We start from the raw sequence: 69,095 nt of genomic DNA, 5'->3' as shown, positions 1-69,095 counted from the left end.
GTTATCCCCGTTGGGCAGATGGCTCAGATAGCCACAGCTGGGTCACACCCGCCGGGGCCGGCTCAGCCAGCTGGCTGTGCCGGGGAGCCTCCCACGCGTCATGCCGGCAAAGCTCCGTCCCACGCCAGCGCTGGGTGGCTCTTGCCTAGCTCTGCTTCTGCTTGCGGGGCCTGTGAGCTGCAAGGCCTCCGGCAGGGCGCCCCACGGCTCCCCCCAGCCCTTACCGAGGGGGGATTTGAGAGCAGCCCTCAGCTCCCGGAAGTGGGGTTCAAAGAGGCCAGAGGACACGAGGCAGCTGCCCAGCCCCAAAAGGGGCAGTGCAGGGCTGCTGGCGGGGGACGGAGCCCGAAGGAGGGCGGGCACCTCTGCAGCACACACTGGGGCTAGAGGACTGGGGGGGCGGTGAGGACGGGTGAGCAGAGAGCTCCCTGCCGGAGCGCTCAGCCAAAGCCTCATTGCCCGTTCCTCCTGCCAGCTGCACCCTAGGGCCCGCCTGCCCCATGCTTGCCAAGGGCAGGACTGGAATCTCTCTCGGCTTCGTCTGAATAACCCTGTTTGCAGCCCTGGGCCGCGCACTGGGCCTGGCTGAATAAACAGCCACCCCAGCTTCTTGTGTGAACCCGACAGCAGCCCTGGGAAAAGAGCTGAAATCTCCTGCAAACAAGATAAAGGAGGCCGGGATATTGACACTGGAACCAGCCAACAGCCGCTCAGACACTCAGGCCATTTGAAAGCAAACACAGGCTGTGCCGAAGGAGAAAGACAATGGACCCTGTGTTGTTTATTAGCCGCCCGAAAGCTGTTCCCACCCTCGGGGGATCCCCGTCCCTTTGTCTCTGTTTCAGGGGACAATGGGAGTCCCACAGCATTTTACAGACTCACGTAAGCAACCCTATTTACAATGGGCGCTGAAGTATTTACTTGCCCAGGGATGGATTTAAGCATGTACCTAGGCGCATTCCTGAACGGGAGCCAACATGAGCCATGGGTGTGAATTGAGTTCTCTCAGAGGCTAATTGCTGAGACACTTAATAACTTCTTAGCCTTATCCCTGGCATTCTCCGGGTTATTTTCATTGTGTCAGTGAATGATGGTTTTGCCTGCGTAACACCTGCGCAAATATTAACGAGCTTCTGCCTTAGGCCAGAGGGTTATCAGGACACCTCAGATTAGCACCTCGACTGTCCAGTTGTGTCTGCTGCAGGGACTAGTCACTGTGTATTACCTCCGGCCGAGGTGCCATTGGATTATATTGTGCAGTCACAGCATGACTGGGGTCATAGAGTCACAGAACACTAGAACAGGAGGGGACCTTGAGACGTATATGAGCCCAGTCCCCTGCCCTCACGGCAGGACCAAGCACCATCCCTAGATCATCCCTGGCAGGTGTCTGTCCACCCTGCTCTTAAATATCTCCAGGGGTGGCGATTCCATAACCCCTCCTAGGCAACTTATTCCAGGGTTTAACCACCAACACAGGTAGGAAGTTTTTCCTACTGTCCAACCTAAACCTCCCTTGCTGCAGTTTAAGCCCCTTGCTGCTTGTCCTGTCCTCAGAGGCCAAGGAGAACAATTTTTCTCCCTCCCCCTTGTAACACCCTTTTAGATACTTGAGAACCGCTTTCATATACTCTCTTAGTCTTCTCTTTTCCAAACTAAACAAGCCCAATTCTTTCAGTCTTTCCTCCTAGCTCATGTTCTCTAGACCTTTCATCATAGATAAGATACTTTCTCTTTTTTGTGAACCTAAAAAAATAGACTTAACACCTCAAAGGAGTAATCGAAAAGTGCGTTGCATGCAGAGAACAGGGCTGGAAAATCCCCATCCAGTGTGTGCTTTCCTGGAGGCTGAAAATGAAACAAGAGACAAAGGGAAGTTCAGGAATCATGGCTGATAACAGGCACTGGACTGGACTGCAGGGGTCTGAGGTCAGTTCTCAGCTTTGCCACAGACTTTCCATGTGACCTTGGCCAGTCTCCCACCTTAAACTGGGGTCCAATGCCCCTCTTTCTGCTGCCAACCCCTCTGGTCCATATAGACTGGCAGGGAATGTCTCTTGCTTTGGGTGTGCCCAGCACCGGCACGAGAGAGCCCTGAGGTACACTGGCACTTCTGGGCGTTACTGGAATCCCAATGCAGAATAATAATCCTGCCAGCCCCTGGAAATATCAGGGCTGCACAGCAGAGAGGTACAATGATTTACAGCGAAACTTGGGGCGGCTGTCATGCAGGAAGCTGCACATTTCCTGCAAAGATGCCTTCAGCGCTGGAAGGAATGGGACGGTGGCAGGGTTTTTCACGCTCCCGTTGCAACGAATGGAGAGGTGTTAACAGGTTGCAAAACCCTCTGCGGCACAGAGCGAGCTTACGTTGGACACAGCCGGATGGAACGCAATGAGAGCTAAAAAGGGAGGGTTATTAGTCACTCTGAATCGGGCGATCTAATGGGCTGATTGGAGTATTTCAAGCTGATTTTGCAAGTCAGTCTGCTCAGTCTAGTGAAGTCCACAGCAGACTGTGAAGGGCCTCACAAAACTAGGTGACGGGCCACAAAATGGCGGATGAATTGTTATGTGGATCAATGCCAAGCAATGCAGATGGGGAACACACAGTCCCAGCAATGCCGACACAACGCTGGGGACACTAGGGTGTGTGTAGACTACACGGCTCTGTCGACGGAGGCATGTAGATTAGACAGATCGGCAGAGGGAAATGAAGCCCTGATTAAAATAATCGCGGCTTCATTTAAATTTAAATGGCTGCCCCGCTCTGCCGATCAGCTGTTTGTCGGCAGATCGGGGCAGTCTGGACGCGCCGCGTCGACAAAGAAGCCTTTCTTGATCGGCACAGGTATGCCTCGTGAAACCAGGTTTACCTGTGCCGATCAAGAAAGGCTTCTTTGTCGACGCGGCACGTCCAGACTGCCCCGATCTGTCGACAAACAGCTGATCGGCAGAGTGGGGCAGCCATTTAAATTTAAATGAAGCCGCGATTATTTTAATCGCGGCTTCATTTCCCTCTGCCGATCTGTCTAATCTACATGCCTCCGTCGACAGAGCCATGTAGTTTAGACGTACCCTAGCTGTTACCTCTCAAGAGAAAGATCTTGGTGTCACCGTGGCGAGTTCTCTGAAAACATCCACTTGGTGTGTAGCAGCCGTCCAAAAAGCAAACAGGACGTTGGGAATCATTAGGAAAGGGACAGAGAATAAGACGGAGAACATCGTATTGCCTCTCTATTACTCCATGGGACGCCCACGTCTTGAATACTGTGTGCAGGTGTGGTCACCTCGTCTCCAAAAAGCTACCGTGGAAAAAGTTCAGAAAGGGGCAACAAAAACAGCTTGGAACAGCTGCCATGTGTGGAGAGATTAAAAAGACTGGGATATTTCGGCTTGGAAAAGAGACGACTAAGGGGGGGTAGGAGAGAGATCTACAAAATCATGACTGGGATGGAGAAAATGAATAAGGAAAAGTTATTTACTGTACTCGTGCCCATAACACAAGAGCTAGGGGCCGCCAAGTGAAATTAAAAGCTAGCAGGTTTAAAACAAAGGGAAGTTTTATCTTCACGCAGCGCACAGTCAACCTGTGGAACTCCTTGCCACAGGATGGTGTGAAAACCAGGACTTTAACAGGGTTCCAATAAGAACAAAATATGTCCAAGGAGGATGGATCCATCAGTGGCTATTAGCCAGGATGGGCAGGGATGGTGTCCTCAACCTCTGTGTGTCAGGGGCTGGAAATGGATGACAGGAGAGGGATCACTTCTCTCTGGGGGATCTGGCCACATTCCTGGCCCTTTCCGCAGTGCCCCACCCCGACCGGGTGCCTCCGGCTTCGCTCTGGCCCTGAGGAGAGAGGCCGGTAAACAGACCCTGACCTGGAATCCTGAGCGACGACACCAGGCTAGGGGGAGACTGCTGCTGGGTGGGTCTCGTTCCCCCGGAAGCTGTGGCTCCTTCCTGAAGGGCCCTGTTCTCCTGCCCAGACCCTGTGTCTGCCTCTTCGGGGGCCGCAGGGGCCTCTCGTCTCTGTGCCTCATGAACTGACACAGAAACGAGACCTACCAGGGCCCTGGGCAGTGGCTAATACCCCGCACAAGGCAGGCAGAGCGGACAGGTCCGGCCGGCTGGTACACGGTGTGACGGACCCAGATGAGGGCATCCGCTGGGGGCAGGCGGACAGGACCCAGTGCTGAGGAGCGCAAAGCGATGCCCCCACCGGCATAGCTGCGGGAGCGGGGAGGGAAGGAAGCTCCCCTTGGGGCTAGCTGGCGGGGCGCAGAGACCCTGGGTGTGTCTGTGCCAATGCCCGTTGCTCCTGCCTCGCGTCGCCGTGCGGGAGACCGGGCACATGGAGGGGTTTTGCTCGTTGTAATCAACGTACTTTGTGGCCCTACGGCGGCTGGGTGTGCGTCCAGCGCCGGGATGGGGAAATCCAGTGAGCACTGGGGGCAGGTTTGTGGGAGTACGGGAAGGCAGGGTCAGTGGGTGCCGCTTTCTCACGTGCACGGCGCTGCCGCTGCGTTCTTCCTCCCTGCCCGCTGGGAGCCAGAACCCCTGGGCTGATGGGCGGGTGTCACAGCCCGGGAGACGGGCGGGGACGGAGAGCCAGCAGGGTGGCGGCGCAGAGCTGCGACGAGCGGCCAGCAGGGCGGGGGGGGCGTGACCAGCGGTGACAGGCAGGCGTGCGGGGGGCATTGAACCCTGTTCTCCCCGGGATGCTTTCGGGGGGCTCCTTTGGCTTGGGAGAGCTGAGGGTGGAGCCCCAGCCTTTGTCCTTGCAGGGAAAGCGACGCGCAGTTCCTGGCCGCTGGGCAGACGGGCCTGCTGGGGGCATCTCAGGTGGGGAAGAATCGGGGGGGGGAGGGTCTCTACCCATAAGGGGATGTTCAGGAGGCAGAAATTGTCAGTGGGTGCTTGGAAGGAACGCTGGGGGGGGGACAAGTGCGGTTCCCCTGATGCTCGGACAGCCTCCTCCTGTCCGAAAGCAGCCTGGCCCACCCCGCAATCCCTGCTACTGCAGGCCCCCCAAAGCCGGCCCTGGGGGGCTGGGGGGGGTGTGGCTGTCTCCACAGCCTGCCAGACGTTGTTTTTGGCGTTGGTTTATTGAGCAACTTCCAGTGGGTGGCCGCACGCCCAGACTAACGACAGCCCTGGCTCTCCCTGCCCCCGGCTGCCGGGCCTGTCCTGGGCGCTCCGGTTCTCACGTTGCTCCCAGGAGAGGCGCCCCGTGGCACCACCCCGCATGGCGTTTGCTTCTAGAATGGCCGCTTCGCCCGAACCCTGGGCCGACTCGCCCTCACCTCGCAACGTGGCCTCCGACGCTCGCCACGGAGACTCTACCCCGGCCCGGACTGCGTCTGCCTATTCATCGCCCACTGCCGTTCGCCCAGGCGGCACGTCCCATCGGCCCAGGCCCCAGCCCCGACGTTGGAGCAAGCCTTCCTGCACGCTATGGAGCGAGTGCCAGCAAAAATAGGGTTTGCAGAACTTCTCGGCATGGGCTTTGCCTTCCCAGGCCACCACCTGCCTTTCGCCAGTAATAATGATGATGCTCAGCACTTCTAGAGCACTTCTAATCTTCCAGGCGATTTGCAAACCTAATCCTCTTAATCCCTGGCTGGTGGGTGAGGGTTGGTATTTCCAGAAACAGAGAGTGGTTAGGTGACATCCCATGGCTATGGAGTGAGTCAGTGGCAGAGGTGGTGGTTTGCATGTTGGAGAGACCAGGGACTCACTGGCAGCAGAGTTGGATTCATAGGCCCTTTGCTGCACCTGGGTGTGCTGCAGCCAACACAGAGCTCGGTGCGGTGCCGTGGGTCTCTGTGTCTCGCGGGAGACCACATGGGCGGGCTGCGGGTCGGGATCACTGCTGCTGGGAAGGATAATGCAGAAAGGGGGACTGATTTCTAGGGACCGGAAGAAGGGCTCTGTCTAAGCCTCTCTCCCCTCAACAGCAGCTGGTCTAATAAAAGATATTACCTCGCCCACCTTGTCTCTCTTTTGTTGAGCAAAAAAAAAATTAAAAATCAGCATGGCCCCTTTAAGAAGAGGCTTTTTTGCTGGCAGCCATCTTGTTTTTCTGTTCCAGCCACAAGACAGCGCCCCTGCAGAACCAGGTAAGTAGGGAGTCGGGGGGGCTGGGCCCGGGCCCGGTTGCTGAGTGTGTCATAGGGTTGCCAGGTGTCCGGTATTTTCACCTCCTGACAGGGGAAAAAAATCAGAAAATACTGAACCAGGCCTTTTCGGTGTCCAGTATTTTCTGAATTTTTTTACCGGACAGGAGGCAAAAATACCAGACTGTCCGGGTCAATACCGGACACCTGGCAACCCTCGGTAGCTGGGTCCTTACTGCACCTCTTCGTGCTACACGTGTGTAATTAGCAGGAACTGGCTACAGTTTCAATGTCAGTGGCTGATGTGCATGAAAGCTCCAAAGCGTCACTCTAGAGATCTCAGACCTGTCCCTGGGAACACCCTTTCTGTGCTGTGCTCAGAGCCTTTGGGGGCCAGGCTCTGGCCTGCTTCACGCACTGGCCTGGCCTACACCTACTCCTCCAAACCACCACACACACTGCCGCCCAGCCTGCTATTTATAGACTCTGGCTGGGTCACATGACATGGGTCAGCTGACCCTTCCTATAAAAGGCAGGTTTCCAGCTACTCCAGCCCCACTTGCTGCCAAGGCAGAAGGTTTAGTGGTGCAATGAAAGGCAGGTGCTTACACAGCAGGGGGTGACTGGTGGGATTTCTACTGATGTGAAAAAGCAGGGGAAGCCTTTTAAAAAAAACCTATAAACTGGAGGGAAAAACCAGCTCTTCTTTCTCAAACTCCCTCTTCTCTGCAAGGTGACTCCCAGGTGCACTGTGTGTGCAGCCTTCCAGCCGGGCCTCATTTCTCCTTGAGCCAGGCCGTTACCCGCCATGCCTCTCCCGAGGCATAGGCTTGCTGATCCGAGCGTCCTGTGCACAGCCGTGAGCGCAGGAGTGGGGCTCGCCTTTACCGCCTGTGTGGCACACAGGTGGCTGTGCACAGGAGTAGTGCATGCCTCGGCTGCCCTGCGTGGCACACAAGTGTCTGTGCGCAGGACGGGTGTATGCAGGTGGCTGTGCGCAGGAGTAATGCATGCCTCGGCTGCCCTGCGTGGCACACAAGTGTCTGTGCGCAGGACGGGTGTATGCAGGTGGCTGTGTGCAGGAGTAGTGCATGCCTCGGCTGCCCTGCGTGGCACACAAGTGTCTGTGCGCAGGAGTAGTGCATGCCTCGGCTGCCCTGCGTGGCATGCAGGTGCCTGCTGTGCACTAAGGAAGCACAAGGGCAGACACCTGGTGTGGTGTGGTTCAGTGTATTTTTAGATTCGAGGGAAATCAGAACACACCAGAGAGAGGAACATAACCACTTCCCTAGTTATTAAAAAGCTCAAGCAATTACAGCTATCCGTCAAGTTTGACAAACCCTCCGCCAGTGTACTAGACAAGCAAGGCAAGACAAGGAAACTCAGCCCAAATTGTAACCCACGTTTCAGCCATAAAGTTGTTACAAATTAAGCTGGATTCACTTACAAGTCCCCCGTTACCCCCACCAGTGCTCCAGCCAGGAGGTTCGTGTTCTCGCTGGTTCCCACGCGTTGCGACGTCCGGCGCTATGTGGCCGGATGAACAGGCCTTGGCTTCTCGTTGGGCATTGGATTGCTTACACCCCTCATTGCCACATAGTATCCCAACCATGCCACGTCCCGCCTCCAGCAATTCCAAATACGCTGGCCCCCTTCACTTTCGGTATTTATTCGGACCCTAGTCCGCGCCATTCTCTTCAGAAGTGTACCCCTTTTGCGGCTCGCACTTCTGAGAACGCACGGTGTGCCCGTCACGTCGCCCCTGTTCTCGTAAGCCGGAGCGGGCTCATTCTGGAAATGTTAGCCATGCTCCCACTGAGCAGTGTCAGCGTTTTGTTAGTGAGTTACGGTCAGGCCTTACCAGTGACCGAGGGCGAGAAGTTACATTTCCACAGGCCTGGACTTCTTCGCCTGGACTTCTTCGCCAGACCTGTGGCAAGCCTAGGAAGGCCGGGCAGACTCCTCCACACCTGGTCAGGTTGCTAGGCCGGGCGGGCCGGTGGAAAGCACACTGCACAGAGCCTCTTGGCCGCTGGGTGTCAGTGCTGCTCAATTGACCGGGCCCTCCAACAGCAATTTCTCAGCGAAATCGATGCCTGTGTCCTGCCCAGAATGTTCGGCACAGCTGCCTCCACCCCACCCCCTGCCTGGTGCGTTGCCAGCATCTCATGGAGAAGGAGGCGCCCCTCCCCCCCGGTGGGCGGATTTTAATTCAGAGCGATCGCTCTCTCCGCTCGTCCCCAAAGCAGCCAGGCCGAGTGCTCGAAGGCAAACGCTCCCAATCGATACTTTCCCTCTCGGGCGCCCTCTCCCCCTCCACGTCCCACGGGCTCCCATACATTCACGATGCTAATAAGGCGCTTTCCCCTCGGCGGCAGCGCCCACTTTCAGCAGCTCCAGTGTGATTCCTTCAGCAGAGCGGCCTGGCACAGCTGCGGTTTTCTTCACCCACCAACACAGCAGAGCAAAAGGAATTCGCTCCCCGGCTCTGTTGGGAAGGATCATTTTAATCTGTCGGTGATTCATCTGGGACGGAGTTGAAGTACGGTGCAAGAACAGAAGGATTTGAAGCAAGCCCATCCCTCTAAAGCACGGCGGGGTGAGCTGCGGCCCCGATCCAGCCCACCTAACACTGTGGCCTGGCCTGCACGCTGCATCTGGCCACTTTCTATTTATAACCTACTGCCTGTGCCACCGAATTTCCAGGCGAAGGCTCAGGCAGCAGGATCCTATTTAAAGATAAGGAAGTTAAGGAGTCTGGTAGGATAAATGGACTGTAAGGTGGCTAGAAAGCTGGCTAGACTGTCAGGCCCAATGGTTAGTGATTAATGACGATGTCAGGATGGCGGTCAGTTTCTGGGAGAGTGCCCCAAGGATCGATTCTGGGGTCAGTTTTGTTCAACATCTCTCTTAATGCCTTGGACGAGGGGATGGATTGCACCCTCAGCAAGTGTGCGGATGACACTAAGCTGGGCGGAGAGATAGACATGCTGGAGGGCAGGGATGGGTCCAGAGTGACCTGGACAGATTGGAGGATTAGGCCAAAAGAAATCTGATAAGGTTCAACAAGGACAAGTGCAGAGTCCTGCCCTTGGGACGGAAGGACCCCAAGAACTGTTACAGGCTGGGGACCAACTGGTTAAGTAGCAGTTCTGCAGAAAAGGCCCTGGGGGATACAGTGGCTGAGAAGCTGGAGATGAGTCAACAGGGGCCCTTGTAGCCAAGAAGGCGAATGGCATATTAGGTGCATCAGGAGGAGCATGGCCAGCAGATCCAGAGAAGTGATTATTCCCCTTTATTCAGCTCCGGTGAGGCACATCTGGAGTACTGTGTCCAGTTCTGGGCCCCCCACTACAAAAAGGACGTGGACGCATTGGAGAGGGGCCAGTGGGGGGCGACCAAAATGGTTAGGGGGCTGGAGCAGAGGCTGAGGGATTTGGGTTTGTTTAGTCTGCAGAAGACAAGAATATGGGGGGGAGATTTGAGAGCAGCCTTCCACTCCCTGAAGGGGGGGGGGTCCAAAGAGGCTGGAGAGAGGCTGTTCTCAGTGGGGCAGGGGGCAGACCCAGGAGCAATGGGCTCAAGTTGCAGGGGGAGGTCTCGGTTGGATATTAGGAGAAGCTCTTATCGGAGGCTTTCCTGGACACCCGTTTCCCTAGGCGTGTGGGGAAGCGCTGCCATGGGCCTCGGGAGGGGGAAGAGGTGTCGGTGAATTGCTGCTCCCTTCCTTTGGGGACAGGCCGTCCCCGTTCCTCCCGAGGGCGCTGGCCCCAGGAGTGTTCCGGCTGCTCGGGGCCGACAGCGTTCGCTGCTGGGCTAGCTAGGACTGCGGCTTGCGCCCCCAGGGAAGGGAGCCGGCAGGGGAATCGATCTGCCCCTCGGCGGGCGCCACAGCACAAAAGCCGCTCGGGGGGGATATCGGCCGGGGGATTTCTTCCTGGGGGAGACACGGTGGCGAGAGATGAGGAAACCCTCGCGCCGTTCCCCAGGCTCCTGTCGCACTGACGCCGTAGCCAGCAGCTGAAGGGTGGCTCCCGAGGGGCACCGGCCTGGCAGGAAGGACCCAGCCTGGGTCAGGGCTCTGTGGGGACTTGGGACTGGAGCCATGAAGGCAACTTCCACAGCCACCCCCTCGCAGGGAGAGCACTGGGCATTGACGCCCCCTAACCACAGCCCCCAGCCCCTCACAGTCTGGGAGACCCCTCGGCCCCGCCCGGCCGCTGCCAAGGAGACGCAGGAGGCCGTGCATTGCAGGTGGTTTATTGAGAGCAGTGGGTGGGGGGTGCTGAGCCCACAGCGGGGCCTGGGGAGGGGTAAGAGAGGAGGCGGTTCAGGCTGCATGCAGACGGAGGAGAGCTGGCGTCAGAGAGGAGGAAGAGGGGGTGTCTGGCCTTCATCTCGCCTGGCTCTGCTGGGATCCTTAGCCCACGGTTTTCACCAGGTCCTGCAAGAAAGAGACAGAGCGGTGACGGCCGCACGCCTGGCCGGGGTCACCCTGGACGGCACGTTGGGGGTCCCCCGTCTCCTGCACCCCAAAATGGCACAAACAGACTCCACCAGCCAGTGGAATTGAGGGTGGTTTATTGCTCCTCCAGGATACAGCACAGCACAGATGTAATCTGGTTACAGGAACTGGGGCTAAGAGTCCTCAGTGCTCCCCTTGAGATAGGGGAGTCCCAGCCCCCTCCCCAGCTCCTTCTCCCCTGCTTTCCAGACAGGAACTAACTAACTCTCTTCCAGCCCTGCCCCACAGCCAGGGCAGCATCCACCTTCCTTTGTTCCTCTCCATGGGGGTGTCTGGTTCAACAAGTTTGGCATTACCTTTGCATAGTGGGGTTTTCCCTGCTGGGTCTTGCTCCAGACAGCAGGGGTCACCACAGCCCAGCAAGTACCCCCACTACGTCACAGTTCTCCCCCCTCCGAGAGCGAACTGAGCAGGGTCACTCCACTCGTGACCTAGGGAAGTTCGGGTCCTCTGCGTGGGAACCCGCCCCGGGGACATGGGTGCTCCCCTTGACTCAGGCCGGCCGTGGCGAGGACCCACATGAATTGGCTTCCCTCTGTCCACTCGCCGCCCCGCTCCAGGGCGACTGGCGCAGGCCTGTCCTCGGGGGTCACACCCACCCTTCCGCTGGCCTTGATCTCTGGCCAGGGTCTCTCGGGCCGGGGCCATGAGCCCAGTGAGCCTTCTCTGGACAACCAGGGCGGCTTCCACCCCCGATGCTCCATCCAGGGAGGCCTTCCCCTCCCATAACTCTCTCAGCAAGCCCAGAGGGTCTATCTGGGGTAGAGACCCCCAAGCCGCTTTCCTCCTGTCTTGGGCCTTCCCGCCCCTCTGGCAGGAGTCACAGGACCGGCAGTACCGCTGCACGGCTGTAAAGATTCCCGGCCAATAGAAGTGCTGGAGCAGCTTCAGCCGGGTGCTCCGGATCCCCCGGTGGCCCCCAATGGGGACATCGTGGGCCAAATACAGCAGCTCGAGGCGATACTTTCGGGGGACGACCAGCTGCCGCTGGACCCTCCATGCCCTCACCTTCCTGGGGGGAAGCCAATCCCGTAACAGGAGTCCACGCTCCCGCAGGAATCTCTCCTGGCCACCTCTCCCCCGGGGCTGAGCTGCACGGAGGCCAGCCTGGTCCCTCAGCCTCTGCAAGGAGGGGTCTGCCTGCACCTCAGCCTGGAATTCAGCTGCTGAGGCAGGGATCGGGACCTGTCCCCCACCTCTGCCTAGGTCCGGAGTCCCAGCCTGGCTGGACCCCGTGTCCACTGGGATGGGACCCTGAGGACACTGCCCGGAGTCCTTCCCTGGACCCACGTTGTCAGCCCCCCGCTGGCTCTGGCTCCGGGTAGTGACTAGAGCCCGCTGGGATTCATGGGGCCACTCCTCTAGGTCATTCCCCATCAGCACCTCGGTGGGCAAGTGTGGGTGCACCCCCACTTCCTTGAGGCCTTCCTTCGCCCCCCATTTCAGATGCACCCGGGCTACAGGCACCTTAAACGGGGACCCGTCTATGCCCTTCAGGGTCAGCTGGGTGTGGGGTAGTATCCGCTCCGGGGCCACTATGTCGGATCGGGCCAGAGTCACCTCCGCCCCCGTGTCCCAGAAGCCCGTCACCTTCCTACCATCCACCTCCAGGGGTACGAGGCACTCGCTCCGCAGGGGCCGTCCTGCCCCCACCCGGTACACGGAGAAATCCGCCTCCTGAGAATCAGACCTCCCAGGGGAGGTGCACTGAGCATCCTTCCCCTCTCTCTGAGCTGAGGTTTGCTTGCCAGCCCCTGCCTCTGGGGCAGCCTGCCCTTCCTCCCGCCCCAGCCAGTTAACCCTGGACAGTCCCCGGTCCTGGGACCTGGTGCACCGAGCCCTCTTGTGGCCTTTTTGCCCACAGCGATGGCAAGTTAGGCTTTGGGCTGTCTCTGTCCAGGCCCTGGCTGGTTCTCTGGGGCGCAGACGACCTGTTCCTTGGTCTCGCCCCGTAGTTGACTCCCTCCGTCGCTCAGCCGAGATCCGGTCTCTGCGCGGTTCCCTTTCTCTCCGGGACTCCCGTTCACACCCGGACCGGCTCTCCGTGAACTCATCCACCAGCCTCCCGGCCTCCTGGGGGTTCTCTGGTCTCCGGTCCTTGAGCCACAGCCTCAGTTTGGGTGGGCACGCTTCATAGAACTGCTCCATCAGGACCAGCTTGAGCAGCTCCTCTGCGGTCTGGGCTCCGACTCCAGACACCCACTTGCGGCCGTATTGCGACAGGCGGGAGGCCAGATCCACATAGGTCTCCCGTGGACCTTTCTGTACCCCCCGGAACTTCTTCCTGTACATCTCAGGGGTCAGCCCAAACTTGTGCAGCAGGGCCTCCTTGACTCGGTTGTAATCCCCTGGCTGTAGGTTCTCCAGCTGACTGAGCACTCCGGCCGCCTCCTGGTTCAGTGCTGGGATGAGCTCCTGCAGCCAGTCAGCCGGGGGGACCCGTTGCAGTCCACAGGCCCTCTCAAAGGAGCTGAGGAACCCGTCTATGTCACCCACGTCCTTCAATTGGGCCACCACGAGCCTCTCCAAGCGTCTGGCAGTCCCAGGACCCTGGGGCCCATCCGCACTTGGCGCAGCCGGTGCCCCGCCGGTTCTCCGCTCTGCCATGGCCAGCTCATGCTGTCGCTGCCTCTCTCGATCTTGGCGCTCCCTCTCTCAGTCCTGGCGATCCCTTTCTCGATCTTGGCGCTCCTTCTCTCAGTCCTGGCGGTCCCTCTCTCGGTCCTCTGCTTCCAATTCCTTTATCCGCAGCTGGATCTCCAGCCGCCGCAGCTCCGCTGGGCTGGCCCCTGCCCTAGATGGGCTACGGCTTGCAGGCCTCCCGGGAGACGCTGTCTCATCTCTCCGGTGGGTTCCAGCGCTCCTCCCCCTCTCTGAGCCTGACACACTCTCAGGGGGGGTCTGGCTGCTTCCCCGGGGGACAAGATCCTGGCCCTGTGGCTGGTCATTCTCTTCCAGCTGGGCAATCAGCTGGGCCTTGGTTGCTTTCTGCACAGGCAAGCCCCTCTCTCTGCACAGCCCCACCAGCTCTGCCTTCAAGAGTCAGGCGTAGGCCATCTGCCCGCTGGGCCCCTCGGTGCAGACTCACCAGTCTAGGGCTGCAGCGCCCCACGATTCCCAGGAACCGCTTCGCTCTGTCTCCAGCACGCCTGGCTCCAGGGCTCTTGCTTCTACAGCGCCTTGTCGCTCGCCACTGGGAGCTCCATCCACGGGGTGCAGTGTATCCCACTTCTGACACCAGTGTGACGGTGCGTTGGGGGTCCCCCGTCTCCTGCACCCCGAAATGGCATGAACAGACTCCACCAGCCAGTGGAATTGAGGGTGGTTTATTGCTCCTCCAGGATACAGCATAGCACAGATGTAATCTGGTTACAGGAACTGGGGCTAAGAGTCCTCAGTGCTCCCCTTGAGATAGGGGAGTCCCAGCCCCCCTCCCCAGCTCCTTCTCCCCTGCTTTCCAGACAGGAACTAACTAATTCTCTTCCAGCCCTGCCCCCCAGCCAGGGCAGCATCCACCTTCCTTTGTTCCTCTCCATGGGGGATGTCTGGTTCAACAAGTTTGGCATTACCTTTGCATAGTGAGGTTTTCCCTGCTGGGTCTTGCTCCAGACAGCAGGGGTCACCACATCCCAGAAAGTACCCCCACTACGTCACATCCTGCGCAGGACGAATCAGAAAGAGGGGGAGCCGGAACACACAGCGGCCGTATCCCTGCTTTGGTTACGTGTGGGATGGCCAAACCGCCCCGCCGGGCCGTGGGCATGGCTGCGTGTCCCCGGCGGCTGGGAGAAGTGGTGCCCGCGTCAAGGGCCTTTCGGGCAGGTGGCACCAGGCTCCTCTGGGCTCCGCTCTTGGCTTCCCCCAGTTCCTGCGTTTCCCCCTCGGGTGCACCTTGCTCAGGGAACGCACGTGGGGGCGAGTCTGTGGTGAGGCAGGGAATGGGGGAGGGGGCAGAGCGGGCTGGGCTCGGAAAGGGGCAGCGTTTCGATCTGCTGCCCAAGGGGATGAGAGCTCAGCCGGGAGGCTCCCTTCTCCGCTCCTCCCAGCTCAGATACCGAGAAGACACATGGGGCCTTAGGAGGAGCTGTGGTCTAATTGTCATTCGTTAGTAGAAAACGATTCGATACAGGAACGAATTAAGAAAACAAATCACCTCGATTTAGCCACCTTGCCAGGCTAGAGGAGCCATCACGTGCTCGGACGTTCCCGGGTCGCCAGTCAGACTCAAACAGCCTCTAATCTCCTCTCCGAGGGGAAATACCCACAGGCTGCGTCTAGACTGGCAAGTTTTTCCACAAAAGCGGCCGCTTTTGTTGAAAAACATGCCAGCTGTCTACACTGGCTGCTTTGAATTTGTGCAAGACCACTGACGGTCTCATGTAAGGTTGTCAGTGTTCTTCCGCAAATACAATGACTCTCCCATTCGGGAAAAAGCCCTCTTGTGCAAATGCTTTTGCGCACGAGGGCCAGTGTAGACAGCTGAGAACCATTTTGCGCAAAAAAGCCCTGATGGTGAAAATGGCGATTGGGGCTTTCTTGCGCAAAACCGCGTCTAGATTGGCACGGACGCTTTTCCGCAAAAATTTCCGTGCCAATCTAGACGCTCTTTTCCAAAAATGCTTTTAACGGAAAAACTTTTCCGTTAAAAGCATTTGCGGAAAATCATACCTGTCTAGACATAGCCACACAGTCCATAGACTTTCAAATGCCATTGATTCTCTCCAGTTCAGCCTGGGTCCCTGCCTTCTTGAATAGATTTCTGGCCGGGTGGTTCTTTGATGCGTCCTAACTTTGTTCGCCTGGGTCACACCCCCACCCCCATTTCCATGCCATAATAATAGTAAATCTGGGCTGGGAACAGTTCGTATAATGGACTGAGTGTGAGACTGGACTCAAAGCCGGTGGACTTACCGTCAGTGTAGAGAGAGCGGACAGCACTTGGGTGAGGTCTTTCACACACCCTTGGACCCCTTCAATCACGGTAGTAAGGAGTTCGACTGGAACAGAAATCAGGTTTGGCACCACGTTTGACACGAGATTGCCGGCCAGGTCCAGGTTTGACACGGGATTGCCGGGCAGTTCCAAGAGAGCAGAAGCTGCAAGAGAAACTCATCAAACATTGACAGGGGCATGAGTGGTCATTTTGAATGGCCTTGTGCTAATGCGGTCGGGGCTAATTCTCACCGTCAGGGTGGGGAAGAGCATGGCATGACCCATGGCCACAGCTATAAGAGCTTATTGAGTAACATGGATGAAAGCAGACACCCGACCCCAGCCTATGGCCCTCTCCTTCAGGGCAAGGATACGTTGGACCATCCCGGCCTCCTTACCAAGCAGATCCTTCCACTGCCGCTGGCCTCGGATTTAAAGGTCCACCGTGTTTTGAGAAATGCACAGAAATGTCGGCTTAAAATCGCTCCCTTTTTAAGGGCTCTTTTCCTAACGCTGGGACTTTCCGTAGGGATTTTGCTCCTCTGCCAGCAAGGCACAAACCACTCCTTAACTCTCTCTCCGTGTGCCCACGTTCCCAAAGCTTGCTAGTAAATTACTCTGCGGATTGGAATGACTTCCCCCATCTTGCTCAGTGTAAACCTTGCCTGGATGGCGAATGGTTATTCACTAAAAGCGGCGAGGAGTCCTGTGGCACCTTATAGACTAACTGAAGTGTTGGAGCATAAGCTTTCGTGGGCAAAGACCCACTTCGTCAGATGCATGACGAACACTTCGGTTAGTCTATAAGGGTACGTCTAGACTACGTGGCTCCGTCAACGGAGCCATGTAGATTTGTTGTTTTCGCAAAGGCAAATGAAGCCACGATTTAAACGATCGCGACTTCATTTACATTTACATGGCTGCCGCGCTGAGCCGACAAACAGCTGATCAGCTGTTTGTCCACTCAGCGCGCTAGTCTGGATGGAATAACGGGGCTGCCGACAAAGGGCTTTGATGTCGGCAGGGGAGCGTCCAGACTAGCGTGCGAGCTGACAAACAGCTGATCAGCTGTTTGTCGGCTCAGCGCGGCAGCCATGTAAATGTAAACGAAGCCGCGATCATTTAAATCGCGGCTTCATTTGCCTTTGCCTATGTGTCTAATCTACATGCCTCTGCCGACAGAGGCATGTAGTCTAGACACAGCCTAAGGTGCCACAGGACTCCTCGCAGCTTTTGCAGATTCAGACTAACACGGCGACCCCTCCGATACTTGATTATTCACTGTAATACTAATGCGCCCAGTCCTGCTCCCACTTATACCTCTTTGCATCTGGAGGAACTCAGCTGCACGAGGCAGCAGAACTGGGCCTGACCAGTTAGCTAGGAGATAGACTCCTGAGAAGCCGTCCTGTCTATCTGTTGCCACGCATGGTGCAGGCAGATCTGTGCGGCTGCTGGGGGCGCGGACACAGACATTTTGAATTACGTTCTGTGCCGGGGTCTGTTCAAGGCATAAACCTTGGTAGAGATTTTCCACGGAGCCCAGCTCCAGTGAGATCTGCGCAGTGAGCGCCCCGTGGAAAGCCTCAGCCTCCAGCTGCAGCGCCGAGGCGACTGGCTGGTACCATGAAGCAGGAACTCCCAGAGCTAACCCAGCTTCCCCGTTCACACCACTGACCATTTTCAAATAGTGACAGGTTAGTTTAAATGCTGCTTCGCGAGGCGCATCCTGACGCATCGTACAGGCTCTGCCGGAGGGGCCCGGCCAGATCCCATTGTGCTCCCTAGTCTGTTTATTAAAACCAAAGGTTGGGGCTCAGGCACAGCGTGAATCTTTCCATTACGGGAAGAATTGCAGCGTCCAGCCGGCAGCTCACTTACCTGAGGAGCAGCAAAGCGCCAGGGAGACCAGCGTGAAGACGACTGTCAGCTTCATGGTGGAGAGGGCTGCCTAGTCAGGGCCAAGACGGACGCTGCAAGACACTCGCTCCCCTCTGCACACCGGGCGACACGCACAGCGCCTGTATATGTACCGGGGCCCTGCCACGGCTCCTCCCCGGCCTCCCTGGCAGCCCGGCCGACACGTTGCACAACTAACGGAAGATGCGATGAGCCCCCCCCGCTTGTGTCCTGCTTGGCAGGGGAGCGGAACACGCTGCCGGGGGAGTCCTGCCAAGTGCCTCCGCAGGGAGCCAGGTGGGCAGGGGAGGGGGCCGGGCAGAGGAGCGTGAGGCTGTTGCCTGCGGCGGAACGTCCCGTCATGCGCGGGAGTTTTCAGAGTGTGTATGTCACAAGCAAAAACTTGTGTTTGCTGCCTCACCGGGCTCCCGTCCTCCCCTGGGGGACCAGTAATGCCCGGAGCCTAGATGCCTTCTCACAAGGCGATGAAACTGGCTTCCTTTGTCAGTGTCTTATTCCTGCGGCGCCTGCTGAGTGTTCCGGGGGGGGCGTGCGGCGTGGGAGGCCCGTCTCTGCCCACGCCGCGTGCGATCTCGTGTGGGGGCTTCAGAACTGCACTGTGGTGCCACAAATGGTCAAACGCCGCCAGGCATCAGAGTCGCTATTTCGGCGCTGGGCCGTCAGCAGAGGGGATTCCTGAGGGGGCCTCTTGTCACCACAGAGCCCACGGATGTGTCCATGTCTTGTGTGCAGCCACAAAACGTGCCGCCATGTCCAGAAGTGGTGGCCAGAACCTACCACCGCCGCGGCGGCTGGGAAAGGCCCGGAGGGAGGCCGAAGGGGCGAGTTCGCCCACACAAGCAGCGAATCGAGAGCATTCAGGGTTCGGCGGGAACGTTGCCCGTTGGATGCAGAAGAGGCAGAGCCGGACGTCCATGAACCGAACTGCTCGGCCCGGTACTGGGCCCAGTGGCAGACCCAGGAGTGGGGGACGGGCTGCGTCACCCTCCCCCCGCTCGGGGTCCATAGGGATCCGTGGCGGGGAAGGTGCAAAAGGACAAAAACACCGACGCAGGGAAAGAACCGGCCGAAGCTCCTGGAGCAAGTTCCCAGTCAGAGCTGCCGCCCCTCCCGTTCCTGGCCCCTGGGCCGTATCGCCCTGACCCGAGAGGTGCCCTGGCTAGAACGGGCAAGAAAGAGGAGCAACACCCCCGGCAGCCCCAGCCAAAGCCCAGTCCTCCCCTGTCTCTCCGGAGACAGTCCCTGCCAGTCGGGGCCATGTAGGGACTGGCTGACGAGGCGTTTCTTCCTCGGGCTGGGCGGTACCAGCAGCCCCAGCCACAGCGTCGCCCGCCCGCCTCGCTGCCTGACGCCCTTCCCCCACGGCCCCGTGACCGGAGGAAAGGAAACGTGTTGCCGCGTTGGAGGGTAAGCTGCTAGACCAGACCTGGAGTGACCCGCCTGGGGGGAAAGCCGGCTGAGCGTGGGGCCACCGCTGCGCTGGCTGTGAGCTGAGTTCCCAACCCCCCTGCCCAGGGCTGCTCAGATCCAGACTCTCCGGGAGCCTCGTGGCGGGTGCTGGTCTGGGCCCGTGCGGCCCCCGATGACGTGTGTGCTGCACGCTGGATCCCACGAGGGCCGATGCTGCGCCAAAGCCCCTGTTGTGTCCCCCCCCCCCTCGCCCCCAAGCCAGGCCTGCCAGGGACTACAACAAACGGCAAACGTTTAACGCTTTGGGTCTCACCCGTAGCGCCCAAACCACCCACGTTTCTGCCTTGCTGCTGGTTAGGAGCAGCCACGCGCCTGCGTTAGAGCACCCCAGGCCCAGGCTGCTCCCCAAGCGCCCCAGCTTAATCGCTAGTGCACACAGTGCCCAGGGCTTGTGTAAACGTGCAGCTACCGGCTTCTGCTGAACAACTGCCATTTGGCTGCAGTGCTGGGAGCGCCTTTCCTAGCCCTGCAGCCAAGCTGTCACCTGCAGAAGCCGGTGCAAAAAATGATATTCCCTCCCCAAGTTCTCTCCTGGGAGAGACACGGGTACAGCTGCACCACACAGAGCCTTACCGGGGGGGGGAAGGAGACAGTGTCTGAGTAGGGGGTGGAAACTGACTGGGTAGGGGGAGCCCAGCACCTGGAGGCAAAATCAGGCTGCGGGAGCAGCAGCAGAGCCGAGATTTATCCTGTTGGATCATCTGATTTCCAAGCTGACTGACTTTTTGGCCTGGGGGTCAAAACTTTGTTTTCATTCAGTTCACCAACAGCGATTGCATCTTTGCAGCTGGACAGTCTCCGCGACAAAGGGTACATGGACACCGATCAGACATCAGGAATAGTGACACAGAAACCTGGAGGGAGCAGTTTAACCTGTCTGGGCATTCAGGGATGGACTTAAACGTAGCCATTCTTCCACAAAGGAAATGTATCACACAATTGCAGAGGGAGTCTGCTGACCTGGAATTCATCTGCAAATCTGACACTGTCACCCTGGGCTTGAATAAAGACATGAACTGGTTAACGCATTACACAGTCAGTTTCCCCAAACTTTGATCTTCACATTTTCACATCACTAGCTATGAATGGGACACATCCAGCCTACTTAACTAGCTTCTTTAACACAATTAACAGGTAACTGCTGTTGCTGTTGTATGTACCTTGAATTCTGAAGAAGTGGATTATGCCCACAAAAGCTCGTGATACCAGCTATATATTTGTTGTTAGAAAGCAACGAGTGGTCCAGTAGCAACTTAGAGACTACGTGTTTTTTTTTTTAATTTATAGACTAACACGGCTCCCCCTCTGAGACTTGGATTCTGTTATTTCCACTCCAACTCCTGTGATGAAGTCAGTTTTACCCACGGAAGCTCATAATCTACTGTATTTGTTAGTCTCTAAGGCCTGGTCTAACATTAGGGCCTTTGTCTTAAATTAGCCCCCCAAGGTCGATTTTCTAAGTGATGCGTTCACACTACCAAGCCCGTTATTCCGGAATAAGGGGCTGCAGAATTGGAACTCTCTAGTCCTGATTTTCATGAGGAATAACGTTACTCCTGAACTTGTTAGTCCGAAATAACGAAAGCATGTCAAACATGCAGCCCGATTGAATTTTTTTGTGGCCAGCGACTACATGTTTATAAAGTTTCTAAGTGCGGCCCGCCCGGTTACATTGTTTATAAAGAGATATAGGGCCGCGGGTCCTTCTAAGAAAAAACTCTCAAGTTGCACATGTGCACAGGACATAAGCTGCTATTAAGTCACATGCAGGCAACGCCGCCGCTGCGCATGATTTTGTACCAAGCCATATTTGCACGTGTGAGTAGGATGGGTATAGTTTCGGCCCCCCCACTTTACGCCGCCAGTACATACGCTGTGCTCTGCCGTTTTCTCTGCCACGTTCATCAGTTTGTGATTTTCGTTCATCGTGGATTGCTGTGCTTTTTGTGCTATAAAAAGTCCTTCACAATGTCACTATCAAAACCAGAAAGTAGTAAATCTATAAAAAGGAAGATTGAATACGAGCACCAGGTTTTCCAGGACAAATGGGAACTGTGTTATTTTTGTTGTCAACTAAAAGGCAAGATTATCTGCTTAATATGCAATCAAATTATCAGTGTTCCAAAGAAGTATAATATCAAGAGGCATTATGAAACCCACTGAGAAAAGTACGATAAATAGAAGGGAAATTATGTCAAGATAAGTCATTGAAATTAAAGACAGCATTGAATAGACAGCGAAGTGTGTTTACAAAAATTAACAGAGACAGTGAAGCTGCAGTTAAAGCTAATTATGTTTTGTCAGACTTAATGGTGCGAAGTTCAAAACCGTTCACTGAAGGTGAATTTATAAAAGAGTGCATGGTGAAAACTGCTGAAATTGTATGTCCTGGAAATGCGAAAGTATTCAAAGATATCTCTTTGTTGCGGAACACAGTTGCAGAGAGGATAAATGAAATGGCAAGTGATTTAAGTGAGCAATTAAAAGAGAAATCATCAACTTTTGAAGCGTTTTCTATTGCTCTTGACAAAAGTACAGATACTGGTGGTGTTGTGCATCTGGCTGTCTTCTTGCTTACTTGTGACAATGATTTCAATTTAACTGAAAAGCTTCTTGAACTCGTACTCATGCATGACACTACAACTGACCAAGACATTTTCAATTGCTGAAACAAAAAAAAGAAAACACCCCAGTTCACATTTTGTGAATGCATCAAATATTGTACTGCTGTGACGTGAATTCAAGAAGAGATTCCAGGATTTCAAATCATGTGAAGATAAGTTCTTCTTGTTTACAGCAGCGTTTTCTTAGGATTTTCAAAAGGCTGCAGGAAATATGCAAATGGAACTTATCGAAATTCAGTGTGACTCTTTCTTAAAAAAGAAATATCTGTAAAAATTAAGAAAGCCAACTTCATTATATGTGCCCAGGCAATTTGTTGAAGTATGTAAATTTGCGTCAAAAATATTGTTAGTGTTTGGTAGCACATACCTATGTGAACAGCTGTTTTTGCTTATAAAAGCCAACAAAACACCCAAAAGGTCAAGGTTAAACGACAAACATTTATCAGCGGTAATTAGAGTACTATCAGCTCAAAATAGCAAGCCAAATATTGAAAAACTGGTATCACAAAAGCGGCATCAGCTCTCTGGAAAGAATACTCGGGACTGAAATGCTGCAGGTTTTAATTTGAAATTTTCACACTATTATATTTTATTCTGATGCTACTGTTGTATTTGTTTGTCAGTGCTGAATAATAAAAAAAATTAATTTAATATTTTGTTTTTATGTATTTATTCCCAAACAAAATCACAAACTGTATTATATTAATTTAATATCAATAAATATATGTCCATTTTTTGCAATCACATGAATAATTATGTTTATGCAAAATCTCAAACTTAGAAAGTATCTCAAAGTTTCACAGAAGCCTGTTCTATTTGATTAACCACTGTCTATACTTGTTTTTATTTCAACAAAAAAAAGTTATGTATCATATAAAAAAATAATTATATATGGAGATAAACTGGAACTGGAAGGGACCTTGAGAGGTCATTGAGTCCAGTCCCCCGCCCTCACGGCAGGACCAAGTACCATCCCTGACAGATTTTGCCCCAGATCCATAAATAACTCCCTCAAGGCTTGAACTTACAACCCTCGGTTTAGCAGGCCAATGCTCAAAGCTATCCCTCCCCCCTAAAAAGTACCTTAAATTTATATTTAAATTTAAATTGTTGTTTGCTCATATATAATAATTTTTAACAACCAATTATTGTATTTTATTCAAACAAGACCTGAAAAAATATTATAAAATATACCTAAAACATAATCTATAATAATAAATAATTACGACTTTCCGATAGAAGTATATTTTCTTTGGTGGTCCTGAAAGCTATCGGTTTTCATTTGTACAGCCCTCAGTAGGCTTTGAGTTTTACATGCCTGGCGTAGATGCTTCGGGGCAGCTATTTTGCACTATGGGTGCATCTACCTAGCACTCCTAGCTGGAAATAAGCTATGCAATGTGCACTACACACATTGTGTACTTTATTCCAAGTGTATTTTGAAATAGCTTATTTTGTAATTTGGTGCTGTCTACACAAATCTTGAAATAAGTTGCTATTCTGAAATTCCCCTTAACCCTCATGGAACGAGGGCTACCGGGACAGCAGAATAAGCCGCCCGTAATTTTGAAATGTATTTTGAAATAACGGGCTGCTTCAATAGACACAGAATAGCTATTTCAAGATGCTTCCAGTGCCCTGAAATAGCTCCACAGTGTAGACGTATCCTAACTGGTGCCTCCTGCCACTCTTCAGGGGCTCTGAGTCTGAGACAGGCTCCATGAATGTGGACGCACTACCCAGACTCCCTTCGATCCTTCCCTGGAGTGAGGACACAGAACTTCAAATTTGTAAAATTGGGTGCCCAGAAGTCAAACGTAGTAAATTCGAAATAATCGCCAAGTGTAGACCCAGCCTCAGGTGCCACAGCGCTGCTCGTAGCCTAACCTGGGTATGCGGGGAAGAAGGAGAGGGAGTCTTTTCCTCCCCTAGCCATCCAGAGCATAGGACTGAAGAAGGAAGCAGAGTTCCTTTTTAAAATGTCATACTGACACACAACAGCACAGCTTAAGTTTTAGTTTAGGGACAAATAAAGCTACTTGTAAGTTCTTCAACTGTGTTAACATCTAAAAGGTCTAAATCAGTGTTTCTTAAACTTTTTAAGACCAAGGAACCACCAAACAATAATTTTTTTTCTGGGGAACACCAAGGATTGTTTGTTGAAAAAAAAAAGTCAGGGGGGAAAGGGTTGGGGGGAAAGTTATTGAGAAGAAAAAAAGGGACGGGGGAAAGTTATTGAGCAAAAAAAAAAAGTTTGCCTACCCCTTTAAGGATGGCCGTTTTGAATTCTGTTGTTCTCCATAGCACACCTCCAACTGCCTTACGGCACACAGTTTAAGAAACACTGGTCTAAATCCTCCTCATGTTGAGTCAAGTGAGATTTGTAAATGCCTAGTTCAGCACAAAGACTTTGGAAACCTTAAAATATAACTAAGTATATTAACACCACACCACCACCCCCAAACACACCCACGCACTTCCCCTTAGAGGCTGACATTAAAATGAAGTGTTGGTTTGTAATTGCCAGGCAAAGCTGCTTCACAGAGATGGAGGTTCGGTGGTGAAGATCAGGCCTACGCATTCCCCCGCACTGTGAGCTCAACTGTAACAAGTTTGTGAAAGTTCCTAAGATGTCACGGTGACGGGCTGGCTCACAGGGTCCCCTTGGGACTGTCACCTGGTGTGCTGTTTGTTCCATGAGCCCGCCGGGCCAGGGTCGGCAGGGCAGTGCACACAGTGAGCTGCTTGGAGTACCGGCAGTGATTTTAAGTGCGGTGCCTGGAGGACAGACAACCTGGTTCCTGGTTTGTGATTTTCTGTTTGCTCATTTCGGGTAAGGGAAAGAGCTGCAGGGAAATCAGCCATGTGCCTGTGAGTGAGGCTCGCATGAAACCTCGCAGGGATCCGGTTGCAGAGAAGGAAAATGCACCCAGAAGACGTATGGCATTAAGGAGAGGAGAGAGAGAGATGCAGGGAAAGCTGCTTGTGAGAGAGCCTTGGAAGGCCAAAGAGGAGCTTCTAAGCTTAATGCTTGTAAACAGGCTTACAGCTGATGGTGGCAGTAAAGTTGTAACAAACCTACGCTGCTGTGTGGAGGGGGAAACTGAGGCAAGCCGCATCATGGTGTTGGTGACTAAATTCCAAGACATTAGCATTTTAAAAGGCATGGCTAGTGGTAACCTGGGAGCAATGCTACACCCCAAAATTTTTCCGGATCCGGGGGACAGGAAGCCAGAACTTTGGAAAAAACTGCGATGAACTTCTTCACAGGGTTTGGTGACACTGGATGGGTTAGTTTTGCCTCTGCATTAGACATTGTCCAATCCTCTAGCAGTGATTTCTGGGGGGAGGTGTCTTCTAACTTTATGACCATTGGCTTATAAACATGAATATGCATCACTCAAATTTTGGCAAAATGTATCCTGTGACAAATTTTTAAAGTTATAATCTGCTGAATGTGTCTTTTCTATTTTTGACTATTTATCATTCTTGCGCGTGAAGTTAGAAATCTGAAGAATGGATCTGTTTATAAGTCTAAATGTACTAAAGAGGGCCATTACCGATACTATGGAAACTTAATGGCCCGGTGCTCAAGGTAACAATCTGTGAATGGTTTTCTTTTTTCCTGTAAGCCTAGATTGTGTTTGGTCCTGCCAGGACATGTGGCCAGTCCACCTGATGCTGAAACCCGTTTTGGATCGAGTACTTTTCCACCCAAGGTGAGAAAAAATGTAACTGAGTAACTTGGGCAAAGGGTCTAGAAAGGAGGGAAACCAAACACTAGAGGGGGGGAAAGTGGCCAGATGCCAAGAGACCCCCACTTACTATCCAAGATGCCTGCTGGAAACTTCTCAGACTGAACATGGGGAACAAGGGGGCCCAAGCCAAGAGGCTGCCTAGCTTGTGAAAGAGAAGATTAGAACAACAGTTAGGGTAAGAACTGGCATTTAACCAGTTTCTTAGTGTGTTAGGATTAGCTGGCGTGTTTTGTTTGTTTTGGCTAGTACCGTACTTCGATCTCTCTGTTTTCACCTGCAGCCACTTACATCCTTTTTTTATACTTAAATCAAAACACCTTTGTTTATTATCAAGCCCAGTGTAAATAATTGTTACCTCGGGGGAGCAAACACTGTGCATCTCTCTTTTGTTGATAAAGAGGGCAAACTTATGAGCTTTTGCTGTACAGTTTTCATACAGAGTGAAATGGCTTTATGTGGGGTTTTGGTCCTCTTTGGGGCTGTGCTTCTGGGTGCCTTATAGCTGAGCCCTTCCCATGCTGAGCTGATCCAACATCTGTGTTGCTCTGCTGGGGGGGGGGGAGCAGTTACCCCAACTCTGTGCGTTGACTGGGAGAGCCCAGAGCTTCCGACCTGGCAGGACAGGGTGGTGGGTCACCCAGAGGGCAATCAGGAGGCTCAGTGGCATGACCAACACACCAGGTGACAGTCTCAAGGGAACCCCTGGATCCGACCCATCAGTTACCAGAACCTCAGATAACAAATGTTGATGGGGAAAGTTCTAAAGGGAGACAGAACAAGCGAACTCGTCGCAGCTAACGGCTGAGAGGAGACGATTCAAGGACTCTGCTGAACTTAAAAACACAACGTGTGGAGCCAGAACCAAATACCCCAGAACTGGTAGGTTGGATAAGGGGCATAATTGGTAAAGAAAGCATTGAGGGGATGGGCTATCACTCACCACTCCCTACTGGGGACCTTAAGAGGAGAAATTACAAGACCTTCAAGATCCCGCTGTGGAGCGGTGCCCTGGGTGGGACAAGCCAGACAGCAGGGCTGTGTCCAGACTCAGGGTTTTTTTCGAAAAAACTTCACCTGCATCTAGACTGCAGCCGCGTTCTTTCGAAATTAAATCGAAAGAATGCGGCTTTTCTTTCGATGGTGGTAAACCTAATTCCACGAGGAAGAACGCCTTCTTTCGAAAGTGCTCTTTCGAAAGAAGGCGTTCTTGAAAGCAAGCAGGCTTTTTAGAAAGAGAGCATCCAGACTCACTGGGTGCTTTCTTTCAAAAAAGCGGCTTGCTTTTTCGAAATTCCGCGTGCAGTCTAGACGCTCTCTTTCGAAAGAGGCTTGCAGTCTAGACATAGCCCAGGGGACCACAGGACATTTGCACCCCCGCGGCTCTGGCTGAATCCCAGCCACCTGCAACGCTTTCACTGTTTTCCTCTTTGCTGCACGTTTAAGAAAAAGCGTAAACGATTGACTAATGTGGAGGTGATTGTGCTACACAGGCTGACGTCTCTGTCAACCGCGCCCTGGGCGCTCCTCAGGGCTGCTAAACTTTCAACAGTGACTCTGCTGCGTTAAAGCCTTTGGCCCGTCAGTGTCACCGAGGGGAATGCAACCGGGCTTGGTGTCCCAGTCGAGTCCGGATGCACCCTCGAGCATGGCTGGGCTCCGGCCTGTCCCGTGGGAACGGTCAGTCCCTCGCACTACACTGGGCGAAGCCTGGGAGCAGCCGAGCCACGTGGGAGAGGGGCAGGAGGATTAATCACCTGTGTCAGAGCTGTCCCGGATAAAGACAGACTCCAGCATTGGCTCAGGTGCTGCCCAGGATCAGGCCCTTTCTGCATCTCTAGATTCTTTGGTGACCCCAGCGGGGACGTGTGGCTTCCCGAGGGTTTTGTTCGTGGGACTCTCCGGATGTTCACTGGGAGAGGTTCTTTCATTTACCTAACTGCCGCCAATCTGCGCCAACGCTCGCGGAGCAGGAAGATGGCGGTAGGGTGGCGCTCGGTGACTCACTGGGCATGGGCGTAACCTTCAGCCGGGCAAGGGGACAGAAATTCATCTCCAGGGGAGCAGCGCCCCCACAGTGAATGCCCCCCCCCCCAGCCAGGGCTGGCACCAGCCCCAGAGCGAGGGTTGAAGGTCGGCATATGCAGCTCTCCCTTCATCTCCCAGGCAGCTTCTCTTTCTCCTCTTCGGGCTGCCTGCTTGCTGCCAATGCCACTACCCTGTGGAGAGATGGTGCCCAGTGCGCTGCCCCGCAGTCCAGTCCCACCGCAGCGCCGGGAAGCCCCCAGGGGACAGTTGCTCTGTTTCTCCTGATCTAGAGCGGAGAGGGACGAATGTTTCCGGGCTCCCTCGTCCCCGCCCTGCTGAGCTTGGCTCACCCCCCTGAACCTTCTCCGTGCCTGACACACGGCCTGGTGGCTTCGCTCCTGCAGGCACACGGGGGAGGGGCCGGAGAGGCATTGGGAGGCAGAGACTCGAGAGAGGCAGAGAAGGAGTCTGGGGGTTGCAGCGAATGAGACGCTGGAGAAGAGTCAGCAGGGCGCCCTTGTAGCCAAGGGGCGAATGGACTCTTAGGTGCATGAGGAGGAGCGTTGCCAGCAGATCGAGGGACGTGATTATTTATCGTTATTCGGCTCTGGTGAGGCCACATCTGGAGCGTTGTGTCCAGTTCTGGGCCCCCCACTACAGGAAGGATGTGGGCGCATTGGAGAGGGGCCAGCAGAGAGCAGCACAAATGATTCGGGGGCTGGAGCACATGAGCTACGAGGAGAGGCTGAGGGATTTGGGCTCGTTCAGTGCACAGAGGAGAGCAAGGGGGGATTTGAGAGCAGCCTGCAACTTCCTAAAGGGGGTTCCAAAGAGGCTGGCGAGAGGCTGTTCTCAGTGGGGGCAGGTGGCAGAACAAGGAGCAATGGGCTCAAGTTGAAATAGGGGGGGCAGGTCCAGGTTGGATATTAGGAAAAACGATTTCCCTAGGCAGGGGGGAAGCTCTGGGCTGGGTTCCCTAGGGAGGGGGTGGAATCTCCACCCCTAGAGGTGTTTAAGCCCCGGCTGGGACGATTGAGTCGGGACTGGAGGAGTAACGGTAGGTCGAATTAGGAGCTTTAATTGGAACTACCTAGTCCGTGCCGCGTGTAGCCGCGGGCAGGTAGTTCAAACTACGGGGCATTTAAAAATGGCGGTGCCCAGGAACTTACAAATAAAGCCCGGGATATTTAAAACCCGGGCTTCATTTACAAGTTCGAATGCCTGCATTAGCCACCCTGGTTCGAACTAGGGCGGCAGCGTAGACATACCCTGAGTGCCAGGTGACATCCACACATTAGATACTTGAAACCTGTGTGGTTTGCACGGGCCAACACCACTGTCCAAGGGGTTAGACACCAGCTGCTTTCTACTCAGTTGTTTTATCCCAACCTCATTTATTCTGAACCCAACTACCCCCACAAGGGGCAGGTGGGCGTGCGGCTGGACGGGAGTTTGACGTAAGATCTGGGACTGTCGGGGAAGGGAGCGTGGTTCCCAGCCTCCTCCACATGCGAGTGACAGAGAAGAGGTTCTGGTTACACCGGGGGGGCTGCTGGGGAAGGCCCATGCACCGTCTCTGGCCATCCCCGGGGAATCACCTGGAAAGCAACACTGACACCCGTGGGCCGGGGAGAAGTGCTGGGAACAAACCCCTGCTCCACGGGGACCCTCGCAGACCCTGCCGGGGCTCCCAGGCCGACGACTCCTCTTTACCCCAGGAGCCAGGCAGAGAACGGTTCACCGGGCACATTCGGTGATGCCTGTGCAGGAAGCTGCAGGGCCCATCTGTGTTTCTGGTGGGGGACTTCAATGCTTCTTTCCCCTCCCATTTGTGCGCAAGGCCGTTCCCGTAGCGCCGAGGGGCGCTGGCCCCAGAAATGTTGCAGCTTGCTCCAGACCCACAGAGTGTTAGCAATCTGTGACGCCCAGCCCCGGGGAAGGGAGCCGGGAGGGAGAATCGATCTGCCCCCCGGTGGCACCATGCAGCAGGGAAGCCCGAGTACAGTTTCTTCCCGGGATAGACACTGTGGACAGAGATGGAGGAAAACCTCGCGCCGTTCCCCTCCCTCCTGTCACACTCCTACAGGCTGATGTTGTAGCCAGGCACTAACGGGTTAAACACAGGCGGAAGGAATGTGACATCCACACCACCCATGTCACGGTGAGGCCCTTGGTGTTATGGTGGTGCTCCCAGGAATGTCTAACGATGGGGGAACCCCAGCTGTTCCCTAGAGCCCGCCGCAGCCCGTGCGCAGCGCTGAGCAAGGAGACACACAAGGACGTGCATTGGGGTTAGTTTATTGGAACAGGCAATGGGGAGGACTCTGAGCCCTCATGGAGGTCCGGGGAGGGGGACAGAAGAGGCAGTTGGGCTGCATGCAGCCAGAGGAGAAGAGCTGGCGTCAGAGCGGAAGGAGAGGGGGCATCTGGCGTTCATCTGTCAGAGGGCTGCGCCTGGCTCTGCTGGAATCCTTAGCCCACGGTGTTCACCAGGCCCTGCAAGAAAAAACCGGAGCGGTTACTGCCGCACGCCTGGCCAGGGTCGCACTGCCAGGCGCAAATCAGACACGATGCGGTGCCGGAGCACACGGCTGCCATCTCCTGGGGGCAGGGCCACGCTCTGGGTGCCTCTCCGGGTAGCAGCACGCTCCGGCGCTGCCCAGCAAGGGACGGTCCCAACCCAGCGGCTCTCTGCCCCGGGCCGTGCAGCACAGGGACTGAGCCTGCGTCAGGCCGGGAGAATGCACTGGGGCAAGAGAGGAGACAAGACACAGCAGCTTGCAGGAAATGCCCATCAGGCCTGGGGCATGGGGCTCTCGAGTAGGGTTTCCAGGTGTCCTGTATTCACCCGGACAGTCCAGTATTTTTGCCTCCTGTTGGGTAAGAAAATTCAGAAAATACTGGACACCGAAGATTTCCGGTATTTTCTGATATTTACTCCAGGTCAAGAGGCAAAAATGCTGGGCACCTGGCAACCCTACAAACACTCAGCGCCTCCTTCCCCCCCCCCCCCCCCGAATCCCTCCGGACCCCAACACCCCCAGTTTCCAGCACCCTGCTTACCTGGTTCTGCAAGGCTGCCAGCACAAAATGGCTGCCAGCAAAAAGACCAAGGGGAAGCAATGACTCCCCTGGGTCTTAGTGCTCAACCTCTCCCCTGTTCCCTGCCTTCACTCTTAAAGGGGACATGCTATTTTAATGCTGTTCTATTTTAATTTTGTTTGTTTGTTTGTTTGTTTGTTCAACAACTTCGCTCTCCCCCCCTTTATTTTTCTTCAACAGAATTTTTTCCCGGTGTTTTTTTGAGGGGGGGGGGGGCGGGTGTTCAGTATTTTTGTTTCAACCATCTGGCAACCCTACTCTCGAGGCTGGCACTGGCCCCTGGCCGGGGAGCAGGGGAGGGCCTCCGGGTGGTCCCAGAGGGCCCTGACTGGGCCTTACGAAGAGTCCCTGCCCAAGGCGAGGTGACCTGTCCTGACTCTGGCCGGCCGCTGCAGGCAGCAGGGCTGGCTGAGTCCCCAGGGCCAGGGAGCGAGAGTCTGGAAAGCCAAGGGGCAGATGCGCTGGCAGCGGTAGCCCGGGAAGCTGAGGATCTGCTCTCTGCTTTGGTTACGTGTGGGACGGCCAAACCGCCCCGCCGGGCCGTGGGCATGGCCGCGTGTCCCCGGCGGCTGGGGGAAGTGGTGCCCACAGCAGGGACCTATTGGGCTGGTGGCACCGGGCTCGTCTGGGCTCCGCTCTTGGCTTCCCCCAGTTCCTGCGTTTCCCCCTCGGGTGCACCTTGCTCAGGGAACGCACGCGGGGGCAAGTCTGTGTTGACGCAGGGAACGAGGCAGGGGGAGAGGGGAGAGGGCTGGGCCTGCCCCACCACACAGCTCGGAAAGGGGCAGCGTTTCACTCTGCCGCCCAAGGGGACGGAAGCAAACGCTGGTCACTGCTCAGCCAGGAGGCTCCCTTCTCCGCTCCCCAGCGCGGCTGCACCGGAGCCCTGTCAGCGCCGCTCAGCCTGCGTTGGAGACACCAGAGGGGGAGCCCCTTTGGGCTACCGGCCATTCACCCCCAGGAAACCCATCAGGAGCGTAAGCGCCAGGGAAGCCCCAGCTGGGGCTACACGTCTCCCCAGCACGGGCCAGAGAGCCACCGCAGACGGGAGAACCGGAAGCTGCACTGACCAGTATCTTCTGCAGAGCCGTTTGCACTTTGGGGGTGAGCTGAGCCACGCAGCCGTGGACCCCGGCGAGCAGGTCGGCGAGGACGTCGGTGGGAATAGAAACCACGTTTGTTGTGAGGTTGGGCACAAGACCGGACACAAGCTTGTCAACCACCTCCAGGACAGCGACGGCTGCAAGACAGAAGCGTGGAAGGGGCAGCCCCTCGAAATGCCCTCGTGGCCACAGCGTTCGGGGCCGATTCGCAGTGGGAGGAGGAGCGAGCTCATGGAGCAACATGGATGAAAGCAGCAGCCTGCTCCCGGGCCGTGCAGCTCTCCCTCGGGCGAGGATCCGCTGGGCCCACCCCGGCCTAGCTCAGCGGGACTCGCGAGGGAATGACGGACGAGGGCTCGTTCTCCGCTGCAAACAGAAGGCAGCAGAGGCTGCTCCCACCCAGGCCTATGGACACCTGCCGCAGCTCACTTACCTGAGGAGCAGCAAAGCGCCAGGGAGACCAGCGTGAAGACGACTGTCAGCTTCATGGTGGAGAGGGCTGCCTAGTCAGGGCCAAGACGGACGCTGCAAGACACTCGCTCCCCTCTGCGCGGCGGGCGACACGCACAGCGCCTGTATATGTACCGGGCCCTGCCCCGGCTCCTCCCCGGCCTCCCTGGCAGCCCGGCCGACACGTTGCACAACTAACGGAAGATGCGATGAGCCCCCCCCCCCTCCCGCTTGTGTCCTGCTTGGCAGGGGAGCAGAACACGCTGCCGGGGGAGTCCTGCCAAGTGCCTCCGCAGGGAGCCAGGCGGGCAGGGGAGGGGGCCGGGCAGAGGAGCGTGAGGCCGTTTGGCTGGCGCCTGCGGCGGAACGTCCCGTCGTGCGCGGGGGCTTCCGAGTCGATTTGTGCCAAGTAACGTGGGTGTTTGCTGCCTCGCCAGGCTCCCGTCCTCCCCGGGGGACCAATACGCCCGGAGCCTAGATGCCTTCTCAAAGGCAACGAAGCTGGGCTCCGCGTGGCAGTCTCCTCGTGGCTGTGCCTGGTGAGTGCTGCCTACATGGGCAGGAAAGCGTACAGCACAAGTGGGCCGGTCTGCACACGCTGCCCGTGTTTCTCAAGGAGCTGGCACCCACGCTGCATTTGGTGCCCAAAAAGGGCCAGGGTAAGGCAGGTATCAGGGCGGGGTTGCTCCCACCAGGAATTCCTGAGCAGCCCCGTTGTCCGATAGAGCCCTCGAGGTACCAAGACGTTACGCTCAAGTGCAGGGCGTATCGGAGAGTCCAGAAGATGGGACCAAAACCTTCCGTCCCCAGTGCCGAGGGGAATGGCCAGCGGGGAGGCAGAATACGTGCATCAGTCTAAACAACAGACCGGGGTGGAAGGCTTCAGACTTTTTTTAAATTAATCCCATTAAAAATAAAGAAACATGGATCTGGAAGCTAATGAACCATCCCCAATATGTCGGAGATTGGGCTTAATTAGTCAACACAGTAACCAGGGCATGGGCATTGGCATGGGCATGGTTGGTAGGAAGGAAGGAAGGAAGGAAGGAAGGAAGGAAGGACCCCAGCATTTCCTGGGACCGTGGCCTTCAACAGCCAGTCCTGGGAGGTGTTGTGACCAGAACAGGCCACAAAGAGAGGGACCGGACGATACACACTCGGGATGGCCTTTACTGCCAGCTCTGGTACCAGCCACCAGCCTGTCCAAGAGAGGGGCCTGGCCCTTGGAGACTGGACTTCAACGACAGCAGCAGCTACTTGTTCCCCATCTCCAGTTCCATCAAAGAGACTGGCGACCACCAGCGGAGGAGGGGGTCTTCGCAAGCTGCCTGTCGCTAAAGGGAAGTCGGGGTGTCCCACATACGAAAGCCCTTTTTCACAGGGGACATTCATGGCTTTTTTTCCTCTTTCCTGGATCCGCTGAGGCTGCCTGCTTACAGCCCAGTGCTCATCCTATAGAACCTAAGAAATCGGAACGGCCAAGCTGGGTCAAATCAAAGGTCCATGCAGCCCAGTGTCCTGTCCTCTGACAGTGGCCAATGCCGGGTGCCCCAGGGGGGTGAACAGAACAAGGAATCATCACACGATCTCTCCCAGTCACCCATTCCCAGCCTCCGACAGAGGCCAGGGACACCATTCCTACCCATTCTGGCTAATCGCCATTGATGGACCTAACCGCCACGAATCTATCTAGTCCTTTTTTGAACCTGGTTAAAGTCCTGGTCTTCACAACATTCTCTGGCAAGGAGTTCCACAGGTTAACTGTGTGCTGCGTGAAGAAAAACTTCCTTTTCTTTGTTTTAAACCTGCTACCGTTTCATTTCATATGATGACCCCTAGTTCTTACGTTATGGGAACAAGTCAATAACTTTTCCTTATTCACTTTCTCCATGCCACTCATGATTTACCAACCTCTACCCTATCCCCCCTTGGTCTCCTCTTTTCTAAACTGAAAAGTCCCAGTCTTTTCATCTCCCCTCACAAGGCAGCCCTTCCAAACCCCTCATCATTTTTATTGTCCTTTTCTGACCCTTTCCAAAGCCAGTGTATCTTTCGGGAGAGGAGGAGACACGTGCACGCAGAGGCGCATGGGGCCGCTGCTCCCTGGGGTGCTGACGTGATTCTGAGCATCCTGGTTGCCGCAAGTCCCGAGCATTCAAGCTGCTGAGCATCCTTGGCTCCCACCGACATGTAAGGGCTGGGCGGCGCCTGCCCACCATCCTGGCCTTGGCTAGCAGCTCCCCACAGCCTGCAGGGCCCCAGCACTGGGCCAGGGAGGCAAGGGCAGGGACTGGAGCGTGACGTACGGGGGGCTGGGAGCCCCGACCCAAACTGCGTATGATGGGACCCTCTTCAAGCCAGGAGGCGCGGCTCGGCAGCTCCCTCCCACCATGCCAGCACTTCTGGATGGTCAGTTCTTTGTGTCACAACCCCGGCTCGTCCCGAATTCCCTCTCCAAGCCAGGCCTGGTTGAATCCGAAGTGCCCGGCCCCTCCGGAGACACTGCCTCCGAATGAATCCCCCCGCACAGCCAGCGAGCTTGCCCTGCTGCTGGACTAGCGCACGGTCCATATCTGGGGTTTGCACGGTGCTGCTGGAATCGTGCTGCATTTGCATGATAAACACTCTGTGTAAATACTGAAAAACTCGGTGCCGTGACGGGCTGTGTGCCCGAGGGCCCATTAACAAGGCCGTTTGGAGGGGGATCGGCCTCGCGCAGCCGGGCGGTTCCACTTGGCTGTTCTTCTTTAGACTCAAGTTACTCAAAGGCAGACACGGTCTCTAATCGATTGTGGCATCTACTCCGTTTCACTAACCAACGGGGCCTGGTCGTCATGGCGCCTGTTCCTAATGTTTTGCTCTGCTCCTCTCTGGTGATTTCTGCTTGACAGAGCAAAGTGCTGCAGGGACATTCACTGACTCTGATCAACCCCACGGGGCAAACCTGCTCTCCGTTACATGAGTCCACAAAGGAGAGAAATGCAGGGCGGGCAGGGACTTTGAGACGTTTTCAGGGCCAGCCCCCTCTGCGGAGGCAGGACCAAGTAACCCAGACCATGCCCGACAGGTCTGTCCGGCCTTTCTTAAAACCCGCCAGCGGGGGGATTTCACACCCTCCCTTAGAAACCTCGTCCAGAGTTCACCTACCCTTCTAGTTAGAAAGTTTTTCCTAATATCTACCTGTGATGGGGTGAGTCTGCCTGGCGCGGCCGGGACAGAGCCACCCCACACTAACCCCGTGGCAGCACTTGCACTCCTCGGGATGAGCCGGGAGGCGCCGGCCCCTTGTGCTCGCTGCTCCGCGGCGGCCGCACAGCTGACGGGCGCAGGAGCTGGACGCTGGTGTGATGCCGCGCACGGGGGCACGCCTGTGACGTCAGGGCGCCCCACCCCCAGGTGAGCGGGTGACATCGGGGGGGAGCGATGGAAGAGGGGGAATAAAAGGGAGGGGCCAGGAACACGCAAGGGAGAGTTGGAGGTGGAGTTGGAGAGGGAGTTAGAGCAGGCGGGAGGAGGAGCAAGGGGAGAGGGGTCACGGAGGAGGGAGGAGACTCAGGAGGGGTAATGAAGGGCAGCAGAGGGGCACTGGGGTCAGTGGGGTAGGAAGCAGGCCAGGGCAGGGCATCCTGGGACTTGCCGGTCGGCTGATGAGTTTCGGGACCTTCCCCCACCAGCCGGACAGGATGCTGAGAGAGTCCGTCCTTAGGGCCCCGGGAGAGGGCGGGCCCGGGCCCCTTACCCCACACCTCCTGGCTGAGAGGTGAACGAGCACCTTCCGTCAAGACTTTCCTTCTCCCGTTGGACTAGAGGGAGACGGACGATGAACCGGTGCGCGCAGTCGATGCCTCCGAGCTAAAGGGCCGACAGGCTGGGTAGAAGGGCGCCCTGGTGCACTGCCCCCAATCTCCCTGCTGCTTGCTAAGCCCGTTGCGACTTGTCCCTCCTTCGGTGGGCAGGGAGATCACGGGTAACAGCCCTGCGTGGGCCTGGAGATTGCGTCCGTTCTCTTCTCAAGACTGCACTTCCCTCGCGTCTTTACCCTTTCGGACCTTTCCTCCTCGGTCCGGTTTTCTCACCCGTTTATCATTTCTGTTCTCTCCTCTGGGCGTCTCTCCGAGCGCGCGGTGCCTGGCATGGACACGGGATGCCAGCTGGGGTCTCTCTGTCACTCAGTCGAGGACAGTTTATCTCGGGCGCTCCTGGGAACAGGCTCCGGAAGGATACGAGGCTTTTTCACAGCTGCAGAGTATCGGTGGCTCGGTTTCCATTTGGGAGTCGCCGTAACCCTGCGACCATGTTCGGCAGCACGACATCCCTCGCCGGTTAGCCCCCAGGGCCGAGAGCTGCGCGCGATTTCTCCTTCCTAGGGGCAGTACTTTGCACTGGCCCTTATTGAATCTCTCGGCCGATTCTCCCATCTGCAGGGCCACCTCGGATCCTAACGCTGCCCCAGGGCTGCTGACGGGGAGGGGGCTAAGCAGGCAGCTGTCCCGGGACCAGCGAGTTGGAAAGACCTGGATTCTGGCTGCTTAAACTGTCGCAGCAGCAGCGGCAGCAGCCGAGGCCCTGGGCCCTTGAAATGGCCACCAGAGCCCCAGGCCGTGTCGTCCGGGCAACGCTGAAGGGATGGCTGCGGGAGGCTAGTCCCAGCCTTGCCCCTTCGTCTGGAGGCCCCAGTCCGTCCAGGCCTCTAGAGTTGCACCCTAGACCACATTTCCCCAGCGTGCGGGGCACAGGTGTCGCTGGCTGGCCGGCCCTGGGGCAGTGGGGCTCAGCTTGGCCTATTCACAGACCCCCAGGCCTGGCAGAGACCTCAGGAGTCATCACGTCCAGCCCCTGCCCAAGGCAGGACCAACCCTGACTCAATCAGCCCAGCCAGGGCTTGGTCAAGGCAGGATTTAAACACCTCTAGGGATGGAGATTCCACCCCCCCTCCCTAGGAAACCCGTCCCAGTGCTTCCCCACCTGCCTAGGGAAATAGCTTGTCCTAATATCCAACCTCAACCTCCCCCACTGCAAATTGAGCCCATTGCTCCTGGGTCTGCCATCTGTCACTACTGAGAACAGCCTCTCTCCATCCTCTTTGGAACCCCCTTCAGGAAATTGAAGGCTGCTCTCAAATCCCCCCCCCCCCCTTGTTTTTTCTACAGACTAAATAAGCCCAAATCCCTCAGCCTCTCCTTGTAGGTCCTGTGCTCCAGCCCCCTCATCATTTTTGGTGCCCTCCGCTGGACCCTCTCCAATGCGTCCACATCCTTTCGGTAATAGGGGGCCCAGAACTGGACACAATACTCCTGATGTGGCCTCACCAGAGACAAATAAAGGAGAATAATCAGTTCTCTGGATCTGCTGGCCGTGCTCCTCCTCATGCACCCCAATATGCCATTCGCCCTCTTGGCTACAAGGGCGCCCTGTTGACTCATCTCCAGCTTCTCATCCACTGGAATCCCCAGGGCCTTTTCCGCAGAACTGCTACTTAGCCAGTCGGTCCCCAGCCTGTAACAGTTCTTGGGATTCTTCCGTCCCAAGGGCAGGACTCTGCACTTGTCCTTGTTGAACCTCATCAGATTTCTTTTGGCCTAATCCTCCAATCTGTCCAGATCACTCTGGACCCTGTCCCTGCCCTCCAGCGTATCCACCTCTCCGCCCAGCTTAGTGTCATAGAATCATAGAATCATAGGACTGGAAGGGACCTCGAGCGGTCATCGAGTCCAGCCCCCCGCCCTCAAGGCAGGACCAAGCTCCGTCTACACCATCCCTGACAGATGTCTATCTAACCTGTTCTTAAATAGCTCCAGAGAGGGAGATTCCACCACCTCCCTTGGCAATTTATTCCAATATTTGACCACCCTGACAGTTAGGAATTTTTTCCTAATGTCCAATCTAAACCTCCCCTGCTGCACTTTAAGCCCATTACTCCTTGTCCTGTCCTCAGAAACCAAGAGGAACAAATTTTCTCCTTCCTCCTTGTGACACCCTTTTAGATATTTGAAAACCGCTCTCATGTCCCCCCTTAATCTTCTTTTTTCCAAACTAAACAAGCCCAGTTCATGAAGCCTGGCTTCATAGGTCATGTTCTCTAGACCTTTAATCATTCTTGTCGCTCTTCTCTGTACCCTTTCCAATTTCTCCACATCTTTCTTGAAATGTGGCGCCCAGAACTGGACACAGTACTCCAGCTGAGGCCTAACTAGTGCAGAGTAGAGCGGCAGAATGACTTCACGAGTTTTGCTTACAACACACCTGTTGATACAACCTAGAATCATATTTGCTTTTTTTGCAACAGCGTCACACTGTTGACTCATATTCAACTTGTGGTCCACTATGACCCCTAGATCCCTTTCCGCCATGCTCCTTCCTAGACAGTCGCTTCCCATCTTGTATGTATGGAACTGATTGTTCCTTCCTAAGTGGAGCACTTTGCATTTCTCTTTATTAACCCTCATCCTGTTTACCTCTGACCATTTCTCTAACTTGCTAAGGTCATTTTGAATTATGTCCCTATCCTCCAAAGAAGTCGCAACCCCACCCAGTTTGGTATCATCTGCAAACTTGCAGAAGGTGCCACCCATCCCCTCGTCCAGGGCAGTAATGAAGATGTTGAACCAAACCAGCCCTAGAACCAATGCTGGGGGCACCCCCCTAGGAACCGACCCCCAGCCTGACACTGAGCTGTCGATGGCTGCCCATTGGGCCCATCGATCTATTGCTTCCCCGCAGCCTCGCGGGTGAGCTGGCAACGCTCCGGCTAGCGAGTGGCCCAGCTGGGTGCAATTAGAAAGACTGTGGTGTGGAAGCTGGGTGAGCAAGGCTGCAGTGGGGCCAGGAGCTCAGCAGAGGGCTGAGCCCCTGGAGGGAGGCTGGGAGGGAGGGGCTGCCCCCACTGGGAAGCGGCTGGAGAAGTCTGGCTGAGGCGCCCGTGGGGCAGTCCCGACGTAGGCCGGTAACAGGAGAAAGAGGCCGCCAGGGAGCAGAATGCTCTCCAGAGCCAGGCCTACCCGGAGAAGGGAAGCCGGGTAGAGGGGAAGATATGGGGGGGCGTGTTTGGGGAGTAAGAGCTCTGAGAGCAGGGAAATGTGTCCGGGGGGGGGAGAAGGGTTTGTTGTGGGCGCTCGACTGGGGCTCCGAGTACCCTGGAAGCAGAGCGCCCCCTTACGGGAGTGGCGGGGCCCTGAGAGGAGTCAGAGGAGCCTGCCGGGCCGAAGCCCCCAGGGAGGCGAGAGGTCTCCTGCCACCCTGCGTCCAGACCTCAGAGGCAAGGGCCCGGCGTGTCGGGGGGGCCCTGTCCAAAGCCTCCCGAAAATCACGATACATCATGACGACAGCGTCCCCTCCCCCAGGCCAGTCGCCCTGTCCGGGGGAACCAGGCTGGCTTGGCGTGATTTGCTTCCGGCAGGCAATTCCTCAGCACTCCCCTCTCCTGGGGTCACAGCCCGGCTGTTTGTCTGTCCCTGCGTCTTCCCAAGGGCTGTAATCCCCCAGGCTCTCTTTGCTACCTCTGTTAAGGGAAGTACCCGCATGCCGTCCCCATGCCGCTGGGACCTCCGCCGTACGTCGCTAACCGCCAAGGACACTCAGCCAGCCTGAGCTGCCCCAGGGGGAGTTCGGTCGGGCCCGACGGCTGCAATCGCCCAGCCTCCCTCCCATTCTTTAACCTTTTCCTTCCCCACTGGAGTGAGCGTCCCTTGTGCTCGTGCGCTGCTCGCCTCGTCCTTTATAGGGATGGCGGAGACAAAAGCAGCATGAAAAGCCTCGGCCTTCTGGATGGCATCAGTTGGGCGGCAACCTGGCACCTCCTGCCCCAGACTGAGACTGGCCACGTGGCCCAGTGCGTTTCTGTTGCAGGCCTGGAAAAACACAAGTGTGCCGTGGCAGGCCAGCCTGCAGGGATGGGGGCAACGGGGGCGGTTCCCGGGGGTTGAGCGATTCAAAAGGCCCCGGAGCTCCCAGGCGCTACCGCAGGAGTGCCGGCGGCCCTTTAAATCGCCACCAGAGTGCCACACCACATGCTCTGGGCAGCTCTTGGGGCTGCCAGGGGTCAGGGGGACACAGAACGGCACGGCACGGCACGGCACGGCACGGCACGGCATGGCACGGCACGGCACAGCCCTGCCCCGCACGGCACGGCACGGCACGGCATGGCACAGCCTCGCCCGGCACGGCATGGCACGGCACGGCATGGCACGGCATGGCACAGCCTCGCCCGGCACGGCATGGCACGGCACGGCATGGCACGGCATGATACGGCACAGCCCTGCCCCGACCAGCACGGCACAGCATGGCATGGCACAGCCCCACCCCGCATGGCAAGGCACGGCATGGCCTGGCCCGGCACGGCATGTAGTGGAGCGGTGCGGCGCATTCCAGGCGGCTCCGAGGAAGGGCTGCCCCAGATCTGCCTCTTCTCCCCGAGGCTCCGTCCCTTCCTGGAGCGTGGCGCTGGGGTCCCCCATTGTGCCCAGGGGCCCAGCAAGTCGGTCGCCCCCCCAGTTGTGGGGGTCAATATGTCCCCAGAGGTAAATTCAGCACGCGCTGGCTGCCACTCGGGGTGCGCGCAGCCCCTGCCCTTGCGCGGTGCCTTGTAACTGGGTCGTTATCCCGCATCTCGGAACCGTGCAACCTAGGAGCCTCGCCGTGCGATCGCACAGCGCCACCTTGTGGGGAGAGGGGAGACGAGCCGCCAGCCGCACTAGGCCACAGCAGAACTTGCCCCGGTACCCCCTGGTTTTCCACCCAGACTGGCATGGGTGCCGCTTTGTGCATTGCCTCTCTGCTCTCGCTTTGCAAACGCCGCTACGGCGGGAATACTCCCGGGCCCAGTGGACACTGGGGTGTTCGGCCATGTATGCGAATGTATGCGAATGTATGCGAATTCACAGTCCCTGACTCTAACCTCCCACACGCCCAGCTCCGCCCAATCACACCCCTGCCCAAACGCTCGGGGACAGCGTCACCGAACCACAGGCGTCTTCTGCACCGGCTGCTCTTTCCAGAGCCTCTTCGTCGGCGGGCGGGGAGCTCGGGGGGACCCCATGGCCTGCACGCAGCCGCTGCAGATGGGGTGCGGGCCCAGCGAGCGGGCAGCCTGACTCCCTGCCTTTCGGAAACCTGCGGCTGGCACGGAAAAGGGGTGTGACGTGGACGCGGAGGGGTGTGTTTACGGGGACGGGCAGCCCGAGGCAGAGGGCCGTGGCGGGGAGGCGTCTGCTCGCGTGGGACAGGCAGCGCGGCACGTGGAGATGGCGTATTACCTGGGGAGAGCCTCCCTTCCCCCTTCCCAGTGGCTCCATGGATGGTGCGCGGGCCCGGAAGCAGAATTTGACCCTGGGCCCCAAAGCAGACAGGGCCGAGGGCTTCCCTGGTGTAATATCGCTGGACAGCGGCTCTGATCCCCGTGAAACCGCCCCGAGCAGATGGGATCCCTGGGCGAGGTGTTGATACAGGAGGCGAGGTTCTCGGGAACGCCGTCGGCAAGCCACGCTGTGCGTGTGGATCGCCCTGCCCCCCACGTGTGCCGGCTGCCTGCACCGGCCTGCCCTGCGCCAGAGGGGACGGGTCCCCGGGGATTTCTGTTCTCCAGAAAACCATTGTTCCTGCAGCTTGGCAAATCCACCCCGGGCCAGCATAGGACTCCTCCGAAGCCCTGGATTTACACCTAGATTGGCCTTGGCTACCCCCCGGCTCTGCTGATGGCGCTCACCCCTCACAGACAAGTGCACTGATCCCAACCCCCTCCTGCAAGCTGCTGCCCCGGATGCAGGGGGCAGGAATCAGCCTGACCCACCTCTCGGACCTAGTCCCCTGGCTCCGGCTGTGCACAGGGACCTGGCCCCGCCCGTGGCCGCCGCCTGGGAGCTGAGATCTCACCCCATTGTCTCGGACGCACCAAACCGATCAGGCCACGGCTCCGTGCCCACCTCGGGCTCGCGCCAAGTCCCGCAGAGCCACGGGCTGGCCGGGGCGGGGCAGCCCCGAGAGGGCGGAGCCTGGGGAGCCAGGTATAAAGCTCCCTGCGTGGGCTCCTGGGGAACCGTCTCCTGGAGACACCACCTGCAATAAACAGCCATGAAGGCAGCTGGCCTCGGCCTGCTGCTTGGCCTGGCCTTTTGCTGCTGCGCTGGTGAGTGCCGCGGCGGGTCACTCGGAGCCACTGGGCCCCTCGAGGCTGGGAACGCAGCCAGCTGGTTGGGGGACCCGGCACCGGCTCCGTGTCGGAGCCCCTGGGCCCGTGGAGGCTGGGAAAGCAGCCAGCTGGCTGGGGGCCCTGGCACCGGCTCCGTGTCGGAGCCCCGGCACCGGCTCGCAGCAGGCGGCCGGCGGGTGGGTTGCTAGAGAGACGCCTGCAGGCAGCCAGCAGCGGAGCCGGTCTGTGCCTGAGACAGCCAGGCAGCCGCAGAGGTGAAAGTCCAGCCCTTATCAGAGCCATGCCTCAGCCGCTGGCAGGGACCCGTCCGCAGAGCACGGCCGTGGAGCAATCCCAGCTCTGAGCGCGCCCCGTCGGGATCCAGAGCCCCCTGCTCTGCTTCTCCCAGCGGCTCCGGGTAGATCGAGGCTCTGCCGCAGCCCAGCGGGAACCCGGCGCCATCGACGTGGCTCCGAGCAGAATCCGGCCCCGGGTGCCACGCAGTCTCTCTTTGCAGCAAGGCGGGAGCCCTCTCCGCCCCCCGGCCCGCTCCTGAGGCCGTCCGCGGCTTGGCATCCGGGCCCTGAGTCTGCTTCGCTGCCCCCGTGGGATTGGCGGTGCCCGACTCCCCTGCACAGCCGGCTGGGGCAGTCCAAGGGCCCCGGCTTTGTTCCTGGCTGTCCAGGGCCCGGGAACACAGTGTCCCTGGGCTGGGGCCAGGGTGGGCCGGTCAGGGGAGAAAGGCGGAGCGGAGAGGGGGCTCTGGGGGCCGGCAAAGGGCGGGTGGGCGGTACAGGGACGGGAGTGAGGTCATGGGCGGTGGGTGAAGGTGGGGATGAGGGAGGCAAGTCCCCAGCCCCGCCCCTCCTGCCCAAGCCCCGCCCCCTGGGAGCCAAGCCCCGCCCCCCTGGAGCATGGGGAGGGCGGGCGCTCGGGGGCAGCAACGCTCGGCCCCGGTAGGTGTTTGAGGGGTGGCACGTGGGCGGGGTCAGACGGGCGGTTTGGAAAGGCAATGCCTCCCCTGGCCTTGCGAGATCCGGGAGGAGGGAGGCTGGGGCGGGGGCTGGTGGAGGAGCGTGGCTGGGAAGGGGAGTGGAGAGGAAAGTCGAGAGGGGGAGGCGGGGGCCTGGAAGCAGCAGGCGAGACGCCAGTGCAAGGAGCAGGCTGGGAGGGGACACAGGACCTGAGACGCTCCCTTCTCCCCGTGCTTTAGGCCATGCCGAACATGAGGGCGCAGCTGACCAAGGCAAAGAGGTAACGGCTCCTGCGCGGTGTAACTGCCCGTCTTAGGTGGGGCCACTTGTGCCCACGGGCCAGCAAGCCAGTAGTGAGAGAAGCCAGGGGCAGCGCTGCCCAGGGGATAGTGCAGCGACACAGGAGGCTGGAAGTCTCACCCCACCTCTGCCACTGACCTGCTGGGTGTCCTTGGGCAAGTCACTTTCCCCTCCCTTCCTCAGTTTCCCTGTTGATCAAAGGAGATGCATGGTGCTGGCCTGCCGTTGCAGAGTGCACGCTCTGACCACAGGTGCCCATTCATCAGCTTACGGCCACGCTAAGGACAGAGGTACGCTCCCACGCGGCCGACGGGGGTCGCAGCTGCCCTCTCCGTGTAGCGCTCTGAGCAAGGCCGCCGGGGAGGAGGGGGCTGAGTGTATGAGACCGCTCCCGCCACGTCTCTTGCCCGGCGCTTCCTGGGTCCCCTGAAGGAACGTGGCGCCGGAGCAGGGCGTGCTTTCCAGCACTGCCTCGTGCGAAGGGGGGTCCAGTCTCCTCTCCCTTTGCCCCCCCAGCCGGACTGCAGCAGACACTCCCCTCCGGGCTGCCCACGGATCTTCGATCCCGTCTGCGGCACCGACAACGTGACGTACCCCAACGAGTGTGAGCTGTGCGCTGCCAACCTGTGAGTATCTGCAGCCGCTGGGGGCGAGTGTTCGGAGACCGGCTGTTCTCACCCGGGCTGCCTCCAGCAGGGCTGTGAGGCCCCTCTGAAAAGCAGGGGAGAGCCGCAACTCCTGGCGTGGTGTGACTTTGGGGGATACGTGTTTGCCATCCCCCTCTTCCCGGCTGATGCCCTCTTCCGCCGGCCTGGAGTAGCGCCCGTCCCGTGCTTCCTGCCCGCTGTGCTGTTACGGTGGCACTCGGCGGGCCCGCGGCAGGGCAGTCCGATGAGCCCGGGGAAGCGGTGCGCTCAGCCCACCCCAGGAGCTAGATTTCCCCTGGTTTTAGTGGCTGAGGGGCTGGCTCTCACGGACGCTGCGCATTGTGGATCAGAGCAGGCAGGCGGGTGCAGGAAGCCCGGATGTGCCGGCACATCTCCTGCGAAGGAGACACCTGAGCTGCCTGCAGGGCCGTGCGCCTGGGGCACTGCCGATAAAGAGGGGGCTGGGGCTTGGGAGGCGCCGCACGGCCCCTCGGCGAGCCGCCCGGTGTCTGGGAACCCAGGCTGCGGCGGCCAGGGCAGCACACGAACGCCAGGGCTTCAGCACCTTCTGCCCCCAGCTGAGCGCCCCCCAGTTCCCACCGGGGCAGCAGAGGGCAGGGTCTGCCCCGTGGGAAAGGGGGATGGAAAGGACCCGGGCGGCCTTGGCCACCCCCCGGAGCCGGCGCGATGGGGACTCCCTCGGCCCGGGAGACGCTGCGAAGGAGACGGAGTGCGGTGGATCTAGGAGGGCACCGGCGGATGGAGCCTTCTCTTGGGCACCTGGATCAGGACCCAGCCCTCTGAGATGCTGGGAGCAGCTCCCCTCCCCCGGCTGGCCTCCACGGCACCGCACCTCCTCAGGACAGCCCCCGGTGCCGCTTCTGTGGCCCTCAGGCCATAGGGGCCCGGTGGGGAAGGGCCTTGGGTAGGGTCCTTAACCCGCAGCCTCGCCCAGGCCTGGGCCACGAGCCGTCCCGCAGCCAGGAGAGGGGGGGCTTCAAGGGAGATGCGGAGGGTGAGGTGACGTGGCGGGGCCAGGACGGAAGGAAGAGGAGATATGGGGGGAGAACAGGGGGGCTCAGGATACAGGGCTCCCTCCCCACGGAGAGCTGCGGGAAAAGGGGAGGCCCCGGTCAGAGGCCAGAGAGCCAGGAACGTGTCCCCACTGACGCCGGGCGTGGGGGGAGCCGCAGGCCTGTGGGGCGCGAGAGGGACGGCGGGGAGAGTCCCCGGGAGAGGCCGCTGGAACCCGGGTGACTCCGGCCTGGGCTCTGCACTGCCCGGGCTGCAGCGTTGTTCCAGGGGCCTGTTACTGTGCAGGGCCTGCGGGCCCCAAGGACGGGCCGGGTTGGTCTGTAAGCGAAGGGAGCGAGCGACGCCCCCACCCCGTTCGCTGCCGGCGCCGTCGATCTAGACCGCAAAGCCCGTGCAAAACGCCTCCGCGTCGGCACGACCGGACAGATAAGAGCCGCGTCCTTGGTCTCTGGAACGTCCCACGGTTTGCAGGAAAGCGGGGGGAGCCGGGAGTCCGGATGGGGGGCAAGGGCAGCGCCCTGGGGACGGGGGGACCCAGGGGTAGAGGAGCTGGGGGGCGCCGGCAGAGCTGTGTGGGGCAGGAGCCCGGCAGAACGGAGACCTGGTTCGAGTACAGCTGGGGGTGCGGGGCTGGCTGGCTGGGGGGACAGTCCCTGGTAAAGGGCCTGATTCGGACCTCGCGTCCCGGTGTCACCCGGCTGTAATTCCGGGACGTCGTGGGGCTAGAAGGGCCCCGCCGCGCGGGACGTGTGGGTCTGGCTGGGCTCCCCGAGGTGTCGGACTCACACGGGCACCGGGCTGGGCCAGGCAGGCATCACTGGGTCTCCCCCGGCCAGGAATCCCGTACCAGGCAGGCAGCAATTGCCGGGGCGTGGCTGCCGCAGGTGCCGGGTGTGCTCGGCAGCCCTGGGGATTTACTCACGGATGTCAGCGTTCGTCGGCGCATCCCCCCGACCCAGGCCCCTCCCCCAAAGGGCCGGCCAAGGAGACGTGGGCTCGGCCGGGGACCGGGTGCAGTTTTCGAATGTCGTTCCCGCCTGCGGCTCCGGGCTGCCCTCAGCGCGCTGCACCTGTCTTTGCAGGGGGAAGCAAACGGCCGTTCGCATCAAGAAGAGAGGCACCTGCTGAGAGCCCCCGGCGCCGCCGGCCCTGCTGCGCCCCACGGGGCAGGGCACGAGTGGGCGCGGGACGGGCCCCCACGAAGACGCAGGCAGCTCCCCCCCCCCCCCCCCCCCGCGTCCCCGCACAATAAACCCGACTGCATCACAGGCGCCCGCGGCTCGGCTCTTTGCCCTGCCCTGCCCTCCCCTCTCCTCCCCTCCCCTCGCCTCCCTTCCCTTCAGCCCTGCCCTGCCCTCCCCTCCCCTCCCCTCTCTTCCCTTCCCTTCAGCCCTGCCCTGCCCTGCCCTGCCCTCCCCTCTCTTCCCTTCAGCCCTGCCCTGCCCTCCCCTCCCCTGCCCTCTCCTCCCCTCCCCTCCCCTCTCTTCCCTTCCCTTCAGCCCTGCCCTGCCCTCCCCTCCCCTTCAGCCCTGCCCTGCCCTGCCCCTCTCCCCTCCCCTCCCCCCTCCCTCTCCCCTCTCTTCCCTTCCCTTCAGCCCTGCCCTGCCCTCCCCTGCCCTGCCCTGCCCCCCCTCCCCTCCCCTTCAGCCCTGCCCTGCCCTGCCCTCCCCTGCCCTGCCCTGCCCTCCCCTCCCCTCCCCTCCCCTCCCCTGCCCTGCGCTGCCCTGCCCTCCCCTCCCCTCCCCTCCCCTCCCCTCCCCTCCCTTCCCTTCAGCCCTGCCCTGCCCTGCCCTCCCCTCCCCTCTCTTCCCTTCCCTTCAGCCCTGCCCTGCCCTGCCCTCTCCTCCCCTCCCCTCCCCTCCCCTGCCCTGCCCTGCCCTGCCCTGCCCTCCCCTCCCCTCCCCTCCCTTCAGCCCTGCCCTGCCCTGCCCTCCCCTCCCCTCCCCTCCCCTCTCTTCCCTTCCCTTCAGCCCTGCCCTCCCCTCCCCTTCGCCCTGCCCTCCCCTGCCTTGCCCTCCGCTCCCTTTTTCCCTCCCCTCCCCTCCCCTCCTCTTCCCTGCCCTGGCGCTGGGACGCGGCTGAGCCTGTCCATAGAGCCGGGGGCTGCGGCTGTGCGTTGTCTTTGGGCTGGTCCCCCCCATCCCTCCCCAGCATTTGGCATCAGCCCAGCTGGCTCTGCGTGCGGGCTGGGCGGCCGAGGGCCCGGGCCGGCTGTGCCGCTAGGGGCTGCTGTCGGGCCTCAGCCGTGTGACGGCCAGCGACCGAAGTGGCCTGTGCCGCCGGCACCGCCCCAGGAGCCGCAGCTGGAGCCGCTAGGCCTGCGGGGGGGGGGGGGCACTGCCGTCGTTGCTAGAGAAATGGGGGGGCAGCACCAGGTGCCTCGCGTGTCTGGATGCCGTGCACGGGGGCGCCTCGGCCTTCAGCCCCGGGAGCAGCGTCACCCTCCCGGTGCCCCGAGGCCGGCTGCTCCCTGTGCCGCTCCTCACTCGCCACACACCCCAATCCCATCCCCGAGGGGCCTCTCCAGCCTGCAGTGCGGGCGGGCTGCCCCCGGCCTGCCCCCCGGCCAACGGGGGAGCCCCCAGCCCCCGGCCTGCCCCCCGGCCAACGGGGGAGCCCCCGGGCCAGGCGCGAGGCTCTGCCTGCAGGGTGGGCGCCCAGCGCTGGGCGGGGTGCCAGGGCCTGGCACAGAGGCTGCCCCGGGGGTGGGGAGCAGGGCCGGCGAAGGGGAGGCCTGGCCCGCAGGAGGAAATGGAGCCAAGGCAGAAAGCGGGGACCTAGGCAGCCGGACTGGTTCTGCGGCGGCTCAGGGGACTCCTCCCCCGCCAGTCGGGTGCCAAGCAGAGAGCGCGCCTCGCCTTCCAGACCAGCCGCCCCTCTCGGCCCCCCTCCGGGGGAGCCAGGGTGTGCAGAGAGGGGCACCGTGCCCAGGTCACATGGCCTGGTGAAAGCCCCACAGCGGCCCGACTAGCCTGCGTCCTCACGTAAGAACATCAGACGGGGTCAGACCAAAGGTCCATCCAGCCCTGACCAGTGCCAGGTGTCCCAGGGCGTGAACAGAACCGGGAATCATCACGTGATTCCTCCCCTGTCGCCCATTTCCAGAGAAACAGGCCAGGGACACATCCCTACCCACCCTGGCTAATAGCATTGATGGACCTACCCTCCATGAATGTACCTAGCTCTTTATTGACCCCTGTTAAAGTCCTGGCCTTCACAACATCCTCCGGCAAGGAGTTCCACAGGTTGCCTGAGTGCTGAGTGAAGAAAAACTTCCTTTGGTTGGTGTTAAACCTGCAGCCTGTTAATTTCACTGGGTGCCCCCTAGTTCGTGTGCTACGGGAGCAAGTCAATAACTTTCCCTTGCTCACTCACCCTGGCAGGCAGAGGCAGGCTGCCCAGCTGCGGGGAGGGCGCTGATCCGGCACAGGGCACTTGCAGGGTCTGAACTCCCTGCCGTGCGCTCCCTGGCTGAGCGTGGGCAGAGCCCCTTGGAGCTCCGTGCCGGGAGCAGCGCGCTGCCCGGCTCCAGCGGCAACGGGAGGCCAAATGCCCTGACGGGTGCAACGGGACAGAAATCGCCCCGCGCTCAGAGCGAAATTGCACCCTGATGTGACTGCCCTTACCCTGTGTGACGGCGCGGCGGGTTCCCCCGATCATGCAGCCCCGTAGCAGCCAGAACAGGCTCCGCCAGCCGGTAGAACCGGGGGGTTTATTGCTGCTCCAGGACACAGCCCAGCACAGACGGGACGTGGCTACAGGAGGCAGGGCCAGGATGTCTCAGCCCCCTGGAGATGGGGTGCCTGGGCCCCTAGTCTCCCAGCCCCCTCCTTAGTCTGTCTCCTTCATGATTCCAGCCAGAAACTGCCCCTTCCCCCACACTCCCTTCCTTTGTTCCCTCCCTTCCCTTAGCCGGTAGGACGGGTTCGGTCACTGCCATGGGGGCCCTCCAGGCACGCCCCCCCCCCCCCCCCCCCCGCTGGGCCGTGCTCACAGCCAGAGGCCAGTAGGGGTCGCCCACAGCCCAAGCACAGCGACCTGCAAGGTACGGACACTGCATCGCACCCTGCCACTCCGCGGTGCTGGGCTGGCCTCCTGAGCGGGCCTGGCGGCATGGACCCGGCTTGCGGCAATTCTGAGCAGCCCCGTGGCCTGGCAGCGGCCCCGGCCGATTGGTCCTGGCCGAGGTAGCCCCCCAGGCCAGAAGTGGTTTCGAGCAGCCCGGGGGGCGCTGCTGCCGGCCGGTTGGGGCAGCCCGGAGGAGTGTTTGGTGTGCGCTGGCGGGGGCGAGCGGCTGCTTCCCGCGCTCACTGTGCTCCGGCGGGACGAGCGTTTCCCTGGCAAACCGCTGGCCCCGAGGGATGTCTGAAACCCCGCCCAGCGCTCCAGAGGCCAGCGAAGTCCAAACAGGGCCAGATGGAGCACGGCCGGGGGGAGGGGGGCGAGCCGACGCCTGAGTTCTCCCAAATCAGCCACGGACTCTCTGTGGCGACGGGAAAGTCCCAGGCCCGCCCCCGTGGCCCAGCTGGGAAGTGGAGACCAGGAGGCCAGCACTAATTCCGGTGCTGCCAAGAGCGCTGAGGGCCGGGGAAGGGGCTATCGGGGCCCTGGGAGCGGAGCAGGACGCGCGGTTCGCGCCGTTTGACTCTTCCAGCCCGGTGAGAAGTGGGGGGAGCGCGTCCAGGCCCAAGCCCAGGCCGTACCGAGGAAGGGCTCTCTCGCCGTGCCCGGCTCTCCGGGGCCTTTGCACGGCTGCCCAGCGGCTCCGGGTCGGGGCGCACTTGAAACACGACAGTGGCGGGTTGGCAGACGCAGCACGTCCGTGGAGACGCCGCCGATGCTGACGGGCAGGATCTCCAGCAGCGCCCCCACCCGCCATACGGTGCAGAGACAGTCCGGACCAGGGGCATGGCTGGTTTCACGACATCACTGGGGGGGTCCCCTGAGCCGCGTAGCTGGGCCGGGTAATTGCGTCGTGCAGGCCAGGCCCAAGGCTCACAGGAGCTGGCTCCTGCCCACAGGGACCTGCGTGGTGCTGTGGAAGGCCACCAGTGCCAGCCTCTGGGGTGCTAAGCGTGGCCCCCAGCCAGGTGTCTGACTGTTTCGGGGGGAGCAGACCCAGTGGGCAGCCATCCGGTCCCAGGAGCGCCAAGCCAGCCTCAGGTCCGCTCAGGGCGTCCACCCTGCGCCGTGCTCAGCGCGAGCCGGCCCTGCCCGGGGAAAGGGGGCGTGCCAAGGGGGCTCTGGAGCTAGCGCCGCCGGAACACGGCCAGTCTCGGGGGACAGCGCCAGCCCGGGCCACGTCCCCCCGGGCAGAGCCAGCAGCGGGCCTGGGCACGGCTTTAAGCCCGAAGGAGAGTGCGTGAATGGAGCCCCGTTTGGAGACCGCCGCAGGGCTGCCGCGGCGCACAGGTCTGCCCTGCCAGCGCTCAATGAAGGCGCGGCTCCCTCGGCCCGCAGATGGAAACGGCGCTTCTCTCCCGGACGGGGCGCTCACACTACCACGTCCCCGGGAAGTGCGAGAGCGCAGCGCGGGAGCCATTTTAAAGTGCCAACCGTTCCCGGTTATCCTTGTGCCAACGGCGCCCCCGGGCAATGTGTGGGCTGCGGAGCTGCCGAGAGGCTCTGGCTTTGCTGGCGACAGAAGCGAACGCCCCTGCCAGCCCCGCCGGGAGCCGCCCCGCGCCTGCTGCCGTGTTCACACGAGGCACCTCCGGGCCAGAAACGAGGCTGCCCCGGAGCCAGGAAGACGAGCGGCTCCAGGCTGGGAGGGGGAAGATGGCGTCCCGCGGAGAAGGGGGCCTCGGAGCAGGGCACAGGGCAGGTGGCGGAGAGGCCTGGCGCCCAGCCCCCGGGCCCTGCCATTGACTCCGGCGGGTTTCGGATGTGCTGCTGGGGCAGGCGCAGCTCACAGCGGTGCGCTCCCTCCGCTCGGCTGGCTGATCCCAGCCAGGGCAGGGGCACATAGAGCCACAGAACCCTAGAGCTGGAAGAGACCTCAGGAGTCATCACGTCCAGCCCCCTGCCCTAGGCAGGACCGACCCAACTGATCAACCCAGCCAGGGCTTTGTCGGGCCGGGACTTAAACACCTCTAGGGATGGAGACTCCACCCCCTCCCCAGGGAACCCAGCCCAGCGCTTCCCCACCCGCCTAGGGAAATCGTTTTTCCTAATATCAAACCTGGACCTCCCCCACCACAACTTGAGCCCATTGCTCCTCGTTCTGCCCCACTGAGACCAGCCTCTCTCCAGCCTCTTTGGACCCCCCTTCAGGAAGTTGAAGGCTGCTCTCAAATCTCCCCCCCCCCCATATTCTTGTCTTCTGCAGACTGAACAAGCCCCAGTCCCTCAGCCTCTCCTCGCAGGTCATGTGCTCCAGCACGGGCAGAGCTGGCGGCTACGGGCCCGGTCGAGAGGCCGGTAGAGAAGAGCCCATCGGACTCCTGCCAGCGCCGCCAGCGGCGACAGGGGGGTGCAGTGGGGGGGTCGCTAATGGGGCCATCCCCACGTCGAAGCAGGGCGCTCGCCTCAGGCCGGTGTTGGCGGAGGGTCCCGGGGTGCGTCCCTGGAGATCATCACGCGGGAGGCCGGGGGCCGCTCAGCGAGCCGGCTGGGCCAGAGCGCGGCGGCCCCGATCCAGGCACCTCGGCCAAAGGTGCCGGCCACTTTGCAACCACCGAAGAGCCTGGTTTGTGCCCGGATGGGTGACGCTGGGACCGCCCCGCGGGGAGCAGCGCTGCCAGGAAACCGGCCCGTGTCACCTTTCTGGGAAACCGCTTTGTTTAGACGCCGTCTCCCCCCGGCCCTCCGCTGCTGCTTCCCCGGCCCCTTGGGGCAAAGCTTCCCAGGCTTCCGGACTCCTGGCCCTTGAGTTCTGCCTCTGAGGCACGTCCAAGGACAACGGGAAGCGGCGAGGCCATCTCGCTGGCCGGGCGGCGGGGCACACGCCAACCCCCTGGCTGTGGGGACACGCGGGGATCCTGAGCGGGAGCCAGCTGTGCAAGGAAAAGGCCTCCTTCTGCAGCAGTGAATTCACAGCCCAGGGTTTCCTGCTAGCTCCGGGAGGAAGTGCCGGCCTTGGCCGAGGCAGACATCCCCATGGGCCCGGCGGCACAGGAGAGAGATTTCGGTACAGACCTGGAACTGGCAGCCCCAGGCCTGGGCGGACACGGGGTGTTCTTGCCAGCTTCCAGGCGGGGAGCCGGTTACCCAGGAGCACCACGTGGCACAAGGGGGGGGAACCCAGCCACTGGGCCAGGGAGCAAGGCTGTGCCCCCCAGGCGTTAGGCCAGGTCGCAGGGGATCTCACTCAAGTGCGAGTTCCGGCATGAACCTCCAGCCTGGCCTGCAGCAAGCCGCTTCCCTCTCCAGCTGCCCTGGTGTAAGCTGGGGGCCCTGGGGCTGTTGTGAGCGTAGGGCCGTGGGGGGCGCTGTGGGGAGGGGCCTTACGCGGGAGCACCCGCACAGCGAGCCGCAGAGCCGGGTCAGGCTGCAGGGCTAAGCACCGCAGGGCAGACAATCCAGCCCAGGTGCTGAGACCGGGTGGGGAGCAGGGTCTGCACGGCCAGGCTGCATCCTGCGCCCACAGGTCTGGCCTGCGATTCGTCGCCCTGTAAGCCCGAATCCACTGACCCAGCCCAGCCCCAGCCGTGCCGGGGCCTTTTGCTGCGTTCCCTGCCTGTCCTCGCAGCGAGACAGACGCACAGCTCGGACGGCCCCCGGAGGGTAAAGACCTGGGAACGTGGAGCGTTGTGCTCTGCAGTGAGGAAGGCGGCCGGCGGCCACAGCAAGGGGAAAGCATCGAAAGCTCCCTGGACAGCTTCCTCTGCTGGATAGTTCGTGCTGGCTGCCTAGGCTGGCCAGAGGCGGGCGGGGAAGGGGTCTCTCTTCTTGGTGACCAGGGGCTTTCAAAATCTTGGCCTGAACATCACACAGGTGAGGAGTGGAGGGAAACGCGTTGGAACAAATCGGGCCACCCAGGGGACGTGCCGCAGCAATTCTGCAGGGTGTACGTGTCGAAATATTTGCGAATCGCGTCGTGCGTTTTCCAGCCAGCTCTGGCTCTCCCCAGCTCAGCGTTCTTTGGCAGACGAGAAGAAATTAATTAAAAATCCATTTGGAACAATAGAGCATCACAAAGCAGCGACAACTGCCTGATTTCTGCCAGGATGTTGCTACCGAGACCCGGCGCACATCTGTCAACGGACTCAAAATATCTCTGCCAACTTTATTCCTGCAACATGCCGAAGCAGGCCAGCGCATTCCTGGAAATGGCTGATTTCTTGGCAAGCCCCCTGTGGCGGCACCTCGGGGTTCCCCCACCTCCTGCACCCCCGTAGCGGCACGGACAGACTCCGCCAGCCAGTAGAATAGAGGGAGTTTATTGCTTCTCCAGGGTACAGCACAGGTGGAATCTGGTTCCAGGGCAGGCCTAGGATGCCTCAGCCCCCCTTGAGATGGGGGAGACTGGGCCCCTAAATCCCAGCCCCTTCCCTAGGCTGCTTCCTCCACGATCCCAGACAGAAACTAAAACTCTCTCCCAGCCCTGCCCCCAAGCCAGGCGCTGGTCTCCCTCCCCCCTTTGTCTCTCCCTGGGGGGCTGAGCCTGGGCGTCTGGGTTAATCCACGTTTGGGAGAGTCAGTGAGAATCTCCCCTCCCAGCGCAGGGGGACCCCGGTCACAGAGCAGACACCCCCCCGCACCACAGCTGCCCCCCTCCGAGAGCGAACTGAGCAGGGTCACGCCGCTTGTGACCTATGGAGGTTCGGGTCCCCTGCCCAGGAAAGCTGCCGCGGTGACATTGGCGTTCCCCTTGGCTCGGGCTGGCTGCGGCGCTGCCCTGCAGGAGCCGGCTCCCCCCTGTCCCGTTGCTGCACAGCTCCGGGCGGCCCGACACGGGTCCATCCTCGGTGGCTGTACCAGCCCTTCCACTGCCCTTGAGCTCTGGCCAGGGTCTCTCTGGCTGGCGCCATGAGCCCAGCGAGCCTTTCCCGGAAAGCCAGGACGTCTTCCACCCCCGACGTTCCATCCAGGGAGGACTTCTCCTCCCAGAACTCTCTCAGCAAGCCCAGAGGGTCCTTCCCCCTCTGCACTCAGCTCAGTCCGGGAGAGCCTGGCAGACCCTCGGGGTGCCTCCCCCTTCCCGTCCCCCGCTCTGGGAAATGGCTGATTTCTTGGCAAGCCCCCTGTGGCGGCACCTCGGAGTTCCCCCATCTCCTGCACCCCCGTAATGGCACGGACAGACTCCCCCAGCCAGTAGAACAGAGAGAGTTTATTGCTTCTCCAGGATACAGCACACCAAGGTGGGCTGGGCAGTTCGGGCTTGAATCTGCAAGCTGAGCCGAAATGCTTCGAGAGACAAGGGGCCTGGAGCGTCCGTGCGTTTGCGAAGCCACGAGGGGCTTGCGAAAGGAGCCCTGGATTCGGTGCTGCAGAACTGCCCAGGCCTTCCCTTCCCCCGCTCTGGGCGAGGGCTCGCCCCCCACGCGGGGCCTGGCCCCTTCTGCGCTGCGCGCCCCCGGCCTGAGGAGGGCTGTGCGGGCACCGGGATAGGGCGGAGCCGAGTGGGGTCAGGGCAGGCCCGTCCATATAGGCCAACTAGGCGGTCGCCTTGGGCGCCACGTCAAATGGGGCGCCAAATGGTGGCGCAATGTCCTTGCGGGGTGGGGAGGCGGGGGCGCCGATTGCCTGGCTCCCGCGGGTGCCTGCTGCTGGCAGCTCGTCTAGGGCCGCTCCGGGGTCTGCGCCTCAAGCACCAGGGCGCTAGGCCTTCGCTCAGAGCGGCACCTCAGCAGCTGCCTCGCTTCGGTCGGAGGGGACGCTTGGGGCACCCCTCCCCCCCGACCACTTTTGGCCCCCAGGAGAATTTGACTTGCTGCCCACTCCGGTCTCTGCCCTGCCCCACTCCACCCCGCGCTGCCTGGCCCAGCCACGGGGAGCGCTCGCTGGACGCGCCCGGGGGGGGCAAATACATGATGTCGCCTGAGTCTCCTTCCCGCTCTGCTTCCTTCGCGAGCGCCGGTCACGTCAGCAGACAGGCCCCCGGGCCTCAGACGCGAGCTGGCTTCCCTCCATCCTGGTAAACCTGAAAGGAGAAGGGGGAATATGTTCTCCTGGGCCTCTGAGTTCAGGCCAAGCAGCAAGGGGCTCACACTGCAGCCAGGGAGGTTGAGGTTGGACATTAGGAAAAACTTCCTGCCTGTCCAGGTGGTGAAACACTGGAATAAATTGCCTGGGGGGCTGTGGAATCCCCATCCCTGGAGATATGGACGAGCAGGTTGGACAGACCCTGCCAGGGATGATCTAGACCAGTGGTCCCCAAACTTTCGGGGCTTCCGGGTGCCCGGGGGCGGGGCCGCTAACACGCCGCGTGCCCGGGGCCAGCACTGTGCATGCGCCGCACACGAGGGGTGGGGCTGGCCCACATCATTCGGCGGGCGCACATAAATGCTCTACCAGGCGTCATGGCACCCACGGACACTGCTTTGGGGACCACTGATCTAGACGGTGCTTGGTCCTGCCCTGAGGGCAGGGGACTGGACTCGGTGACCTCTCGAGGTCCCTCCCAGTCCTAGTGCTCCATGTTCTGATTCCATAGAATCATAGAATAATAGGACTGGAAGGGACCTCGAGAGTCATCGAGTCCAGCCCCCCGCCCTCACGGCAGGACCAAGCTCCGTCTACACCATCCCTGACAGATGTCTATCTAACCTGTTCTTAAATATCTCCAGAGAGGGAGATTCCACCACCTCCCTTGGCAATTTATTCCAATATTTGACCACCCTGACAGTTAGGAATTTTTTCCTAATGTCCAATCTAAACCTCCCCTGCTGCACTTTAAGCCCATTACTCCTTGTCCTGTCCTCAGAAACCAAGAGGAACAAATTTTCTCCTTCCTCCTTGTGACACCCTTTTAGATATTTGAAAACCGCTCTCATGTCCCCCCTTAATCTTCTTTTTTCCAAACTAAACAAGCCCAGTTCATGAAGCCTGGCTTCATAGGTCATGTTCTCAAAACTTTTAATCATTCTTGTCGCTCTTCTCTGTACCCTTTCCAATTTCTCCACATCTTTCTTGAAATGTGGCGCCCAGAACTGGACACAGTACTCCAGCTGAGGCCTAACTAGTGCAGAGTAGAGCGGCAGAATGACTTCACGAGTTTTGCTTACAACACACCTGTTGATACAACCTAGAATCATATTTGCTTTTTTTGCAACAGCATCACACTGTTGACTCATATTCAACTTGTGGTCCACTATGACCCCTAGATCCCTTTCCGCCATGCTCCTTCCTAGACAGTCGCTTCCCATCTTGTATGTATGGAACTGATTGTTCCTTCCTACGTGGAGCACTTTGCATTTCTCTTTATTAAACCTCATCCTGTTTACCTCTGACCATTTCTCTAACTTGCTAAGGTCATTTTGAATTATGTCCCTATCCTCCAAAGAAGTCGCAACCCCACCCAGTTTGGTATCATCTGCAAACTTAATAAGCGTACTCTCTATCCCAATATCTACATCATCGATGAAGATATTGAACAGTACGGGTCCCAAAACAGACCCTTGAGGAACTCCACTTGTTATCCCTTTCCAGCAGGATTTAGCACCGTTAACAACAACTCTCTGACTACGGTTATCCAGCCAATTATGCACCCACCTTATCGTGGCCCTAGCTAGGTTCTATTTGCCTAGTTTATCAATAAGAATATCATGCGAGACCGTATCAAATGCCTTACTAAGGTCTAGGTGTATGACATCCACCGCTTCTCCATGCTCAGCTACGTTTCCGTATCATTTCAGCCAAACTCCCTGGTCCAGGTCAGAGGTGTGGAACTCACAGGAAAACTCTGACACCGATTGGTAAGTCAGTTCCTCCCTCTGCCACTCTCCAGACCCGTGTGTCGGTCCCTGGGAGATGCTGCGGGTTTTGTGGGCAGCTCCTGCCTGTTCAGCATCTGGTGCTGGTGGCCTCTCGCGTTCCCTGGGTTCTCAGTTTGGCCCAATCCAGCACCTCCACCTCAGTCCCTGGCAGCGCCTGGATGTTAGTACTCAACAAACAACCCGCAAGGGACGAGTCTCTCCGCAATGTCCCTGTGTTGGACCGGGCCGGGTCTGGGCACAGCTGAGGGCGTCTGCTCAGGGCGAATTGCTCAAATTCAGGGCTCCTTACAGCCCCAGACTGGAGACCTTCCCAAATGGGCCACATACCAGGCCCCCAGAGCGCTTCAGCTGCCTGCCTGAAGCCTCACGAGCAAAACCCCTCCCACACCCCAGCAATATCCGTGCCCCAGATGGCCCCAGGCCTCATACACAAGTGAGAGGTCTAGAATCCAATCCCACCTACCCCGAACAAGTTCTGTCTGGTCCCAAGAAACCAGCCACAGATCCCTGGTCAATTTACCCTCTGGACCTTACCCACAAATCACGCTGGGCCAATCCTTTAGCATCGAACATCTAAAGGTTTATTACTACAAGAAAGAAAAGCCTGAGAGTGAGGTTGTTAAAGGATAGTACATTGCATGCATCGAATCTCCCAGTTCTCGCTGCAGGCTCTAGCAGAGATGTTACAGCTGCTGGCTTAAAAGTCCTTGTTGCACATCCTAGGATCAGGATGGGTTCACAGGTCTTTCCGGCTCTTCGATCCCTGCAGTGCTGCTTCTGGGATGAAGTGCTGAGCTGAGAACCAAGATGGAGTCAGCCACATGGCCTATTTAGCCCTCCTTCCTGGTCTCTTCTTGGCTGCAGCAGGTCACGTGGCCCACAGCTGGTAGCCCCTAGGTATCAGTCCCCATTCTTGAGGTGTGTCCTTGGCCTGTCTTGGGCTATTGTTCCATGGAGACTCATTAGCATATCCATGGGCAAACATTCCTGGTCCGTTGCTCCTCAGAGAATCTTTCAGCATCAACACAGAGTCCATATTCCTAACTCCACACACAGACATTATAGCGATATGTGAAGAGCAGATACAGAATCCATAGACAGTGGGCTTTTGTTTGACCCCTCCCATGGCCCCCTTTGTACCAACTTTTGGGGCAAACACCTCCCCCCCCATGGGCGCAGCAGTGATCTGGCTGCTCCCCTCAAAGTCCAGTAATGTGACAGTCCCATCCTATAATTCCTCTCCACGGCAGCCCCTGGTCCTTGCCCCAAATTCCTTGGAAACTCCTCCCAGCGCCAGCCATGCTTGGCCTGGAAGGTTGACTGGTCTGGTCAGGCACCACAATTCCAACATCCTCAAGGATTTTCCGAGCGCTCGCTTGCTGGCTGGGCTGAGCCTCCCCAGCTAATCCCCTTGCAAAAGAACATCTGTTAGTTATTGAAGAATCAGTTGGCTTTGGCGTTGGCTTGGGCTGGTGGGCCAAGAATTCTTTTTCCATGCCTGAAATATCAACATTAGCATTTGGCTCGGAGATCAATTTTTAGTTGAATTTCTCTGCTTCCCTTTTTCCCCTGGGTGGTTATTTAAAGGGTCCTTCCCTTTGTCGGCGCCGTTATGGGGCAGCTGCACTGAAGAGGGAATTGAGCCCTTTGTAAAGATTCGAGTTCCTCACAGAATCAGCCTCTTCAGTGAGGTGAAAGGCCCGGGGTCACCCGAAGAATGTGGTACTATGGGAACTTGAGCCTACAGGGAGCTTATGGGCCTGGCTGGCCACCACATTGGGATTAGCAGCAGCGCTGTGTTTCGCAGGCGATTAGGGAACAAATGAGCTTTAATTGAACAAGGGCTTTGGGCCTATGTAACGTTCATGAAGCTGCGCCTTGCTGGCTTATTTATGGCTGTGGTTTGCCACTCGGCGTCCCAGGGAGCCAGGCTGGCTATTAATGAAGCCTGAGTCTATGAAGGAGCATGTTACCAAGCGACTTTCCCCTGGCGGCTGGCCGGGGCAAAGGAGAAGGAGCGCTGGCTTTGAAGCCTTAGCACCCGTCGCTGCTCAGCCCCGCTCCTGCCACGGGCTGAACGGAATGAACACAGACGTTTCCGTGGCATTGATTTCCAGAATGGCGTGTGGGAAACGTTCCGATTTTTATTATATTTTCTTCAATCAATCCGCTCCAAATTAACCGCTAATTAATTTTGGAGGCTATTTTTGTAAGTGCATTGGCAGCCTCATTACAGTCATTAGCCTGCCTCAAACTATTTAAAGAAGTTGTATTACTGTGTGTGTGCATGCGTGTGTGTGTGCATGAGTGTGCATGCATGTGTGTGTGTGCATGAGTGTACAGGTGTGTGCATGAGTGTGCATGTGTGTGTGTGCATGAGTGTGCATGCATGCATGTGTGTGTGCATGAGTGTGCATGCATGTGTGTGTGCATGCGTGTGTGTGTGTGTGCGCGCACATCCATAGCTAATGTGTATATGTGGGTGTATGTAGAAAAAATACAATTCTATAACTAACTATAACTATATAGTTATAGAAGCTTCAGGGGGTAGCCGAGTTCATCTGAACAGGATAAACTTAAAAACCAACCAATGGTCTGGTAGCACTTTACAGACTAACAAAACATGGAGATGGCTTCATGAGCTTTTGTGGGCACAGCCCACTTCTTCAGATGACCAGAGTGTTGGATGTTCAGGACCAAAATAAATAGGGGAGAAGGGGGGGGGGTGGAAGAGGAAATAATGAGAGGGGGGAATAAGAAGAGGCAGTGGGTAAAAACATCAAGGGGAAAGCCGAGCTGGAAGCTAATAGGAAAACAAATAGTCTCAAAGTACCTAAGACTGGACAGTCAACAGAGGCAGATAAAGGCCATTAATTTAGCAAACAACCAATGGTCTGGTAGCACTTAAAGACTAACAAAACAAGTACATGGGCTCATGAGGTTCTACATCAGCAGTTCCCCACCTTTTCCAGATGGGGACCCATTTTGACAATTCAGGAAGACTTAGTGACCCAAGGCAATTCAAAAATGGGGGGAGGGGAGAGGGCAGAGCCACCTGGAGACAGCTGGTGACCCTTCTGAAATGTAATGGCCAGGGCTCGACAAATAACACAATCTACGTGCCCGTGACGAGTAGATTGCAACCCGGAAGAGCCGGGTTCGGGTGATCTGCGCATGCGCAGATCGCTGGATAGCATGGCTGGCGAGCAGGACTCGCCGCGGTTCGGTGAGCCCTGGTAATGGCGACCCATATTTGGGTCCCAACCCATAGGTTGGGAAACCCCGTTCTACGTAGACAAAGAACCATTGTCGCCTTCATTGTTTGGTAGGTTGATAATGACCCAGCCATCCAGTATCTCTATTCAAACCATGGGTGTGAGAATGGAACTTGGGAATGAATTGTAGTTCCCGTCCTTCCCTGAGTTTTTGGCTTGTGGAATTGGTCTGTAATAAAACAGCTACTTGAAGATCTGTTAATGCATGCCCAGGAAGATGAAAGTGGTTTTGAACGCTCCCTTTCCGGAAACCTGATTTGTGTCCATTAATTCGTTCCCGTAAGGACTGTCCAGTTTGGCCAGTATATATTGTAGTGGGGCACTGCTGGCATTTGATGGCATAGCTCAAATGGAATGATTAAAATATTAAAATTCCCCACTGGAACAATCTACCCTGGGCCGCGGCAGAAGCTCCCTCACTGAGCAGCCTGGCTGTTTTGCGAGCGGCTCCACGGCAGGAATTCTGGCGTGGCTACAGAGGCGCTCAGGGCCCCTCCCAGCCTTGGAATTGCCGAATCTGTATTTTTAGGAAGCCGGCGAATCAATTCAGCCGCTTCCAAAACCCAAACTAAGTGCGGAGGAAAGAAAGCGAGAAAGGGACCCGCTGCCTTTCCCCAGGTAGCGCGCGAGGCAAGTGAATGGCTGCAATTAGCCTGCCAGCCCGTCCAAAAATAGCCTGAAAACACAGAGCAGGCCATTAGAGTGTTATTGACGTAACCGAAGGAAAATAAATCTGAGCCCAGCCCAAAGGAAAATCAACAACCCTGAAACTACCGGCTTCTCTTCCTTCCGTCCCATGCCAGTGAGAAGAGCAGCCTTGCTCCCTGGGCCACGGGGAAGTTGTGGTGCACGGCCCCTCGTGGTCTGTCCAACTGGGATGTCCCTGTGGAGGGTGGCACGCCTGTGAAATGTGCCACACGGCCACAGGGGGCTGTGTCCTCAGACACCAGGCCCAGCACAGGCAGCTTTTCCCATCCCCACCCTGCCAACTTGCAGAGACCCTCTCCCAGTCAGGCTGGTCACGCCAAGACTCGAACCTGCTCCTGAGACGCCGCCTCCAAAGGAAACTCAAGTGAGACGGCAAAGAGCAGGCGCAGCCGAACAAAACCAGCAACGTCCGACCTCCCGCCATCAGGACTGGGTGAGAAGCGGCGTACAGGCCTAAACGGTCCGGTGGCCCATTGCCAGTTCCCCGAGGCTCTGCCGGGACGGGGGTACGTAAGGGTGAGTTGGCTGGTGTGTGTTAGGCTGAGTCTGGGAGGATCTAAGCCCTGGAAGCAAATCCCAAGTAAGGGTATGTCTACACTACCCCGCTAGTTCGAACTACGGGGTAATGTATGCATACCGCACTTGCTAATGAAGCGGGATTTGAATTTCCCGGGCTTCATTAGCATAAGCGGGGAGCCGCCATTTTTAAATCCCCGCTGCTTCGAACCCGGTGTAGCGCGGCTACACGGGGCTCGAACTAGGTAGTTCGGACTAGGGTGCCTATTCCGAACTACCGGTACACCTCGTTTCACGAGGAGTACCGGTAGTTCGGAATAGGACCCTAGTCCGAACTACCTAGTTCGAGCCCCGTGTAGCCGCGCTACACGGGGTTCGAAGCAGCGGGGATTTAAAAATGGCGGCTCCCCGCTTATGCTAATGAAGCCCGGGAAATTCAAATCCCGGGCTTCATTAGCAAGTGCGGTATGCATACATTACCCCGCTAGTTCGAACTAGCGGGGTAGTGTAGACATACCCTAAGCTCTTCTCTAGAAGCCCATCCCAACCCAAACAGAGGGCAGCTCGTTCTGCTCCATCTATCTCTAGGTGATTGGACTTAAAGAGCCAGTGGGAAATCTGACCTTCCATTCCTCAGCTACTTGTAGAGCTTTGTCCTCCCGGCAATACGGCTGCAGAGCTGTTACCATTCGGCTGGAATTGCAGAGCTCTTTGGGCAGGAAAGCCCCGGCCTGTAGCCTCCCCAGGAATTGAAATTAGGGGGGCGTTTGAATTTACAAGGGGGGGTGTCAGGGCTGATGAGGGGTGACACTGTGAGGGTGAAGGTGGGCTGTATGGTACCATAGTTCACAAAACTGGGGGGTGTTGGGGAAACTAAGGGGGGGTATACACCCCTATGGAGGGGTGTAGGGAAATCACTGGCCCCAGCCAATCTCCAGACAGGTTTTCAACCAGCCCACAGGCGCCTCGTGCTGCTAGCGCGGAGGGCCTTCTGTTCACCAGAGAGAGACTAGAACTCCGCTTTGCTCTCAGGAACGATGAACGTGGAACAACCGGCGCCCGGCGGCAGCCCTCCCAGTCACTGCACAGCGCACGGGTCCTGCAGACAGATTCCAGGGGGCTGTGACCCCGCAGAGAGATGGGAGAAGATCCGCAAGTTGCTTCCCTCACATCGTGGGGGCAGGGTATGGAAATGGCGACTCCCCGGTCTAGCGTTTAACCCCAGGGGCTGCGAGCGTCCTTGGTTCTTCTTCCAGCCGAGCTAATGACTCGTCCCTGCAGTCACATCAGCGATTCCTAGTGAGGTCAGCAGGACGACACACGGATGTGTTGCATGGAGCTGCCTGCAGGCCCTAAGAGCGGCCAGACACAGCCGGACCAAAGGTCCGTGTCGCCCAGTGTCCTGTCTGCCGACAGCGGTCACTGCCGGGTGCCCCGAGAGAAAAGACACCCAGGCGCAGGAGGGGCAGTCTCACGATCCAGCCAGGAAGCAGGCCCGGGGAGGGACCAGACCGTCCGGGCACACCCAGCTCTCTCCTGGACCACGCATTGCGTAGCCCCGTGGCCCGTGGCCCGGCTGATGATCCCACCCACGCGGGCTCCAGGCCGAATGCGCTGAGGCTGCGTAGATGTCTCAGGCCCTGAGCCGTGTCCCCGGGAGGTCACTGGGGGGGCAGGTCTCCCGGGCGCCTTCATCGCTCTGCCGACCACCACGAGGGGCGGGCTCTCGCCTCGAGGCTAGCAGGCAGGGAGGAATGGCCCCGGGGTTGGTTCTTGTCCCCCGGCGCTGGCGAGCGCTGAGGAGCAGCTGGTGGCAGACTAGCCCCAAGCCAGGGGAAGGCAGCAATCCAGCAGAGGAAGGCGCGCTGAGCAGATGCAGCCTCCACCCCGGCGCTCCCCACGGCCCTGTCTGCTACTTGCCCACGATGCCCTGGCCCGTGTCCCCCCGTAGAGACCCTTCCCTCCCCACCAGCAGCCCGGGGCAGCGGGGAAGAGCCCCCGAAAGGGCCGTTGGAAATGCCGCCGTTCCCCCCGCTCGCTCGCTGCGCCTTGCTTTGATGTCTTTCGTTTAGCTCAGTTACTGGCGTCGAATGGCACCATTCCAGACACGTCACGATCTCTCTCCAGGCACCTCGTCAATTACAGCTAACGAGCTGGAGCTCCCGGCTTTCTGGCGCTGCCGCGCTGGCAGGCATTCCGCCAAAGCAGGAGCATGTGCTGGGAGCTGGAGGTGAGACACCGCCCATCTCCGCTGCCTGGTGTTGTGTTCTGGTTGTCCCGCAGCTCGTCAGACCGCCTGGCCAGGCGCCACACCGCACAAACGCCGCCTCGGAGCCAGGCGGCAAAACGTGGAGAGACAACATTGTGACAGGCTAGGAGCCGCTAGCAGCGGGGAAGCAGAGGGCCAGAGGCCAGGTCTACACGCGGCCATTAGTCTGAATCTCCTAAGTTCAACGTCTGGGTCTCCTACGTTCACACTTCCGGGTCCTCCCTCCGAGGACGAATCGAAGGGAGCCCGAGCCTGGCTCCGGGAAGGTGGGCGCTACCGCAGACTCGGAGCCCCAGGAAGTGCTCTGGGGAGCTGCAAGAGGCCTCCTGGAGGCCAATTAGTTCGAATTAGCGGCGCTGGAGCGTCCGCACTAACATGACTAAGGTGTCACGTTATTGGATTTTAAAGTGAGCAGACAGATCACTGGTGCACCCATGGGTGGGGGTTTGCCCCAGATTCTGTACAAAGGGGGCCATGTGAGGTGTCGAATGAAAGCGTATACTCTCCTGATTCTATGTGTGCTACCGTGTGCGTGTGGAGTGATGGATACGGGCTCTGCGCTGGTGCTGTGAACATTCTCTGTGTGGGAGCGAGCAGTGGGCCAGGGCTGCCTGTTGTGAAGGATTGGTCAGTGACTGGCTGTGTTAATTAGCGCTGCTCTCGGCATGGCCAATACACCTGAGGGATGCGTCTGGAACCCTGCAGACTGGCCAGGGCATAATGGCTACTGGCACGTGACACACAGACAAGGCGCTTGATCATGCAGCCAGCTCCAGTTTGGGAGACACCAGAGATATAAAGGTGCCATGAGGTTGCCTCCTGTGACGGGATGTCGGGGTCCCCCACCTCCTGCACCCCCGTAGTGGCACGAACAGAGTCCACCAGCCAGTCGAACAGAGGGAGTTTATTGCTTCTCCAGGATACAGCACAGCACAGATGTCATCTGGTTACAGGGACTGGGGCTAGGAGGCCTCAGTGCCCCCCCCTTGAGATGGGGGATGGCTGGGCCCTACAATCCCAGCCCCCTCCCTAGCTCCTTCTCCCCTGCTTCCCAGACCGAAACTAAAAGACCATCCCTTCCAGCCCTGCCCCCCAGCCAGGGGCAGCATTCCACCTTCCTTTGTTCCTCTCCCTGGGGGGTAACCGGTCGAACAGGTTCCCTTCCTGTCCCATCAGCTACTCTGCTGGGCCGTGGTACAGGCAGCAGCCAGTGGGGGTCACCCACAGCCCAAGCCCAGCAACCAGCAAGGTCCCAACACTACGTCACACCTCCATCTGGTCTTCGATCGTGCTCCTGATCCCAGCTGCAGCCTTGCGAGGGGCAGAGCCGGGAAGGAGGCTGACCCGTCCCGACGTAGGTTGTATGCACGAGACTTCTAAGCTAGCAGGGTGTAACATCTCTGCTAAAGCCTGCAGCAAGCACTAGGTGGTTGGTGCATGTGATGTATTCTCTGCAGCAACCTCACTCTCCACCTTTTCTCTTCTGTTAATAACCCTTTAGAGTTTAGATTCGAAAGGACTGGCCCAGCGTGGTCTTGTGGGTAAGATCTAAAGTGTAAATTGACCAGGGATCTGTGGCTCCTTCTTTGGGACTGGGAGGATCTGTTCGGGGTAGGTGAGATTGGGTCCTATAACCCCTCACCTGTGTTAGGCCCGGGGCGGATTGGGGCGCAGGGAGAGCTGGGGTGTCTGAGGGGTTTTGCTCGTGAGGTTCCTGCCGGCCGGATGGGCAGCTGAAGCGCTCGGCGGGACTGGCGTGTGGCCTGTTCAGAAGGTCTCCAGTCTGGGGCTGTACAGAGCCCTTGTTTTGAGCAATTCCCATAAGTGTCAACCAGGCCACAGTGTTTTAAATGGGAAGATGTTCACTGGCTCAGACTCATCCTCTGATTGGCTCAGCTCTCTGTGGTCTGTGTCTGGATGCCACACGAGTCCTCGCGTCACACAGAGCACCAGCGGCGACACACCGACTTGGGAAAGTTTCCCATTGTGGCCAGGCTTGGCAAAAACTCTGTGAGGCCAGCAAGACTGAAACCAGAAACTCAGCAGCCCACAGCACCTCTGTGAGTGTTTTCACACGTCTGAACAAGTCCGGAGGCGGGGGGGTTCCCCCGAAAGTAGGCAGGCTGGGCAGGAAACAGTTCTGGGGCATGCCGAATGGTTTTCTCCAGCAGAGGTACAAAATATTGGTGCTGAAATGCACAACTGCCTGGGATCCACAGGGCTGGGGTTCTGCATTTATTGATCCATATGAACATGGGCCCATTGCAAGGAAAAGGCTCCCATCACTGGGGCAAGCTTTCAGGCAACAAAGGGCCATTTCCATAGTGACGCCGTGCCAAGCTGTGAGCAAGGCAGCACGAGGCGCTCTGAAGCCTGCCTTCGCAGGGGACGGAAGCGGGACGAGCAAGTCAAAATGTTGTGTTTTCAATGCCAAAAAAAATAGAATTTCAGTTACCTGGCTCGTGGTGGGGGTGACACGGAGTCGTGGCCCCGCACTAGCCCTTGTGAACCTCCATGACACCACGTCGTGCATGTTCAGCACTTACTAGGCTTGTGGCCTCGGCGAGAGCTTTGCCCAGGGACTGTGTGGGTGCAAAGCATCTGTCCCCACATTTCTGAGGCTTGTTCAGGGGCACGGGAACACTTTAAAAAGCGGGAGGGGGGTGCTGAGCCTCCTGGCCCCATCCATCCCCACACGCAGCTAAGGCCAGGAGCAAAGCCCCAGCAGCCAGGACTCGGGCACTGGCTCTCGACTGCTGCCCTGTCCACCGGGGGCTCTGTTGTCACCCCAGTGCTTGGGGCTGGCAGCCAAAAACCCAGTGTGCAGGGTGGCAGCAGGGACCCCAAACAAACTCCAAACAAAGCCATCGCGTCGACCTCCCAGGATCCCCCTCCCCATGTGACCTGAGGGGACATGTCCCAATTGCTTTGCATTCCCTTCGTTCGTGGATTTTGTTCTTTGCGAGGCACACAGGGTCTGAAATCCCAGCATTTCTCACGGAAGGGAAACGCCCGTTTCTGCCCAGATCGAGGCACTAGCCTGCCAACAAACACAGGGACGCGCCTCGAAATCTGAACCAAGCAGCCCAACCCAGCCCTCTGCCTCCATCTGAATGATCTTTGTCATTGCTTAGGTCACTGTGACCTCCAGGGCAAGTGCCAGCCCAGGACGCAGACAGGCCGAGGAACACCAGGAAATGAGACAATGTTTGGTCCGTATCATTGACTGTGCTCTCAACACACCCTGCGGCCTAACTCCTGCCAAGAATTTTTCAGGCACCGTGGGGAAGAAGAGCTTTGAGGGGGGTTTCATAGACTCACAGAATCCTAGAACTGGGAGGGCCCTGAAGAGGTCATCGAGTCCCATCCCCTCCCCTCACGGCAGGACCCAGCACTGTCTAGATCATCCCTGACAGGTGTCTGTCCAACCTGCTCTTACATATCTCCAGTGATGGAGATTCCACAACCTCCCTAGGTAATTTATTCCAGTGTTTCACCACCCCGACAGGCAGGAAGTTTTTCCTAATGTCCAACCTCAACCTCCCTTGCTGCAGTTTAAGCCCATTGCTTCTTGTCCCATCCTCAGAGGCCAAGGAGAACAATTTTATCCCTCCTTGTGACACCCTTTTAGATACCTGAAAACTATTAGCATGTCCCCTTCTCAGTCTTCTCTTTTCCAGACTCTTCCAATCTTTCCTTATGGGTCTCGTTTTCTAGAACTTTAGTCATTTTTGTTGATCTTCTCTGGACTTTTCCCAATTTCTCCCAGAACTGGGCACAATCCCCAGTGGAGGCCTAATCAGCGTAGAGCAGAGCAGAACGACTCCTCGTGTCTTGCTCACAACGCTCCTGTTCATGCAGCCCAGAATCAGGTTTGCTTTTTTTTGCAACAGTGTCACACTGTTAACTCCTATTTAGCTTGTTTTTCACTATGACCTCCCCTTTCTGCAGGACGCCTCTCTAGACAGTGTATATGTGTAATGGGCTGTTTCTTCCTAAGTGGAGTACTTTGTCCTTATTGAATTTCATCCTATTGACCTCAGACCATTTCTCCAGTTTGTCCAGATCAGTTTGAATTCTGACCCATCCTCCAGAGCACTCACAGCCCCTCCCAGCTTGGGATCATCTGCAGACTTTATAAGCGTCCTCTCTATGCCAATATCTACATCGTTGATGAAGATACTGACCAGAACTGGTCCCAAAACAGACCCCTGCGGAACCCCCCTTGTTCTGCCCTTCCCGCACGACTGTGAACCACTGACAGCAGCTCCAGTCATCCAGCCAGTTGTGCTCCCACCTAATAGAAGCTCCATCTAGCTTCTATTTCCATCTAGTTTGGATAACTGAGGCAATAAGGACTCCCTCGAATTGCAGAAAGCTCTTACCTGGGTTGGTTCTTAGGGGGCCGTCGTAAGTCCATTTGTGCAACCCTACTTCGCATGGAAGGCCGGTCTCCTGCACATTGCAAGAGCTCTAGAGCAAATATTAGCTGGGAAGAAAACTAAACATTGCCCTCAGACGTCAATGCCTTAGCACCTTAGGCCAGCGACACCCTGCCAAGCTCTTGGGAGAGACAGACCCGCCAAGGTCACCTGGACTGGAGGGGGGATGCTGCCAGCCCAGCTCCTGCTCCTGCCACGGTTCCCAGGTCTCAAACGGCCGTGGACGGATACGTAGCTGGCGTTTATGCTAGACTGAAGGCCTGTGCGTCGCGTTACCCTCACGCGGACCCGCTGCGTTATACGCGGCAAGGCCACGCTGGAGCGTCAGTATCGCGAGCTCCCGGCAGACGGGGCGAGACACGAGCGAGCGCCAAGTGTGGTTGCTGCAGGAGCGGTTCAGTGCTGCCCAGACAGGCTACTGTGGGACCACGAAAAGGACACCCATGTCCTGCCCTCCCCTGTAAAGCGCAGGTGGATTGCTCCTGCTAACTGAATGTACAGCTCAGAGCACATGGGGGAGGGTAAAAACCCCGAGTGGGCCTGGGGTGGAGTGGGAGTGGGGGTGGGGGTGGGATGGGAGGAGGCAGGACCCTCCCCTGGGCTAGATCCAGCGTGGGGAGGAGTCACATGCCTGGCGCCCCCCTTGTGCTACTCCCCAGCAGTCGCCACTGGCTGCTCTAGTGCATGGGGAGCTGGACTCGGCTGGCACAGCTAAGGCTTCGCCTGCACTCGCGAGTCGACAGTGCAGCCAGGGCGGCGCCGTCCCGCGGCAGGAGTGCCGGGAGCGAGCTCCCCAGCGCTCTACGGGAACCGCCTCCCCGAGGGGGTAGCGCCACAGCCCGGCTCCCACCGGCACCCCACCGCGCTGGAACTCGCCGCACGGGGGGCAGTGGCGC

General features: G+C 58.4%; 1 protein-coding gene and 2 long non-coding RNA genes across 3 annotated transcripts; 1 reads left to right on the top strand and 2 right to left on the bottom strand.

Moving 5' to 3' along the window:
* Positions 1–10,353: 10,353 nt before the first annotated feature.
* LOC149523488 (uncharacterized) lies at positions 10,354–17,637 on the bottom strand. Its single transcript, XR_016346926.1, has 3 exons — positions 17,461–17,637; positions 15,559–15,743; positions 10,354–10,566 (listed from the first exon to the last, which is right to left on the bottom strand). It is a non-coding gene; the product is annotated as an uncharacterized LOC149523488 (long non-coding RNA).
* A 12,021-nt stretch (positions 17,638–29,658) lies between these two features.
* Positions 29,659–33,873, bottom strand: LOC149523487 (uncharacterized). Its single transcript, XR_016346925.1, has 3 exons — positions 32,015–33,873; positions 31,549–31,718; positions 29,659–29,872 (listed from the first exon to the last, which is right to left on the bottom strand). It is a non-coding gene; the product is annotated as an uncharacterized LOC149523487 (long non-coding RNA).
* Positions 33,874–42,014: 8,141 nt separating this feature from the next.
* Positions 42,015–46,352, top strand: LOC142818761 (pancreatic secretory trypsin inhibitor-like). Its single transcript, XM_075900666.2, has 4 exons — positions 42,015–42,151; positions 43,368–43,408; positions 43,945–44,054; positions 46,193–46,352. The coding sequence occupies exons 1-4, from the start codon at positions 42,097–42,099 to the stop codon at positions 46,236–46,238; spliced, it is 252 nt and encodes an 83-aa protein (XP_075756781.1). The 5' UTR covers positions 42,015–42,096; the 3' UTR covers positions 46,239–46,352.
* Positions 46,353–69,095: the final 22,743 nt, after the last annotated feature.

This window comes from Pelodiscus sinensis, chromosome 16 (genome assembly GCF_052426305.1).
Source record: "Pelodiscus sinensis isolate ZL-2025 chromosome 16, ASM5242630v1, whole genome shotgun sequence".
Classification (NCBI taxonomy): Eukaryota; Metazoa; Chordata; order Testudines; family Trionychidae; genus Pelodiscus; species Pelodiscus sinensis.
Note: the sequence above shows the minus strand (reverse complement) of the source record. Positions and strands in the feature narration are given on the sequence as shown.

Coding starts and splice junctions, on each gene's coding strand:
- LOC142818761 (XM_075900666.2), top strand. CDS start 42,097: ATGAAGGCAGCTGGCCTCGGCCTGCTGCTTGGCCTGGCCTTTTGCTGC. Junction 43,409..43,944: donor CAGCTGACCAAGGCAAAGAG/GTAACGGCTCCT, acceptor TTGCCCCCCCAG/CCGGACTGCAGCAGACACTC. Junction 44,055..46,192: donor GAGCTGTGCGCTGCCAACCT/GTGAGTATCTGC, acceptor CTGTCTTTGCAG/GGGGAAGCAAACGGCCGTTC.